Source organism: Zingiber officinale, chromosome 11A (assembly GCF_018446385.1).
Source record: "Zingiber officinale cultivar Zhangliang chromosome 11A, Zo_v1.1, whole genome shotgun sequence".
NCBI classification, from domain to species: domain Eukaryota; kingdom Viridiplantae; phylum Streptophyta; class Magnoliopsida; order Zingiberales; family Zingiberaceae; genus Zingiber; species Zingiber officinale.
In genome coordinates, this window is record NC_056006.1 from 97,558,459 (window position 1) to 97,629,140 (window position 70,682).

The window sequence follows — 70,682 nt, forward strand, 5'->3', positions numbered from 1 at the left end:
CTGAATTCGGAAACTTGAGGAGTATTGAGGAGATGTAAGATACATTACTATTTTGCTAGGGTCTTGTAGATATCTATATTTGTTTCTACATGTAACTCTATTGATTTTGTTTATTCTCGGTGTAAATTTCAGTGATTTGTCAAAAAACTACTTGTCCGATACGATTCCTGAGGAACTTGGACTGCTTCAGAATCTGGTCACACTGTATACCTCTTTCTGAATGTATTTGCTGTTTATTTTTGAAACCACTAAATCAGCCACTTTGAAAGATTAGAGAAATTTTATTCTGCCGCATGAATGCTAAATTTTGTTGCAGGAATTTGGAAAACAACAATTTGTCTGGTGGTATCACAACTCTCACTAACTGCCCAGGTCTCATCGCCCTGTAAGTGACACTAGAAAGATCACAGTTTCTGTGTCTTGAAAATGAAATATTTGATTCTAATTGATTTGGTTTCGGCAAACAGGAATCTGTCCAATAATAATTTAGTTGGTGATGTTCCCACAGATTACAACTTCTCCCGATTTTCTCCCGAAAGGTGAGAAATTGTAAACTATTCATGATTTAATTCCTTAGTAAGAATCCACCTTCTGTTGCTCATTGCATAGCATGTTAATCTCTCATGTTCCTGTTTCTAAGATTGATCATTAGGACTTTTTAACTAATCCTTTTCCTACTTTTTGCACAGTTTTATAGGAAATCCTGGTCTTTGTGGCTATTGGCTAAGCTCTCCTTGCCACTTCCATCCACCACATAGAGGTATAACTCTTTGTACAATAATCTAGGAATTTCCTAGAAGCACCTGCTATTTGTTGTTTGTATTTTGTACGAATCTATGAATTTCCCTCACAAAACTGTATTAATTGCTTATACTGTCTTTCTTAAAGTACAATATATAGATTGCAACAGAACATACTATCAACTAAGCTGATAGAGTTTTTTTCCCCTCAATGCAGCTCCATTCTCAAAAGCTGCCATTTGGGGCTGTGCCTTGGGAGCTTTGTTAATCCTTTTGGTGGTCTTAGTCCTCGCCTGTCGGCCACACAGACAAACTCCATTTTCAGATGGCTCACTACAAAAACCAGGTAACCTTGTGGATGATTGTGCTGTAAAACAGTTTAATCAATGTGTTCATATTTAATCTGCTTGTAATATTGCAGTCAATACTATTTCTCCAAAGCTGGTGGTCCTTCACATGAATATGGCTCTTCATGTGTATGAGGATATTATGAGAATGACAGAAAACCTCAGTGAGAAATATATTATTGGTTATGGTGCATCAAGCACAGTATACAAGTGTGTTCTGAAGAGCTGCAAGCCAGTAGCTATCAAGAGATTGTATTCTCAGCATCCCCACAACTTGAAGGAATTCGAAACCGAACTCGAGACGGTGGGGAGTATCAAGCATAGAAATCTGGTCAGCCTCCAAGGATACTCCTTGTCCCCCTTCGGCAACCTCCTCTTTTATGATTACATGGAGAATGGCAGCCTATGGGATATCCTACATGGTATTGCATTCTTTCTATAATTTCATGTTTGATTATTGGAGAAGCCATGGCAAATGACCTCTTTTTTTTTTCCTTCTAACTTATAGGTCCTACAAAGAAGAAAAAGCTGGATTGGGATGCACGGCTTTGTATCGCCCTTGGTTCGGCGCAAGGCCTGGCTTACCTCCACCACGACTGTAGCCCTCGAATCATACATCGAGATGTCAAGTCGTCGAACATACTCCTGGACAAAGATTATGAACCTCATCTCACAGATTTTGGCATTGCAAAGAGTCTTTGCATCTCCAAGACTCACACGTCCACCTATGTGATGGGCACAATCGGATACATTGATCCGGAGTATGCTCGGACGTCTAGATTGAACGAGAAATCTGATGTTTATAGCTTCGGCATTGTTCTACTCGAGCTTCTGACCGGGAGGAAGGCTGTCGACAATGAGTCTAATCTTCATCAGTTGGTAATCATCTTAAGTAATATATATTGGCAAGGTTATGCAACGGCTCATTCATTTGTGCTTCTTTAACAGATTTTGTGCAAGGCCTCTAGCAATGCTGTCATGGAGACGGTAGATCCGGACGTCTCCTCCACATGCAAAGATCTCGGGGACGTGAAGAAGGTTTTTCAACTGGCACTCCTCTGCACCAAAAGGCAACCCTCAGACCGGCCGACGATGCACGAGGTGAGCCGCGTGCTCGGATGTCTTGTGCAGCCAGATCCAACCCCAAAGCAGGCAGCTCAACTGCCGCTGCCGCAAGTGCCCAGCTACGTCGATGAGTATGCTAACCTCAAGACACAGAACGCCCTCAGCTGTGTTACCTCACAGAGCACGTCCGACGCGCAGCTCTTCCTCAAGTTCGGCGAGGTGATATCGCAAAATTCCATTTAAAACCAATCAGAATTGCACTATGTAATATGTTTTGGCACAAGATGATTAGCCACAATATAGTGGAGTAGAGGGATCTCTTGTGTTGCTCTAAAATTAACGTAGGGAATGCTGCTATGTTTTGTTATATAAGGAATAGATTACTGACAGTGTCACACTTAGGGGCGGGGGGTGGGGTGGAGATGAGATCTTCTGTCTTAAAAATGTCGTGTCATTGTGTCTCAGCATCGATCGGACGGTTATGATATTTGCATATACACTGTATTCTTGAGATGTGATTTAGTTCATTCGATCGGCGTTGGGACATGGGGATACGGTATTTTTGGGACAGAGGATCTCATCTTGGTGGGGTGGGCCTTTGTGTTGAGTTGAGATCTTCTGTCCTTAAAATGATGTTTTCATGTCTTCTTGTTGATTGGAAGGGATAAATCATATTTCAAGAATGCAATGTATATCATGAGGTTATCATGATCGACGAGAGGATATAGGGACACATCATTTTAGAGACAAATAATCTCAACTCCTTTATGGTCTGGGGGCGCCGTTACAGGGCAGGAACAAGGTAATCATTCACTGAGCGAAGGAGGACAGGGATGAGCTGTGGCGGTAAGGCGTGTGGGTCCGACGCGGCCTGACGAGCGTCCTTGCCGACGGTGGATTCTCGTGAGCTCTGAGTTATGGCGTCGCGATGGCTGTCGCTGAGGGGGGTTTGATTATCTCTTATCGGGAAGTGGAGGGCGCTTTGGGGGTGTACGGGTGGCGGCATGGGGACCAGCTCCTTTATTGCGTGAGATAGCCGGGAAAACGTTGGCAGGCCGGCGACGGTTTCAATGAAAGCAGTGAGGGCTGATTGGCTTGTTCTGGACTGTTCCTCCATTGATGATTGATGCCGTTCTCTAGAATGCTGCGAATGGAAAAGCGATAGAAAACGGTGATTTGGAATGTCTGGCCGACAGGCTGCAAATAGACATGGAGTTTCGGTGAATTTTGAATTGGAGAGGGAAAAAACCTGCGTGATCTATTCACTTCTCTTTTTTTATTTTGATTCTGAGTTACACATGTCCTCCTTAGCTTGCATCCAGTCAAAAGTTAAATACTAAGTTATCCGATGTACTGTCCTAGCCGATCAAATCGGAGGTTTGATCAGATGTAATATGTCTATCCTACCATAGTAAAACTAAGTGAAGAGCAGCCGATAGCTTCATTAAGTATGATTGAGTTGGTGACGTCCTGATGAGTTGTCCCAGTCGACATATAACGGGACCCACATTTATATCTTAACGTACTTTTTTAAAAATTTGTACCATCGACAACAAAGAATATTCAGCAAACAAATAGTATTTTAAAAGCTTGCAGCTATCATATCAGATATTTACGTGCTCGTTTAATGGAAGGTATCATAGACACTTTTTGACTTGTCTTTTCCTAAGATATTTTGAAAAACGTGCATATATTTTGGGATGCATGTACAGACATTACAGTGATACTATAAAAGGGGTTCTCATCCACAGATGAAGATATGCGTTATTTACTATTTACATGCTCTAGGCTACTGTTCATTTTTTACTATTCTTCTCCACTGAATCAAGGACTGACATGAGCGTTGGAGGACTAACGTTAGGACCCCTTACTGACCTGACACTAACGCTTCTAGTTTTGCGGGACACCACAGAGTTTTTTTCTAGTCAACAACAGAGCCGCAGACCCATCTAACCGTCTTCTTAATTTTCGGACAGGATCAACGGTATTAAAAAAATGTATCATTCACATTCTTCCACTAGAAAATCACACTTTTCGAGCACAATTTTCAGAGTATGCAAGCCGAGAATAGATCTCTTGATCCATATTTTTGTGGACTAAGGGATGGACCACATGGAATTACGGTCGAATTGTGGCGGTGATCCAGCTGCAATTGATTGCAATCCCTCACTACGTTCACCGTCTCCTAAGGTATAATTTGGATCGGGGCAGTTGGCCGAAAACCGCCCGAAGGCCGCCGATGGTGGGTAAATGACCAGGTTGCTAGTCGTCGAGCAGGAGATGGCCTTCGGGCGGCCTCCGGCCACTCTCTTAGACGCAAACTATAATCTGAGGATGATAAATCTAGGGAGGGATCACAATTAATTATGATTAGATTACCACACGATCCAGCCGCAAGTCTATATGATATATCCCCTGATTCATAAAAAAAATATGGACTAAGAGATCTGCACTCAGTGCAAGCCTGCGTATGGAGAAAAAGAAAAACTCATCAGAGCAACAAAAATATTGTCAGATAGCATATGGTGTCAAGTAGCCCCTAAGAGAGTACTCCTGCAACTCTATATCATCACTTTAATCACTGGCAAAGCACTTGGAATAATTAACACACTAGAAAAGAAATTGACTGAATACTATTCAAATTGTAAACGCATGATGAGCATAGCAATCTAAGTAATCTAATGTGACACCATTCAAATAGAAGATAAATGGTGTGCATAAAATATCAGTTCAATTATCTTACTGAATGCAAGTGATCAGTTTTTTGTTTTTGTCAAAACTATTATAAAGAGTCTATGTAGAGTGAAGATTCATTTAGCTTACAATTAACTTGCATTTCCTGAATAGGAGAGGATGTTGAGAAATATAGAGATAATCTATTGCAATCAACATAAGTTGGTCCATGAAGAGCCTAGGGTCTTCAAACATCAGGAGTTGCGAGAACTGCCAAGCATTAGATGAGACTATCTTCACTATATAACTTTGCTGGAGCTAGCAGGTCCAAACAACAATTTAGATGGGATTACCCTCTTTTGAATCTCTCGTTCCTGTTTTAGCATTCTCTTTCTCTTCAAGCTATTGTCTTTGTCTAGCTAAGTTGGCCTGTTATATGCATGCAACTCTGCGTTGTGAATCACTTAGTCATCCCATTGTGAAAAAACTATCAATATTTCCATAATGGTAAAGGCAAAATCTTCTTAATTAAAAATTCTTAGACGATGAAATTACACATTGAAATGATGACAGAGGTGCTTCTTACATTTGGAAATTACTATAAAATCATTGGGGGTCAATATTTGGATTAGTGAATTTATTGTGTAATTAGTCTATGGTGCCCATCTTTCATAGCTCTTGTATAAACACCATGAAACAACAATATCCAACAATTGAATCAGGGGTGTTTTAGTTATGACGTTGTACCCTTTGACTGAGGTGTCAGGTTCGAGCACCCCCTGTGCAGGCTCTTATCAATTAAGTGGTATTGTTCATCAAAAAATTCCTTCGGGGGTTTCTGATAAAGGGTCGTTTCGGCGGTGGTGTCGGTCACTATAAAAGGTTTACCCATACAATTTTTTAACCGAACCAGAGGTGCTCTGGTTATGACGTTATACCCTTTGACTGAGGTGCCAGGTTCGAGCACCTCCTGCGTAGGCTCTTATCAATTAAGTGGTACAGTTCACCCAAAAATCCCTTCGGGGATTTTTTTATAAGGGGTCGTTTCGGCGGTAGTATCGGTCACTATAAAAAATTTACCCATACAGTTTTCAATCCCGCGGGTCATCCGAGTTGGTATGTGACGGGTGTTGCCACAATGAGATCGCAGGGTCGATCCTCGGGGTAGCTGGGGAATAAATCTTCTATCCCCGTATTATACCCTGTTCATCACATGCTCGCTCAGATGTTACGATTTACCTCCCTCGTGATGACTTTGGATTGAGTACGACGGAAACACTAGGAGTGAGCATTTTACTTTTTTTTTTTTTTTTTTTTTTACCCACAATGAAGCAACAATATTCATATGTAGCCGATCCCAAATAGTTGAAATTCATGAGTCCCACTTCATAGTTTCACAATGAGTTGACCATCACATGTGGTGTAACAAAAAGTTGCTCAAATGCTCCAGATGAAACAAAAATTGCCCGGAGGTACATTTCTTTAAGAATTAACTATACAATAGGTGGACAAATTCGACATAGCCTTTGATGAGATTATTTTTCATTTGCTCGAGCTCCTCCCTAGAAACCTCCGATGACGCTGTGACTGCCTTCTCTTAATCCAAGATTCGAAGGCTTGAGTCAATGTGGGCATTTGGTCTAGTGGTATGATTCTCGCTTAGGGTGCGAGAGGTCCCGAGTTCAATTCTCGGAATGCCCCTATTTTATTTTTTTTGTCTTTTACTTATAATTTTTATCTAGAAAATTGGTAAAACTATTGATCTCTTATGCTGTTTCTACATGGAAGAATAATATTAATCATAATCTCAAAATTCTCTTTAGTTTTCAATGTGGCTGGAAAACAAAAATTTTCAGAATTTAAGGAAAAAAACAGAAGATGGGATTATTGTGCAGCCCTCACACTTCCACTTGATCCCATGAGGAAGGTATTTTTTGTTCATGCACCAATCTTCAAGCATATCTGCATGAGAATCTATAAGCATTTTTCATGCTTCTTTTACTATAACAATCAAGTCTGTTTAGGATTTTATTTTTATATGTTTCTTTTTTAAAAAATCTAATTATTATCAAATGGGTATTAGGAGTCATCCCACCGAGGGATAGAGAACCATCAATGAGCAACACTCCTCATTGTAGTCTAGAAAAACCCCACAGGTTGAACAACACATTTGATATCCCATTTTCATATATGGGACATGAATTGAAACTAGACTTGCCCTCTCATTTTACTTTTGTCCCTAGATACTTCCCTTTGTTTTTGATTTGTCGCTTGACTACGGTAAAGTCGAGGTAAATACTTCTCTCATGTGTTAATCATTATTCCAAAGGCTAGTAGCCGCTTGTGATTTACCTCCTCCGTGTTGACCTTGGGACGGGTTGACGAGGGCGATGGGCCACAATGATTTGCCGCTTGACTATCCACGTCCATCCTCAGGATTGAATTAAATCCTCAGTTGCCGTTTGACTTGCAACTGACAAATTAGTTGAGAGTTCATTCACAATGCGTGATTAATTTCTTTCTCATGGCAGGTCTAAGGCAATAACTTTTTCTCTTCATGAGGTTGCTGATCAGAGAGCTGCACTGCAGACTCGTGTGTATTGATGACTTGCTCGAGCTCAAGCTGCTCATGTACTAGAACAACATGAGAAGTTTGAGAATTTTTTTCGACTGCTCTAACTTTCCAACTTCTCTTTTGACATGCCGTACAAGATCAACTCATCTACTGATACCAAAAGCAAGATGATGATCCGAACTGTCACGAAATCTTCCATAACTTTACAAGTTTCTCAAGCTGGGAACAGAAGCAAAATTAATTAGCCACAATAGTTTGTAAAGTTGAAATATTTGGACAGCATGGTAACAATAATTCTCACAAGTCGTTTTTGCATCAGTTTCCACCTTTTTCATTATGCTAGTATCCCAATTGATACAGGAAACTAGTTTTCCAGTGTCGTCATGTGGTAACTTGAGACCGGTCTGGATAATGATCCACATTTCGACTTGCGTCTTGAGGTGGTATTCCATCCAGTTCTTCCAATATCTAAAGTCCTCGCCGGAAAAGAGTGGCGGGCAGACTATGCTAAACCCTTCTTGGAGAGCCATTGAAGAATCTAGCACACAATAAAACAAAAAACAAATCCCAGGACTTGATCCTGGATTAGCAGTGTGGGATGTATAATAAAAGAAAACAAACTCGAGTGGTGTTGCACCAACTTCGAATAAAAATTGATTCGAACGAGAAAACAGATTGGAATATAGCAATTATACTAATTCTGATCGACTCCGAAAAATTGAAAAGACCACGAAAAAATTTGCTTGACTGATGGTTGCACCAAATCAAAGCGACCCCGCTCTGATACCAATTGTTGGATAGAAAGTGCTAGAAGGGGGGGGGGGGGGGGGTGAATAGCACTCGTGGCTATTTTGTTTCAGATTTGAAAAGCGTTCGAATAAATGCAGCGAAAATAGTAAAGAAAGCAACACAGGAACACAAGTTGGTTACTTGGTTCGGAGCCTGTAGTGACTCCTACTCCAAAGCCCGCGATTGTTAATCGCTTTCGGTGGACAACAACTATAAGCTCGAAAAAGTATTATAAACTAAATACAATTATGAACTGAAATAAACTTTATACCGACAACAACAAAATCGAAACTGAAGCTTCGGGTCGTCGGGATGTCGCTACAGCACTTTGGAAGTTCTCGTTAACAGCTAGTTGCGTAAGGATTGCTTGGATGGTGATTCTTGGACTGCTGCCTCGAGAGCTCCTTTTATACACTGCTGGAGGTGCCTCCAAGCCAGTCCGAGGCGCCTCAAAGCAGCCGAGTCAGCTGCCTGGATCAGCGTTGAAATCTTCTCCTCTGATCCACTTGAAGGCGCCTCCAAGCTGGTCCAAGGCGCCTCAAAGCAGCGGTCCAAGGGGCCTCCAGCTTAGTCCAAGGCGCCTTCAGCTATGCCGCGGAGACTTCGGCTCCTTTGCACCAGAGGCACCTCCAAGCTCCATGGAGGCGCCTCGGATACTGTTCATCCGAGGTATGACTTGCTCCTTTGTTCCTGTAAAATATGTTAGTCCCAAACACATACCCTGCAGAATAAAGTTAGGACATAATAGTCATAGTAAATAAAATATTGACCGTCTCCGGACTGTCCAAGTCTGACTTTGGATTTCCGACCGGAAACCCTAGGTCGACCCGACGCCTACTGTTTCCTCTTCCGGGGAATGCGTCCTCACCTACTCCCCTCAGGAGAGATTACCTTTTGCAGTTCGGTCCTCCAGACCGACTGGACTTTTACTCGGCGCTCGATGCTTCCGGTATTCATGTTTGGCGTCTGGTCCACGACCCGTCTAGACTTCTACCCGGTTCGCGACACCAGGATTTTAACCTAGGGTTACCACCCCCTAGGATTTTTTGCCCAAAGCTCTGACCCGCCAAGACTTTCCGCATAGGGTTACCGCCCCCTATGACCTAGGGTTACCACCCCCTAGGGTTTTCCACCTGTCTAACCATAGCTAAGACTTTTGTCTAAGTAAACTTAGGATTTTCCTGCAATGCTCATTCAAGATATCAGATGACAAAATACCCTAACTTTGAACCCTTTGACATAATAAAAACACAGGTTCGATCATTGATGCTTCCTGCACCAACAATGGTGATGTAGATGACGGACCTGCATTATCCGAGGATACAGAACTAGAGAGCATATGATCTTCGACCGACGAGGCTTCCAAAATTGGAGCAGTAACATGAGGTGATTCTGATGGTATAGGGGAGTTATTAGAGAGTTCCGGAGCAGGACCTAGGATGCCATCACTTCTGACAATATTAGGTTGCATCAAGAAGGTGTCACTTGTATCTGGAGGAGAGATCAAAGAAACTACCGAAAAAGGAAATAGAGACTCATCAAAAGTAACATGTCGTGAAATATAAATTCGTCCTGTTGATATATGCAAGCAACGATAACCATGGTGCAAATTGCTATAACCAAGAAAACCGCATTGTAGTGAACAAGAGTCAAATTTGTGTTTAGAATAGAGGCGTAACCATGGATAACATGTACAATCAAAAATTTGAAGGAAAGTATAATTAGGGATTTGGTTATAAAGTTTTTCAAAAGGACACTTATGATTGAGCAATGGAGTAGGAAATATATATTGCAGTGTTAACAGCTTCATCCCAAAATTTACGTGAAATCGATACATGATGAAGAAGAGTTAAGGCAGTTTCAACTATATGTCTATGTTTTCCCTCAGCGGAGCCATTTTGTTATGGAGTGTGAGGACAAGAAACTCGATGAACAATTCCACAAGAGACAAGATGATGATGAAGAGTTTAATATTCGCCTCCGAAATGAGAATGAAAAGAGAGTATTTTACGATTAAAATATCGTTTAACTTGAATTTGAAAATTACAGAATATATCAAATAAATCAGATTTCCTCCTCATAGGATAGAGCCAAATATATTTACTAAAATGATCGATGAAGGTAAAATAATATTGGAAACTTTGATTAGACAAAATAGGTGTAGGGCCCTAAACATCAGAATGAATTATTTCAAGTGGAAAACTAGAAACATGATCAAATGAAGAGAAAAGTAGTTTATGACTTTTAGATTCCATACAGACCCTACATGAATGAGATGGAGAGGAGGTAATGGAAGTAGGTAAACCATACCTATTGACGATTGACTGAACAATACGAAGGGAAGGATGACCAAGTCGAGCATGCTAAGCTGGTTTATTTGTACGTTCACCAACAAAATCTTTGATTGAAGAATTCTTAAGATAGTAGAGGTCATTTTTGATTCTCCCATAAAACACAATAGCATTTGTTGCTCTATCCTTTATAAGATAATGATTATGATGAAACTCAAAAATGACATTGTTATCAAGATAAAACTAACGTGTAGAAAGTAAATTTTTAGTGATAGATGAAACAAGAAAGACATTGCGCATGTGAAAAGTTTGATTAGATAAATGAACATATGTGTTTTCAAGATTAGCAATTTGTAAACCTGAATCATCGCCTACTTGAACCGTATCTGAGCCATAATATGACATTACGTCTGTAAGGATATTATAATCTGATGTGACATAATGAGTTATTCCAGTGTCAATATACCAATCAGTAGATGAATATTATGGAGTTTTACCACAAGTAGGCACAGATGAGAGGACTTTAGGATATACTTGTAAAATAGATGGTTGTTTTGAGGCTGTAGGACCACCAATGAAATTTAAGTCAAATATACTAGGACATTGAATATCAAAATATTCATTTCTAAGACAAATTTTACATTTTCCCTAGACCAATCAAGTCTTTTAGGACATAAATTTCCAGTATGATCAACGATGTGATAAATTTGACATCGGTTTGAACTTTACTTTTGACCTCTTTGATATCGTTGAGTATTTGACATCTAAAGTAAAAATAACTTGTCTGACGATAGTTGTTGGACAACGTCATAAGAAAGAGCTTCTACCTTGTAGTTGACGGACGTGGAGAAAAATCACAGAGATAGAATCGTTAAGGAAACTTTTTTTTTGTGGAAGAGAAACACATAGATTAAGGATGAGGAAAGAGAAACAAAAGGGTTAGCGGTGGAAGAAAATAGAGAAGAACAAGAAAATTAAAATACGTAGGAAAGAAGAAGAGGCTTGAGGGGAAAAAATTAAAAAAGGTTCATCGTTTATTGGATCTTCGCCTCAAAAAGTTGAGGGAAGATAAAAAGAGATGGCTCTGATACCATACAAGAACTAATATGAGAGCAATAAAATCTATTGTTCATTGATATTTATCCCAAGAACAATATAATAATGTTCAAAATGTACTTGGTCAATTGACCAATTAATAAATAACAGAATTATTCTAAAAATAATTCTAAAAATTATTCTAATAATTATAATAAAATTATTAAAATAATTCAAATACTAATTTGATTTGATTTGATCTGGTCAATTCTGATAATTCTCTTTTATCTCTTTTACCCTGTTCGGGCTTGAGAGAAAAATGGTAAGGTTAATGGGTTATTAGATTTTGATTTTGGTTAATGAGATCCAGATCCATTAAGAGGATGAAATTGGGCTTATGGAATTGAGCTTTAAGAGTGGGCTTGAGGATTGGATTGAGTTTTTGAAATTAGACTTGGAATTACATTGAATTGGAGCTCCACTTCTTGATTGGATTATTTGATCCTGATCAACGACTTAGATGCTTCCCTAAAAACAAGATGCACCTTTTAGATAAAATCTTAGAAAATATATGAAAAATTATATCAAGACTCTAAATAGATATCGACTTGTAAAATATGATATAAATGCAGAATTAAGCATACGAGAAGGTAAAAATACTAAGTATAAGAGTCAAAATAGTACATCAAAATACTAGTTATCACTCCTCTCCACAAACCTCCAATGATGCTATGACTGCCTTCACTTGGTCCAAGATTTGAAGGCCTGAGAAGCAAAGAGTGTTAGAGCTGGCCGACTCTATAGGTGTGGCTACTCCGACGCTCAAGTTAGTTTCGAATTCAAGAATAAAACTCGAGGATATACGAAAGAAAGAAGAAGAAATGGAAATGCTTTGAATTAGAGTTTAGTGGAGAAAAACTGCCTCTACTCACAAAAAGAAAATCCTTCCTCTCTCACTTACCTTCACCATCTTTATATAGCCCTCTAGAAAGGAATTTTCATGTAGCCTACTAGCTATTTCGCTTGAGGGGTGGTTAGGGGACTAGATCCGACAACCATTAGATGCTTCTCCACTATAACATGTCATGTGTCCATTAGCGGATAATTAGGGAACCAAATTTGATTGTTGTTCAATGGAATCTCTATTTAGGTGGCCAGGAACTGACGTCGAGTACCAGACTGCATTGATACTCAGGGATGCCAACCTCTAAGCAAGAAACCATGGTGCTTGGTTAATCGATATTTGATCAAACACTGAATCTGGATGCTCAGGGGAGCCGATATCTGAGCACTAACTCTGAATACTCAGGGAAGTCGATGTTCGAGCACTAAGTATGGATGCTCAGTGAAAACCGATATCTAAGTACTAATTCCGGATGTTCAAGGAAAGCCGATATCTAAGTACTAATTCTAGATGCTCAGGGAAAGCCAATATCCGAGCACTAATTCTGGTTGCTTGGGGAAAGCCGATATTCCAGTACTAAGTTTAGATGCTTGGGGAAAGCTGATATTTGAGTATTAAGGCCCGATGCTTGGGGAAAGTTGATATTTGAGCAATAAGGTCTGTTGCTTGGGGAAAGGATTTTGGCGACTCGTGGTGCTCATGAATAATTCCGGATATCATGTACATGTCCTTCCTTCAAATTGGACTGAGGTGCGGAGTCGATTAAAAGTGTTGAGTTGAAAAGATCAATTCGAGGATAACTTTTGATATCATCACATGTCCCTCCTTCAAGTCGAATTGAGAAGTGTAATCAAATGAAGTCCGATTAAAAGTGTCGAGTCAAAGAAAATTAAATACGGTAATAATTCCGGATACCATCACAAGTTCCCCCTTCGAGTTAGATTGAGAAATGTAATTGAATGAAGTCCGATTAAAAGTGACAACTCGAAGAGGATCAACTAGGGTCATAATTCCAGATACATCACATGCCCTCCTTTTGAGTAGGATTGAGGAGTGTAATTGAATGAAATATGATTAAAAGTGTCAAGTCGAAGAAAATCAACAAGGGTAATAATTCTGGATACCATCACATGTTCCCCTTCGAGTCGAATTGAACAGTGTAATCGAATGAAGTCCGATTAAAAGTGCCAAGTCGAAGATGATCAACTAAGGCCATAATTCTGAATACCATGCATCAACCTTCTTTAGGCATAATCAGTTAACAAATTAAATTTGAGAAGATGCACATGCACTGATAACTGTACCACTACAAAAAAAAAATATGACAATTTGAGACAAAGTTTGTGATGAATTTTTAAAAAAATTATCGCAAAAACAATCTTATTTTCATCGCAAATAAGTCATCACCAAATCCTATGACGAAAATATATAAATTCATCGCCAATTCTACGACAAATTATATTTTCATCGCTAAATTTGTTATAATTTTGCAACGAAAAAACTAGTGCACAATTCACAAACATTAATCTACAATAAATTTGGTCCCATATTTGACGACGAATCTCATTTTCATCGCAAATTTGCAATAAAAATGGATTCATCGCCAAATCTGCAATGAACCTAATTTCGTTGTAAATATGCGACGAATCTAGCTTTGATTGTAAATTTACGATGAATCCCATTGTCATCGCAGATTTGAATGAAAATGTATTCGTCGCTAAATCTGTGATAAATCCATTTTCGTTTCAAATTTGCGATAAAAACAAGATTCATCGCAAATTTGTAATACATAGTGATTATGATAATTTGGCGACGAAAAACAAATTCATCACAAAAGGCAAATTTTTTTGGTAGTCTGCCCATTTCTGCATTTATCATATATACAAATATGATATCCCAAACCTATTTATAACAAACACAACATTCCAACGTATTCAACATTTCAAACCAAATCCACAATCTATACAAGTCAAAACAACATATCCAAAATGAAACCACACCAAAAACAAGTCAAAACAAACATATCAATATCTATACAAGTCATTTATATATCCATACAAGTCATTTATACAAGTAATCATATCCAAAAACATTAAACAAATCATATCTCCAAATGCAAATATCTCATACCAAACATTCTCAAAACAATGGAAAGATAAATCATCGTCTTTTTTGGCAGACACTTCCTCCTCCTTCCATTCTTCTTCTTTTCTTGCATCAAAAAACAAACAAATAACTAATACAAAACTTAATACACATAAAGACTTATGTTCTCCGATGTGAATTTTTAATTTCCACCACCTTCCTTTACCTCACCAAATATATTCACAAATTAACCGTATTAATAAAAAAATATAAAATTGAAGAGTTCACAAACTAAATCAATTAAAACATGTTCAAAATTATTAATTTTGAGACAAATAACATTTATACATAATAGAGTCATAAAGAACCACCACCATCATCACCATCATCATCATCGTCATCATGATCATCACAAGGAATCTAACTTAGAGCGGAGCCTAACCGAAAATGTCACATTATGAGGTCATGTTGTCAGCACATTTCTCTCATTGCCTCATCCCTTTACAACATTCTCTTTCAAATTGCTAACATTTTCAGTCAAGTTTATTTGTGCACTTACTACTAGTAGGGTGGAAAAAGATATACCAACAACTCTATAGGTTCTGCTCAAAGAACTCATTCTCAATGTCCTTCCTCCTTTCGAACTCCCACTCGCCTTTAGTCATAAACTCATATTACCAACAGAGGACTTAGATTCGTTGTATCATTACTTGCTTGCAAACTCCTCTATGCTAGCCTTAGTTCACCGTATTTTTCTTGTATTGTTATGAGAAAAATTAAAATAAAATTGCAATAACAATATTTTAAAAGTGCATATAAATAACTAATAGAATCTAACTTATAAATTAAGATCAAAGCTTAATCCAACCTTGATTACTTTACCTCTATCCCCACTCCAAATTTTGTCTTTTTTTTTTTGAAATGTGTGAGTGAAAATATTCATGAATAATGACTCCTTTCCTAGTTCCTTGGTATAAAAAATAGGTTAGAAATAAAATAATAGTATGAAATAGATTAAAAAAAACTAAACTCGCCCAAATAATCTAACATTTATTCATCACAAAAGAAATTCAAGGCCTTGACTATCTAAAGAAATTCAAGGCCTTGGCTCAGCGGTCGGGCAACCACAGCAGCTAGCAAGCTAAAGCGGCCGGCCAACCACAGTGGCCGACCAGCGATCTAATAATTTCTTAGGATTTGGAACTACCATCTTCTATAAATAATAACCTCACCCAAATAATCCAACACTTATTCATCACAAAAGAAATTCAAGGCCTTGACAATCTAAATAAATTCAAGGCTCTAGCTCAGTGGTTAGCCCAGCCGCCAACTAGCCACAGCGGTAGCCCGACCGCCAACTGGCCACAATGGTCGACTGGTTACAGCGGTCGGCCAGCTTCACTACTCGCTAGGGATGACAATTTCTTTCGAACTCGATAGAGGATCCGATATCAGATCCAAATGGAGAAGGATAAGGAGAGACTATCATCAATATCTGATATTTGACCCGAATATATGATTAAATTATATATATATATATTCCAAAATTCACTAACTATTTTTGTTGATATTAGGCATATATATGTTTAATTTATTTTTTAATTATATTTTTTTAATATGATGTTAATTTTAATATGCTTTTATTAAATAATAATAGTTGAATGGAAAGGAGAAAAATTATTTATATAAATGATATCCTATCTTTTAATGGGTATGAGTATGTGGATTATATCATATATCTGATGGGAATGGGGACAAAGGATATGAAATCCAACTCAAACCTAACAAATTATCATTCCTATCGCCAACCCAGATTCGGCAAGTGAGGGGTCTGGTAAATGAGAGGGGGGAGTGGGGAGGGGAAGTTGAGAGGAGGAATCTTACCCCCGCATCTCTCCAAGCTCACGAAAGTCACCGTCACCATTGCCATCGTTGTCGTCATTGCCGGATCAAGGGGAGTTGAGGGGATCAAAGGAAGCGGGCAGATTTAGGATGGGGAGATTGGGAAAATTTATGAAGTTAGGATTTTTGACGATGAATTTCAATTCGTCGCCAAATTTGAGATCTCACCCTTTTATACTTGGCTTACAATTAGCAACGAATCAAGGATTCGTTGCCAATTGACATAAATTATTTGGATCACAGAATGATCCGAAATCAATTGTACAATCGAGAAATCAATTGGGGACAAATCTGTGACTTTTCGTGAAGTTCTTAATCGATCGATTCAGTGATTTGACAGCTAATCTTTAATTCGTCACCAATTGACACAAAATTTTCAAATCACATAATGACTCGAAATCGATTGGGTCAATCAATTGGGCAATCGGTTGGGGGCAAATTTGTGACCTTTCGCAAAACTCCTTAATCAATTAGCTCAATCGATTGATTTAGCGATTTGGCGATGAATCTTGAATTCGTCACCAATTGATACAAATTATTTGGATCATAGAATGATCTAGAATCAATTGGACAATCAATTTGGCTTTGAACAATTGAGTGTGGGAAAATTTGTAACTTTCCATGAAACTTCTTAATCGATTAGCTCAATCGATCAATTTAGTGATTGACGACGAATCTTGAATTCATCGCCAATGTGGTGACAAATTCAAGATTTATCACCAATTGACACAAATTATTCGATTGACCCAGAATCAATTGACTTAGTCATTGGGGGCAAATTTGTGACTTTTCACGAAGCTTCTTAATCGATTACCGCAATCGATTTAGTGATGAATCAAGTATTCATCTCCAAATTGACGATGAGTTTTGGATTCATGTCCACATTAGGGACGAGTCTAGAATTCATCGTCAAATTTAAAGAATTTCACTAGCAAAAATCTCTAAAACTAGCAATGAATATAGAATTTATCCTAATTTGGCAACGATTTCTTTATTCATTGCAAATCTGACGATGAATCCAACATTCGTTGCCAATTGACGACAAATTTGAGGATAAATATTTTTTTGCGATGAAATTCTTTTGTTGCTAATTTAGGGACAATTTTTTGTTGTTGCAAATTTCTTTACTAATTTGCACAGTTATTTATTTCATTGCAAAATTCGTCATCAATTTATGACGAGAATAATCAGTCACAACTATTTGTTGCTAAATTAATATTTTTTCAGTGACCTAATGTTGAAGAAATCCAATTTATTTCATTAATGGACTTACCCTAGTAATTCAAAGACAAGTTAAGTCAATTTTCCCCAAGTAGCACCCCTTATAATAAGGGCACTACTATTACGAAAACTGACTAGCTCAACTCTTCCTGGAACTATATATCGTCTACCGACTAAAAGTTGCAAATTAAAACAAAGAGACAAGAAAGATCTAACATATATACAGCAAGTCTAATAAATTTTACTCAACAAATAATCCTTAGAATAGCATGCAGCAAAAGGATAATCTAAAGACGACCTCCACCTAATTAATGACAAATCAAATGGCCACCAAGGTAAGAACAAAGTTTCACAAATTCAGGACCACATTAGCTTAAATTATGATCCCAATTAAACTTTGTGATTTAAACTCTCTGTCAATTATCATGAATTTGCATGTATCATATAAAAGACAAGCATTAAAATTCATTGTTTGCCTCAACCAGCTGCACGATCCCGTGCAAGCTCTCCGGCCATCATCATGTTCCAGTCGCCGTCGACACGATCATCTCCGCTATTGCCATCGATGCAATATTGCAAGAAACTATCATCTTGAAAATCCGACATGAATCCTTCCATGTCAAAGTCTTCCAAGAAACCGGACGGATCGATATCCTGATCATCAGGCAGCATCAATGGGCACGACGGCCTGATCTCATCATTACAAGCAATTAGCTTAGAGCTAGAGCAGTTGTCGTCCTTCGCCAAATTATACACCTTGGTGCACCTTACGGCCTTGGTTCGAATCACTCGATGACTCGGTTGCTCGTTCACCGGATCCAATTTGTCAGCCTCCTTATTTTCCTTCGAGTTCAAGCGCCTTCTGTCGCATACCCGAGGCATCGTTTTCTTGCTTAAATTCGTGTTCCAGTAGTTCTTGATTTCATTGTCTGTTCGCCCAGGCAACCTACCGGCAATCAGCGACCATCTACGTATATACACCGTATACAAAACCAAATTAATTCTATACGTATAAGAAGATGTAGGCGATCAATTCAAAAAATGATTAATCAGGTTGGGTAACGTCGAGCCTGGGAGTTACCGATTTCCAAGGAGTGCGTGGAGCTTGACAATTAGGTTCTCTTCGTCTTCAGTGATGTTACCTCTCTTAATGTCCGGCCTCAAGTAATTCAGCCACCGGAGTCTGCAACTCTTGCCACACCGCTTCAACCCTGAAAAGACTGATGTTTAATCTGAATTAACAATAATTAGACAGGAGTTGAACATATATATCACCTGCGTTTTTAGGGAGGTCTCTCCATTTGCCTTCGCCATGAGCTTTGATGTAGTCGCTGAGAATCTTGTCTTCCCGAGGAGACCATGCTCCTCTGTTGAGCCCCTCTTTCGAACAACAAGGCATCCTTACCATCTTTGTTCCTGGCTAGCTAGTTAACTCACTGATTAATTTCTCGTCCTGTTCATCAAACAGATCATAGTACATAAATATGAAGAAGATACATATGTACATGTATATATATAGATCTCACATGGCAAATATATATAAGCAACAAGTGCATGCCATGGCTGCATGCGAGCTGTTATGAACATGCCACGGTAGAAAAATGTAACAATTAATACTGGGTGATTGGATAAAAGTGGAATGGGGAAAAAGTTGAGGATATGATGGATTCGTTGATTGGATATAGACCTCGTTTTATTCTGTAAAATAAATAATTCAGTGTTGAGTTAAGGAAGGGGTCACAGCGTTGACCCTTCGACTACTCAAGTCAATCACCAGAATAGAAGGAATGTCGAGCAATAATAACGTAGGTGCAAACAGTGAATAACGCGTACCTCCTCCAGTGATGAACCCTCTTTATATAGAGCCTTGGTGAATGATATATACACTCCTCGAGACGTGGACATGTTACCCAATATGTCCTATGAAGGGGTTTGTCAGGAAAGTACCTTTGACACTATATCTTAACAGGGCATGTATATCCCTGACATCGTAAGATCTAATGGTGAACTGTCATTGGAAACGGTCACCCACCAGGGCTATATATAAAGCGGGGCTCATCATCGACGGAGATATGCGTTATTCACTGTTTGCGCTAGAGTTACTGTTGCTCCACTTTCTTCCACTATTCCGATGATTGACTTGAGAGTCGGAGGATCAATACCGGAGACCCCTTCCTTGACTCGGCACTGATGTAATTTATTTTGTAGAACAGATCGAGGTCTATATTCGATCAACAAAGTCGTCATATTCCTCTCTTTCTACCTTCCCATAGGAGGAAAATAAGCAAGAGCACACAAGTGTTAATTGACAGAGAAGTGTTAGGTTTAGATCCTTTTCTGTTAGCCATTGGCTTGGGATGCAGTTGAACGGAAGATAGGGGCGTGCGGTTTCTGTAAATTAGAAGTTTGTATCTAAATTTCAAAGAGTTCAATTGCATGATAACTGGGCCTGAAATGGGCAAGGTTTGTATTGTTGTACACTTCCTGCATGCAATTGAAGATTAATGAATGCTTAGTTAATTAAGAAAGTTAGTGGTTCTCATCATCCCATCAGTGTACGAAACGTTCAATTAATGCAGCCATAGCTGACGATGGAGGAACGTTCAACGTAACTCAAACTACCATCGTTAGTGTCACTTTCTAGCAATATAATTATGCATATTGTATCCAACTTTCCACAACTCTCCCCGTCCATCGTAGCAAACGTTCCAACTGAATCTCTTACATATTGTGAGGCTCATTTACATACATGTCATAAGTAAGAAATTAAACTCAGCGCCGTACCTCTAATCGACAGGGCCTGAAGTGAATATTAAAGAATGACCTCTTTACTCTGTTAAATAATGATAAAATTTAATTTACAAATAATATATATATACTAAATACATAAATAAATCAAAAATAATATATTATTATAAACACTACTTGTCTAGCTATTTTAGAGATAAAAAATTTATAAAATCTGAATAATCCAATTGTCAGACTATTTCTTTCTCAATCTATAACAATGATAGCTCATTTAGTATATCTTGTAACATTGAGACCAATGCGGTGGGTGTAGGTAGTAGCAAGACGACAAGCAGTAACCACTATACAATTAGATTGTCGTTCGCACAAGCGACCAGGGTAGCGTGTCACAGTCACCGCGCTGTGCAATTAGGTCACACGAGCAAAGACCAACCACCAGCCCATATTGCATGATATAGCCACCGCAGGCTGGATGAACCGGTTAAGGCGTGGCATCCTTGCACAATGAGTCGTAGGGTCGAAGGTCCACGGACGCGCACTGGATGAATAATCTGGGCCGGCTGTGTTAAATTCCGGAGACACCACGCTTTACCCGGGCCAGCATTCACCGCTGATTTACCTCCTCCTAGGATCCCTGTGGGGCCAGGCCTAGGGGGCCGCTGGGCGGCGGGATCCGCCTTTTGCACAATGATATAGCCACTGTGAGAATCGACGTGATTAGGTCGCACAAACAATCATTGTTGCACGATTAGAATACAGTTGGTGCCGCGTGTTGCAAGACGAAGAAGACGGTCAAAGAAGAAAATTAGGATCACCTCTTGTTCAATGAATCCATGCATTGGTAGAAAAGAACGCTGGAGAAGAAATCACGTGCAAAGAAAAACAACATCAGAGAAGAAATTGCATTCAAAGAAGAGTCGTGCATCGGTATGTGCCTTGAAGCCGTGAGAATAGGTTTAGCGGTCATTTAGGGTCCATGTCTCTCATTTTGTTTTAGGTATAATTAAAAAAATGAACCCTTCATTGGGCTGGGCCCTGAGGTGGTTGCCTCTCTGGCCTTATGGAAGTTATGGCTCTGATTAAACCTTTGCTTTGACGGCCTCCGGCCACTCGTCCGGACACAAATAATAAATTGGATGGGAATATAAATCCAAGAAGGAATAGTAGATAATTGGGTCGGATTCCGATTACGGAGCATATCAGGAGAGGATTAAGAAAAAACGGACTAGAGGATCTATTTTCATTGGAGTCCGGATCCTTTGGTATGCTTTTTCCTTGTTCTCTTCTAGTATGCTAAGAGAATCCAGTTGCAATTGACTGCGATCTCTTTCTGGGTTCACATTCCCATCCAAGTTGTAATTTGGATTGGGGCAGACGGTCGGAGGCCGCTCCTGGCTCGACACCAAGTAGTTCGATCACCTGTCCACAGTCGACGACCTCCGATCGCTTGTCGCTACCCAAACAATAACCTAGATGGGAATATGAACCCAAGGAGAGATCGTACTTAATTGCGGTTGGATTTTAATCGGAATCCGATCGTAATTACGGAGCAGACTAGGAGAAAAAAATGGACTAGATGATATGCTCTCTCATAATCTATACTCAAGGATTCTAGTAGTAATACCTCGGATCGCATAGAGGAGTATTTAATTTAGGATAAATTCTAAAGGAATAATGGGCTAAGTTTACTACATGTGATATTTTCTTTTAGAAAAAAAAAATCATAATTTACTAAATAATTATATTCCTTATTTTTGTCTTACTTTGTGTGTTTGATGTTGGTGAAGGATACTTTGAAATAGTTAGATTAATGACATAATTTTGATGCATTTAATAAAGAGTTTAAAATGGATTTGATCTATATTTCTAATGTGTGTAAATGTTTAATAGAATGGACAAGGGAGATTGGAGATCTTAGTACGACTTGACATGGTTGTTTTCGTTTCATTGAATGACTCAACATTGGTCAAGTTGGTTGGATATATTGTACTACTTGATGGTTCAAAGATTCATAATAAAATAAATTTGGAGGTGAAATTAAGGATGGCACATGGTGCGAATTTGTTCTTAAGCTTTCATTTATATCCTTAAGAAGGGTATGAATTATATTTGAACGAAATTCCATATTAGTTAGAAGTTGTAGAGGCTTGTTTCATTTCCTTTTGCAAAGGGTTAGAACAAGCATTACGAAAATCTTCATATAGGTACAGAATCAAGGATGGAAATTCAATCCGTCATAATTTAATTGGGTTTTAGAGACTGAATTAGGATTCAGTCAGTATATATAAATTCACTGATTGAATTACGATTCATTTGGTATTCAGCCGAGGAACCAAATTTAGTCGGTAGTTCACCAACTAAATCCAAATTCCGTCGGAAAATTACTGTCTAAATCCAAATTTCGTCAAAAAATTATCGACCAAATTCGACTGGTATTTGGCCGGCGGTAAATTTTATCTAACTTGACTGAATCTAAATTCAGCCGGCATTTTAGGACAAATTTACAGACAAAATTCAAATTCTATTGGTATATATTGACGGAATTTTAATTCAGTCAGTATTGATTTAATTTGGATTCAATCGATGAGTCGGGTTGGGAAATCATATTCAAGCTGTCAGTCAAATACTGACTGAATTTGGATTAAATCGGTAATTTACTGACAAAATTTGGATTATGTTGGTAAATCTTTCATTTCCCCGCCCAACCTCTTCCTTCTTGCATTATTTTGATTGCACATTGGCGAGGCTTCTCTCCGGTGCGGTAAGCTCTCTGGCTCCTCTCCCGTAATGTTGGTCAGTCGTGACCACTTTGCTCGCGGCCCCTTGGTTGCAGTCTCTTTGCTCGCAACCCCTTGGTTGCGAGCTTAATCGGTCGCAACCGCCTTGTTTGTGGGGCGGCCGCTTTGCTCACGGCCCCTTGGCCGCAAGATTGGTCGGTCGCGACCACCTTGCTCGCGGCCCCTTGGCTGTGAACTTGGTCGGGCACGAGCACCTGCTCACGACCCCTTGGCAGCGAGCTTAGCTGGTCGCGACCACTCTTGAGAATGTCGCGGTCAACTTGCTAGCAGACCAGCTTGAGGATACCACGCCTAGCTTGCTCGCATCCTGATGTACGTAGATTACATATATTTTTAGGTATTGTTCGATGCACATCTATTTGTATTTTATATATAAAATCTATGTTTATTGCACATAATTCATTACTATGTCATATCTCCATACTATTTATTCGAAAATTTGCTCTTTGTGTATTTTGATTGACAGGATGTAAATTGGAGTAAAAACGGAGTAGAAAGACACATTTGAACAAACATGAAAGAAGACCAATAACTTGGTCATACCCCCTGACACGGCCATGTGCCACCACCCAGGCTACCCACAGGTAGGCCCTGCCCCACGGGCAGGTCGTGCCCCTCGGGCAAGCCGTGCCCCAGCACTAACAAAGAAGCAGGGGTAGACCGTGCCTTCAACCAATAGCCAACAAGGGAGCGGTCATGTGAATCCACATGACCTTGTCCCCCTTCCAGAGCCAAATCTTTTCCAGAGTCCAATCATAGAGGGGTCGTGCCTATTTTGGGCCGTGGCACACATGCCCCGGCCATGTCGCAAGGCATGGCCGTGGCGTAGAACACGAGGGGAGACACAACCCCTTGCTTATAAAAGAGGAATTTTTTTCTGCCTTTTGACTCATATTTGGTTTCGAGCTCAACCCCCATTCCTTAGGGAAGGATTCTCCCCTTTGGGGAAGCCCTAGATCATCCAACTTCGTTGATCTGTCCACCTCCGAAGCATGGATTGCAAGTAATAAGACTGATAATGCATTGATAAGTTTTCTCCTTTTTTATCTTGTTTATTGAGTTGTGGATTGTTATTTTCTTGTCTCTTTATTATAAATCCTTTGTAATAGAGTAGATCCTTCAATTCTTAGGATGTAGAGAGTGTTTGTGATGCTATTTACTTGCTTGTTTTCTTATTCAATGAAGTGTTTATGACTTGTTCTTGTATATTATGTCTTGTACATATTTGATGAAATGTGTGTGGTATATACATGTGGATTGTGGTGGATTTACCACCTTGTAGAGGAGAAGTACTGGATTGTATTACCATGGGGTCCTATGACAAGGGATAACCCTTTAAACGAACTTTCTAAGACGATCCTCTTGCAAGGATACCGATTCACTACAAAAGAGTATCTAATAAAAATTTAGAGGGTTTCTCCCAAATTAATATTAGAAAGCGACTTGTGTAATCTAGAACTGTATGACCAAAGAGCCCTGTGACATTGGGTAACCCTTTAACCGGACTTTTTAGATTACTTCTTCTACTTAGTTGCATTAATCTATTGTTAGGAAGTAAATTGGATAACTCTAGGATTGTATGATCATGAGGCTTTAGGGTAACATTTTGACCGGACTTTCTAGAGTTATTTTTTAACTTAATGGTATTAGAACTTTAGTAAACTCTCCAGCGCATTCTTCATGGGGTTGAGCCAAACTTTAGTTAGAAATCTTACAAAGTGTAGGCATGGAGGTAAGGAGATGAACAATGCATAAGGATATTAACTAATATCATAATGAAACCGAACTCTTAGAATCATCTCCCCAATCTCTCTCTCTCTCTTAACTCTCTCTCTTTCCTAACTCTCTCTCTCTCATTCTCTCTTGCCTTCAAGATTTTCCAACCAACCTCCGATTGTCTAGATAATTCACCATGTGAAGTCAACTAATGTTTAATCAACAATTTATGTTGGTTCGATATTTTTATTACTTGATGACAAACGTGCACTTGCGGTAGCGTAATATTACCCTTGGTCGCAAGCTTAGCCAGCTATAGCCGGGTTGCTCTCGGCTTTCTTGGCCCTGGCAGACCATGGGGATAGTTGTGTGGCTATCGTGAGCTTGCGTTATTTCTGGCAGCTCGGTCTAGATTGAAAAAATATCTAAATCCTGAATTAAAATTTCTTGATATTGCACACCATGATAGCTTCTATGTATAGATTGAAATATGTCGTGGTTGTTGGATAAGCATGATAGGTCAAAACTTATTACTAATGTTGCACAATATATTATGTCAAAAGTTAATTCTAAGTTACTAAATTAGGTCATAAATTTATCATACTTGTGTTGGTAATGTAGGAAATTTTATGCTCATTAGGATCAAATGTACATGAATAAAGCTTGGATATATAACAGATTAAAAAATTGATCATTTATCTAAAATGAATATTTTATAAGAAAGGGTTGTTATAGACTTATAGTCAAGACAAAATATCATTTTTCTAAATGATGTTACGATGACGTTTGTTAATTAATTGACTTATAGTTTCTATAGTACAAAGAAATTGGTGAGGAATTTAGGTTTGTTATAGAGAATATTAATTATTGCATTAATAATTGTATGATATTTTGAAATAAAGACAGTGAACTAATTGAATGTAAAATTTGTACTTACTCTCGTTATAAGCTACATGAAAAGTATGTATTACTCGTTAACTGCTAGACTTCAATACTTTTATGTATCTGCTGTAATAGCATGTCACATGAGATGCCATCATAAGTATGTGCATGAAGAAAGTATAACATGTGATCCTTGTGACTCCTCTGCATAGAAACATCTTGATATAATATTTTCCCTCATTTGCAATGTAACTATGTAATGTGAGACGAGGACTTTTTACAGATAATTAAATTTCAGTCATTTGGTCAGTCGGGACAGTAATATTAATCTTGATTAGTTATATTAACACTGTTACTGCTCAAAACCATAATGCATTTCAGAATAACAAAGTGGATAGACATTCAGTTGATTCACAATTTCAATACATATCCCAATTACTTGTAGATATTAATGTCACTTACAAGAAAATAGATAATGGAAATATGTCCAATAGTAAGGAGGTTATTGAACTAATATAGTTTAGCGACTAGGACATAGACATTGTCAATGTTCATGATTTAGATTGTAATGATAATTAAATATTAGTCTTATTGTTCATTAAGTAAGTTATGCTTCCATCTTATTTTGTGTAAATATTATCATGCTAGTAATATTATTGTGATGCATTGTAATATTATTTTACAGATATTATCATGACAGAGCAACCAGTCACACCCCGTTGTCATACAGTGTTGAGGGTTGTTAGGGAGTTGTAAGAATTTTTATTAATAGTAATTCAAATTCATATATGACTTTATTTATAATATATTTCTCATACCTTAACATTTTTATATGCAGTTTTACTTCTGATGGGCATCAAGTAGTGACATACATAATCGAAAAATTTAAAGAGTGAGTCTCCGCTTTTGGTACTACATGGAGACATATAAACCAGGAGATGAAGAATTTCCATTATCAGGAATTTTTGGTGAGTAAATTGAATATGTTTGGTATTATATTATAAATTTATCCTTAAATTTACTAATTTTCAACTTATAATTCTAGAAAAAATATACCTGGGAGGCAAGGTAGGAGCGTCAATTTCTAGAAACTTTGAATATTTATTGTGCAATAGTATACAAAGATCTCATATACACTTTGAGAAAGAAGGGCACAAGGCTAGCTTTTGTATCAAACGAGATTTGGGTTACATGGACTGTCACTTGGGCTAGAGATAGGCGGAGGTCAAATTCTGTACTTGCTCGATTAAATAAAAATGCAAAGCCCACTAGCTATACTTCCGGATCCAAGCCTATTGTCAAGCACGCCATCGATTTGGTAAGTTTAAATTAAAGTTATATAAGTGGATTTTAATTTATTAGGAAGGTACTCTATAAAGACACCATAGTTATTGGGAGATATTTAATAAGACTCATAAGAAAAGTCATGGCACATTTGTCGATCTTCGATTCCGGATCATAGATGTAAAAATATTAACTTTATTACGTATAACCGTTAACAATGATTAGCTTTAATAATTGTGTAGCATATATTAATCATCTATTTTTCTTTACACTAGAGGAAATGACAAATAGAGTGGCTTAGACATCAACACCACTAGTAGATGGATGAGAGTCACATGCTCTATCCACCAAGGAGATAAATGACATTTATTATGATATTGTGGATAGAAGAACAAAGAACTCCACCCTCTACGACCTTAACTCACAGGCCAAAATGTCATTTGATCGTTTAAGGATGTCTAGGAGTCATCCTAGTTCTTCTTTTACTGAAATAGAGTCAATTAGAGTAGAAAATCAAGACCTGAGGATTCGACTGACGACAGTGGAGGAGAGGATGGTCGGAAGGGATGTGAGAAATAATGATGTATTGGCTGAGATGCAAGTAGTCATTGCTCAATTTATGCAATCATAGTATAGTTTTGAGTTACAAGAGACTTAAGACCGATGAGACTATGTTGAGTAGCATCTTTATGAGGTATTTTCAACTACAACTTAATTTTTTTATCACTCATAAAACATGTAAAATATTTATTCGATTTTGATGTTATAATATGCTCATATCTAATTGTATTACATTTCCTCAAGATAATTCATTGGTCTATATATGTATATCACCACCATCAATTATCTAAAATATTATTCAGATATTTTTTTACCTGTAAAATTAATTATACATTTATGTTTTAAATGTATTTTCTCATTATTAATTATAGAATCAATTTGTTTAGCATGATTCTGATACTAATATATCATATTTTGCTTTCTACATGATTTGATATTACTATCTTACAGGATTTTATTTGGATATCTTTGTCGTAAATTATGGACATGGTTTCTATGTATCATTATTGGATAGTTTATTGAGTTAGTTTGCATGGATTTGGATAGTATATTTGATTGTTTGGGTATGGATTGTAATGAGTTGTGAATGTATAGTTTAATGAATTAGTTGTTTGCGTATAGATTGTGAATGGTCGTGTAATGAAAAGTAACACCGTTTGTGAATGTATGATGTTTGGTATCAAAAATGTAAACATGATAATTGTAATTTAAAATTAGATCTATTAAAAATTTTACAGTTTACCAACGGAATGACAAATTCCATCAGTAATTACTAATAAAATTTGCTATTCCGTCAATCATTATCGTATATAAACAATACTATTTTTATGATAATTACCGACAGAATATGTAATTTCGTTGGTATTTACCAACGGAATTACAAGTTCAGTTGGTAATTTACGTTACAGGAGCAAGTTTCCGTTCACTATTTATTGATGAATTCATAATATTCATCGATAAATTACTAATGGAAACTAAAATTCCGTAGTTACATATATTAACGGAATTTAAAATTCCGTCAATAAATTTAGCTATGAATAGTTATACTGTCGATGGTATTTAATTTCTGTTGATAAAAAATCATCATCTATGACTCAATCGATTCTGACGACCATATATCCGTCGTAATTCTATTGCTAAATTCAAATAGCAACAGAAATATCCCTCGATAATTTAGGGTGTTTTTTTGTCAGTGTAGAGTAATTTAAAAATGATGCACTAGATATATTATAGATTATATAGTCTTATATTTTTACTTTTATTTTACTATGGTGGCAAAAAGATGAATACGCTCGCTCCCAGTGCCCCCGTCAATTCGTCTCAGGACCAACACGGAGAAGGTAAATCACGGACGACTACTTTTATTCTAATATGATTGTACTTGACATGATTAATTACACATATTAATGGATTTTATATTCACTCCCAATTTTAACGAGAGCTTATTCTCTTACTTCGATTTCAGCCCATGGTCATCACTAGAAAGAGGATTGAGGACATGTGTTTCTTGTAGGTAATACATTGGCAAAATATGAGTTGTGTACAAACTCAATCGACTTGAAGGGTGGGTAGAAATATCAAAGGTTCTCATTCGCATTGAAACTTACTCAAGTAAAGAAAACTAAGGAGATCCATTGTAGATAAATTTGTATACAAAAGTTAGTGATATAAATCCATATTAATAAGTAAAGAAAAAAAAAACTAATGGATGCCAATGATAAAGAGTCGTAGGAAACCCACTTCAACCACCCCTCTAACATGTCATAAAGTATGTTGACACAAGGAAGCAATGTTCTTTACTTCTATTGAATATATTTTGACAAGAGTGAAATGTTCAACTAACCTCTTAATGTTCTTTACTTCAATTATCGACATATAAGTGAACATTCGATCGAAAAGTAAGCCTCAATTTCTTCTTCTTTATCATCGACAAGTAACAACCTGAAAAAGGTGCCCAAATGAACTGCAAAAGGTTGAGTTCTTCCATGAGCACCCCCAGCTCCTCAACTTAATGATTAAGCGAACTCACTGATGATGGCACCCCCTTTGCGTAGGGTCCATGCATCTATAGTTACGTAGCTTAGCTTGCAAGCTTCACTGTCCACCTGTTCACGCGTGTGAGTTGTCACCGCTTAATTCCACACGTGCCACGAGCTCCTCCGCATCGACGCCACACGTGCCACGCCCTTCTCCGAGTCTTCCCCTGAGTCAACCCACCTCGGCCGAACCCCAACGCTAAATATGGGCGCTGGATCGCTGCCCGAATGCGTCCAACGTCATTTCGCGTCTCCGTCCGCCATGGCGGTTTCCACTGCGTTGGTCTCCCTCCTCCTCCTCCTGCTTGTAGCCGCTTTCTCTTCGCCGCTGGCGATCACGGCGGGCAGGGTCGTGGTCAGAGACGGCACCTCGTGCACAATGTGCGCCTCCTGCGACGACCCCTGCCAACCCATCGCCTCCCCGCCGCCGCCCTCGCCGCCGCCGTCGCCGCCGCCTCCTTCGCCGACCACATACGAGTGCCCTCCGCCGCCGTCAGACACCCCGGGGACCTTCTACTACTACTCCCCTCCCCCGCCTTCCGCCGGCGGCAGCGGCAATGGCGGCGGCTACTACTACTCCCCGCCGACCGACGTCTACTACAACGCGCCGCCGCCGCCCAACCCGTTCTTACCGTACTTCCCGTTTTACTATAACAGTCCTCCCTCTCCCTCCGCCTACTCTTCGGCCGCCGCCGCCTCCGCTCGGGAGCTCTACTTTTCTTCCATTCTCCCGGCCTCATCACTTTCACTGCTACTCCTCTTCTCCTTCTTCTTCTTCTTGTAGGAGAAACCTGATGCAGAGAAGCAGCAGCAGAAGAAGAAGCAGGGCCTTATAATTAAATCTCAATTTCAGTTACATTTAGTCAATTGTTATTGGAATAATTATGGATACAATGTAAGAATTAAACGTATATGCGTGCTCTGCAGCTAGCATTGACAAATAATTTATCGTGATTTGTAGATCTTCTAGTTTCAGACAACATGGAAAACTCATGGAGACTGATAACAGAGCAATTATTGCTGCGCGCCTCTTTGTACAACTAGTTTGAGTAATTGTGTCTGTTTAATTAGCTGGGTAGAGTAGCGGAATTCCAGGTTCCGTGGGTACTTGAAATCGATTAGTTTACTGAAATATATGACAGATCTAGCTCTCTGCATCGAACACTGGGAATGCACGCTGACTTTGATCAAGAGCTGGATTCAGCCTGAAGAATAGGGTTAGGCGTTCGTGCTCGCCATGATCAGTATGCAAGCTAAGTGCAATAAAATATAATGATTCGGTCTAAAAATTGAAAAGATGACTATTTGGGGACGTGGCAACTGAGTTGATTGGATGTAAATTCTGTTTCACTTTGTAATATAAGAAAAATGTCAGCATCAAATTAGGAAAGGGGTTCTCTAGCGTTGGTCTTCCGACGTTCAAGTCAGACATCGGAAAGAGAAAAAAGACAGAACAACATTAGACACAAGTATGAATAGTGAATAACGCGTATCTCCGTCGATATATAAACTCCTTTATATAATGTCCTGGTGAGTGACGTGTGTGTTTCTCGAGGCGTGGACATATTCTTCAATTGATCGTAGGTACGTTTTTCAATTCGTCCTATGAAAGAATCTGTCAAGAAAGTGTCTCTGATATCATACCTTAATAGGGTATGCATATTCCTGACAAGATAGTAGAAATTTTCGTTGTACGATCTCCCTGTTGATCATGTCTCGTATTAGCGGCACTATCTCCCAAAAAGATATCCTGAGATACGTCAGTGATCCCCTTACTCGGCCAAACGGAAAAACCGCTCGGCTAGGGACATTTCCACTTGGTCGGACTGAGTTGCTCTTCCCTACGATCGCTGGACTCGGTAGCCTGTTTTCGCCCGATCAGACTAAATCTACGATCGTCCTGATGGTCTTCTGCTCTGTGACGAGCGTCTGATGATCTTGATTGCACAGACGTTCTGCTTAGACAAGTCTTTTGTTGGTCGGACAGTTCATGTTCGATCGATCACTACAATAGAGCTCCACTCAACACTCTTTTAGTGATTCCGTTGATCCTCTGACATTATTTGTTTTAACTTTGACCGCCACGTCATTTGTTATCTCGTCTTTTGATTTATACTTAGCAGGTCTTCTCTTTATCACCACATCAAATGGGTAACGTAGTTAATGATCCTGAGTGAGTGGTTTGCTTTGTTGCCTAAAAGGCTAAAGAAGATTTTAAAAGGAAATAGGCCCCCGCCATGCAGATTGGGCGGTGCAAAAGTAATGAGCAGCATGTATCTCATTTCATATCAAAGCAAGCTTTTTGCAAACTTCCATAGAGTCCAGTCCAGAAGACACGCACTCGGACGTGTCCTCAAGCTGTCCATGAAATAAGAGTACTAGAATGCTTTCCCTCAGGCCTCATCAGTGTGCAGTACAAAAGCACTTGGTGTGCAGTTAATTAAATTTGTTACCATACATGGTTAATGGACACATATTTTCAAAAAAAAATTCTTCCCATTTCCCAATTCTTAATGGTCGGCTATAAATTAACAGTGTTATACTTTCTAAATTGTTATTCTCATTTTAGTTCGTGGATTTGAAGAATTTAGGGGGCGTTTGGTTCTCTCTTAGGAATAGGAATCGGAATGGGAATCATTGTATTGTGAAATGAGAATGGGTATGAGCATGGATATGACTACTAAAAGTAATGTTTGGTTAGTTGTATATTTTCTATCGGAATAAATTAAAATTTCCTTTTTTACCCTTAAAGGAAAATAAGAGAAAAAATTAGATGTGAGAGAAAGATGAATGTGAGAGAAATATATGATGAAAGAGAATGATGAGAGAGAAAGTATGATGAGAGAGAAAGTGTGATGAGAAAGAATAAAGAGAGAGAAAGTGTGATGAGAGAAAATGAGAAAAGAGAGTGTGATAGGAGAGAGGATGAGAGAAGATGAGAGAGAAAATATGATGTGAGAGAAAGTATGATTGGAGAGGATGAAGAAAGAGAAAATGTAATGAGAACAAATGAGGAGAGAGAGTGTGATGAGAGAAATTGAGGAGAGAGAAAGTATGGTGAGAGAGCAAAGTATGATGAGAGAGAAAGCGTGATGAGAAAAAAAGAGAACAGTGAGTGTGATGGGAGAGATTGAGGAGAGAGAAAGTATAATGAGGAAGAAAGTATAATGAGAGAGAAAGTGTATTAGGAAAAAAAGGAGGGTGTGACAAGAGAGATTGAGGAGAGAGAAAATGTGATGAGAAAAAAAGAGAAAAGAGAGTGTGATAGGAGAGATTGAGAAGAGAGAAAGTATGATGAGAAGAAAAAGGAAAAGAGTGCGATGGAAGATATTGAGGAGAGAGAAAGTATGATGAGAGATATAGTGTAATGAGAAAAAAAAAAGGAGAGAGAGTGTGTGATAGGAGAGATTAAGGAGAGAGAAAGTGTGTGATAAAATGATGAGAGAGGAAATATGATGAGAGAGAACAAGGAGAGAGAAGTGATACGAAAGAAAAAATAAATAAATATATTTTGATATTTGATATTAAGGAAGAAAATTTTAGTTTGAGATTAAGGGTATTTTTGGAATAAGAGAATATTTTGATTGATGAAAATAGGGTAATAGCTCATTGAAGGGGAGGTACATGGGAATGAGTTATTACCCAATTTCAAGGATTCATTCCCTTATTTGTATTCCTATTCCTATAATCCAAATATTAACAATGACAATCAATGATTCCCATTCTCATTCCCCACTCCTATTCCCCTAAACCAAACGCCCCCTTAGATCTTTAAACGTTGAGGATTTTAGATTCTTTTATATTGGTTTTGCTATATATACAAATGTTGGAAATGTGAACAGAGCAAAGAGATGGAGAATAAAAAATTCTATTGTGTATGAATTTTTAGTCTCGTATTGAGAGTTTCTTGATTTTATTGTTTATTTAAATTATGGCACATGTAATGATGTTGTGAATATATAGAAGAAACTATCTCTCACGCGTAGATACATAGACGTAGGATCGTCTCAATAATTCATAAGACCCTAGACAAAAAAAAATTAAATTTAAGACCTTAATATTATTATAAAATTTAAAAAAATATTATTAGAGATATTTAAAATAGATCACATAACAGTGACTTTATATTTATCAAACCTCACTTATTTATTAGTAAAATTTTTAAAATAAAAGTTATTTTAATTAACTTTTAAACATAATTTATATATATATATATAATTAAATAAATTAAATTAATTTTTGTTAATAAAATATTAAAAATACTAACTAATTTAGTAGTAATAAATTATTATAATACTATTAATATACATTATAATTGCTATTTTTAAAAAATATCGATCAATTTTAATTTCAATGGAAAAAAATCTTGATATAATGATGAAATTATTATTTGTGAACTAGAAATAATAAGTTCAAGTAGCAAATATAATGACTGCGTACGGGGAGCTTTATCAAAAGCATTTTTTTAAAAAATATATATTTAATTTTGATTAGTAAATTAAACTTTTGTCAATAAAAAATTTAAAATTACAAATCAAATTTTAATAATTTATAAAAATAAATTATCAATCAAATTTAACATTAATAATAAAAAATTAAAATTATCAATAAAATTTAACTTTAACAGTAAAAAAATATTTAAAAAGTTAACTTTAATCTATAAAATATAAAAAATTATTAATCAAATGAAAAAAATTAAAAATTAACTAAATTTAATTTTGCTAATAAAAAATTAAATTTACTAATGAAAATAAATATGGACTAAAATTTATTTTAGTTATAATTTTAAATATTTAATACCCAAATACATATATTTCTAAATTAATATTCATATTTAGTTATATATTTATATATAAAATTTAGTGGGCCCTAATATAATAGGGACCTAGGCATAGGCCTTAATCGCCTATGCCTTGAGCCGACTTTGCACAGATGTGCAAATCCATGGTCTGGATTATATTGAACCAAGTTAACTCTGTGTGTATGAATGTCGGACGAGTCGAGACAAAATTTGCCCAAACAAATGATTCAACATTTTGTCAACCTAAATTTCTTTTCGCTACTTGCTCAAGAGTATAACGGAAGTATTAATCTGAAATTAATGATGATTCCGTAATTTCTCGACAATAATAGATTAATAGGTGACATTAAATTCATTAACAACGACATTAAATTCAACATTGAATGCACATAACTCATTCATTGTAGCAAAAAGTGAACGCTCTTATAAAAGGAGGTCATGAGTGTTAGGATCTCTTCGTACTCGGCTAGAGAGGGGGGGGTGTGAATAGCCGCCCCAAATCGCTCGTTTCTTCCTACAATTCGTTAGCGCAGCGGAAAAATAAACTAGAAATGAAAGGAAGAATATCAAACCTTAACACAGCGATGTACGAGGTTCGGAGATGATGCTCCTACTCCTCGGCGTGTCCGTAAGGTGGACGAACCCAATCAATCCGTCGGTGGATGAGTCCCCGGAAAACCGGCTAATAAAAACTCCTTCTGGGTGGAGAAACCTCGCCACACTTGTTTGCAACAGCAAACAGGAGTACAAGTACAAAGAATAAGCAAGAAATACAATAAGATTACACAAGCACTCTACCAATCTTGCTTTCTCGTCGACTGGAGTCCGGATGAAGCAGCAGCTTCAAAAACCCTAACAGCAGCAGCTGTTCCAGTCGGGGAAGCTCACGCGAAGCTTTCGGGAGGAACTCGACAGAGCTCTTATCGCAGCCCACAAATCTTCAGCAGAAGAGAAGAAAGAAAGAAGGTTGTAGTGCAGCAGCAGCCCTCGACCCCTTTATATCTGCGAAGAAGACAGCGAAGAAACTAGCCATTGCGTCGCAACGGCTAGAACCCTGATCGGTCTGCAGACCGATCAGGGAAGAGGTGGATCGTCACTGATCGGTCTGTGGACCGATCAGGCTCTGTCCTGATCGGTCCCCAGACCGATCCCAGCTCTCCCAGCTCTCTGTGAGAGACCTGATCGCACTCGTCTCCTGATCGGTCGTGGAGACCGATCAGGCATACACCTGATCGGTCCCTGGACCGATCAGGAGCTTCTTTCTTCGCTTCTGATCGTTGCCTGATCGGTCTGTGGACCGATCAGGAACTCCACAGTATGCTACTGAGTGGAATCTGATCGGTCACCAGACCGATCAGGAAACACTGAGTATCACTGGATCGGTCTGCAGACCGATCCAACTCCTAGGTTTAGAGTGCCCTCTCTAACCAAGTTCGGAGAACGAGCTACCGAGCCCTCTCCGACTCCATATGCCAAGCTTCACTCACTTGGACTTCTCAACACCAGATGTCCGATCACCCTTGATCTATCTGGATTTTCCCTTGCCCGGCTTCACTCACCAGGACTTTCCACCTGGCTTCACTCACCGGGATTTCCACACTGCCTAACATCCCAGTTAGGACTTTCTCACTGCCTGGCTTCACTCACCAGGACTTTCGAACTGCCTAACATCCCAGTTAGGACTTTCCCACTGCCTGGCTTTACTCACCAGGACTTTCCACACTGCCTAACATCCCAGTTAGGACTTTCCCACGTGCCAAGCTCCCTGCTTGGACTTCTCCGTGCCAAGTCTCCATACTTGGACTTTTCCAGTGCCAAGTCTCCATACTTGGACTTTTCCCGTGCCAAGTCTCCACACTTGGTCTTTTCGCGTGCCAAGCTCCCTGCTTGGACTTCTCCGTGCCAAGTCTCCATACTTGGACTTTTTCCCGAATCAGGTCAACCAGGTCAACCTTGACCTACGGTTGCACCAATAATCTCCCAAACATCTATTCTTGTCTCATATCAAGAATAGAACTCTCTCACGAGTGTCAAACATCAACATGCAACTCAACTAGGTCAACCTTGACCTAAGGTTGCACCGACAATCTTCCCAAGTCAAACATCAAAATACAACTCGAGTCAAGTCACCTCGAGTCGGGTCAACCAGGTCAACCTTGACCTAAGGTTGCACCAACAATCTCCCCCTTTTTGATGTTTGACAAAACCCATAATCAAGTTAGGTTAACCCGATAACCTAACTTAGGTTTTCCAACCATCTTCCAATGTCCAATGTTCTTTCCTTGAACATTCTCGGTTCTCCCGATAACCTAAACTTAACTTGGGTTCTCCAATAATTCTCCCCCTTTTTGACACACATCAAAAAGAATTCCAATGTTCTTCCTCGAACATTCCTTGACATTCTTCCCCTAGCTTAGGTTAACCCGATAACCTAACTTGGGTTCTCCAATAATTCTCCAATGAACACTCTCCCCTTTTTGACACACATCAAAAAGAAAAAGGAGGGTATCAAGGTCAAGAGTTTCTTCCTAATGAAAGTCCCATACCTTTCATTGAAACTCTTAATTTCCCCCTTGATACTAAACTCAACAATCAACTTAGTGATAATCCCATATCACTAATCCTCAAAAGTCTTAAGGAGTAAAAACTCCCCCTAAAAGTCAACTCCCCCTTGACAATTAGTTAAGACTCCCCCTAAAGGTCAACTCCCCCTTGACCATTGCACCAACAATGTCTTGGAGAGTTTCAAACCTTTAGAAATCCGAAAATCAACTCCCAAAAACTGAAATTTCAGACACCTGCTGAAAATCAGAAAAACCAGCACGCCTGATCGGTCACCGGACCGATCAGGATCCCTCTGGATCGGTCCCCAGACCGATCCAGCCTTCCCTGGATCGGTCCGGTGACCGATCCAGCCTCTGAAATCAGAGATTTCTGATTTTTCTCCCCGGAAAAATTCAGAAACTCCTAGAAAATTCCAGAAAATTTCAAAAATTGTGAAATTTTGAGGATACATTCCTCATAACATATACTATCAAGGAAAAATAGTTTTCTATGAAAATAGATTCATTTTTCAATCTTGATACAAAGTTCAAAAGACTTTGAAATAGTTCAAAGTTAAGTAAACTTTGTATCACTATGTTCAATGATGAATGTTATCACTAGGAAAGCTTCATCAAGGTTTTTCAAATCAATTTTAAAATGCTTTTAAAACCATTTGAATTTAGGACCATAATCTTAGGGCTATATGTACATGACTTGTACACAAGCTTTCCCTATGATCCTTAATTTCTTGAATTAGGGTCATCTAGGTACAAGGACAATGCACCTTGATCCTAACTCATGATCCTAATATCTCACACACATCTAAGGTGTATCAAACCACATTCAAGTCAATTTGATGTGAGATATGGGTTAAGGTCAACTTAGGCTAAGTTCTCATGCATTTTCTAAACACCAATTTGATCTCAATATCAAATTATATGTTTGTCCTCAAATCAATTTCATTGATTATAATGCAAGAGATGATGACATGGCATATAATGATATCATAAGTAAAAACATGTGCCAATGTCATGATGTCATGGCATAAAGTTTGAGAACTTAAATAAAGCATGACATATAAACAAGCCTAAGCACTATCATGACATTTCAAATGATAATAAGATAAATATGATGTCATGGCATGGCATATGTCAACCAATCATGGCAAGTTAGCACAAATAAAATACCTAAATTCCCTATCTAAGTATCCTTAGCCTTAGCTAACTTAAAATCTAACCCTAGATTGCCCATATATCCCTAAGAGAAAACCAAAATCCCAATTATGGTATTTCTCTAGGTTTTCTTAAATTGTGCTAAATAAGATTAAAATCGATATTTCTCAAATATGGCACAATTTACTCTTCAAGGAGTAAATAATAATTCTTTTTCATTTTCAAAGGTTATCAAAACCTTGAAAATGCTCCTTGAGTGTCAATTTCCTCAAAGTTGGGTTAACTACCCTTCTAATTGGAGTTGACACTCTCTAACCCATCTATGGGATAGAGAAGATGCTCCTAGGAACCCAATATCTATGTGAGCTCATTGGGTTCACTAAATATTCACTAGGGATGACTTCCCTAGCAACCCTCCTAATGACCCTCCTAGGCTTTGAAGCCTTGGTCATTTGGGACTCATCAAGATCAACTCTAGGGGTGACTCCCCTTGTGACCTTGGTGGTCTTCCTAGCCCTAGTTTTTGTTCCATAATCGAATGGAACATTATGATAAGTGGGCTTGACCACTTGGGACTTAGGTTTGTGACCCAAACCTTTCTTGTCCTTGGACATTGGTTTTTGACCCTTAAACCCTAGAGTCAAATCCTTAAGAGCCTTTTCTAGAGAGTCAAGTCTTGACCTCAAGACTTGATTTTCTTTCTCTAATACCTCAAGTTTTGATTTGTCATTCTTTCTTGAGGTGTTCCTAGGCATGTGTCTAGTTGATTTAGGATTTCTACCTAGGTTTTCCTTAACCTTAGAAGTGTTAATCCTAGGGTTAGCATTCCTAGTAGTATCCCTATCTAGGTTGACATGTTTAGCACCTAAGCACATGTATTGATTTCTAGTGTTAACATGCTTATCATTATTGACTAATGCAATAAAATTACTAGCATGTATCCTACTAGAATTGCACGAATGAGCCTTAAAAAATACCTTAGGGTTTGCCTTAGCTCCCCCTATCGATGTGCTCGTCTTCTTGTCCTCGTGAGGTTGCCTCCCCCTCGGACATTGGCTCCGATAATGTCCCCTTCGCTTGCATTGGAAGCACACCACGTGCTCCTTGTTCTTGCGTATCGGGACTCCGGCTTCCTTGATCTTGGGCGCCGGTGGAGTCTTTCTAACCCTCTTTGGACATTTACTCTTGTAATGTCCAAATTCCCTACACTCAAAGCATAATATATGCAATTTACTAGAACTTGAGTTGCTTGAGTTACTTAGGGTTGAGGTGGGATGTACGCTCTCTTCTTCATCCCTCCCGGAGGTAGAAGCTTCTTCTTCGTGCTCCGATCTTGAAGAAGAACTCACCTCCTCTTCTTCTTTAGATGTTGAGTGGCCCTCAACTTCTAAATCTTCTCCTCCATGATGTGAGCTACTTGGCTCACTTAGCTCCTCTTCATGGCTTGAATTTGAGCTTTCCTCATGGAACTTGGCCAAGTTATCCCATAATTCCTTGGCATTGTTGTAACCTATCTTACACAAGATGTTAATAGGCAATGAAAATTCAATTATTCTTGTTACCTCTTCGTTGATTTCGGATTTGTGAATTTGTTCTCTTGTCCACTCCTTTTTCTCAAGTGGTTTTCCTTCCTTATCTACCGGAGGAGTAAAACCTTCTTGTACACAAAACCAATTCATTATGTTAGTCATAAGAAAGTACTTCATCCTTACCTTCCAATACGCGAAGTCGCCGCATTCGTAGAAGAGTGGAATGGTGATGTCTTCTCCATAGAGATCCATTCTCTAGCTTTGCTTCCACGGGTGTTGATCCGATGAAGAGCGACCTACCTCTGATACCACTTGTTAGGATCTCTTCGTACTCGGCTAGAGAGGGGGGGTGTGAATAGCCGCCCCAAATCGCTCGTTTCTTCCTACAATTCGTTAGCGCAGCGGAAAAATAAACTAGAAATGAAAGGAAGAATATCAAACCTTAACACAGCGATGTACGAGGTTCGGAGATGATGCTCCTACTCCTCGGCGTGTCCGTAAGGTGGACGAACCCAATCAATCCGTCGGTGGATGAGTCCCCGGAAAATCGGCTAATAAAAACTCCTTCTGGGTGGAGAAACCTCGCCACACTTGTTTGCAACAGCAAACAGGAGTACAAGTACAAAGAATAAGCAAGAAATATAATAAGATTACACAAGCACTCTACCAATCTTGCTTTCTCGTCGACTGGAGTCCGGATGAAGCAGCAGCTTCAAAAACCCTAACAGCAGCAGCTGTTCCAGTCGGGGAAGCTCACGCGAAGCTTTCGGGAGGAACTCGACAGAGCTCTTATCGCAGCCCACAAATCTTCAGCAGAAGAGAAGAAAGAAAGAAGGTTGTAGTGCAGCAGCAGCCCTCGACCCCTTTATACCTGCGAAGAAGACAGCGAAGAAACTAGCCGTTGCGTCGCAACGGCTAGAACCCTGATCGGTCTGCAGCTGTATGGGTCTCGCTATCGTTCGACCTGTGCTGATCGGTCCCCAGACCGATCCCAGCTCTCTGTGAGAGACCTGATCGCACTCGTCTCCTGATCGGTCGTGGAGACCGATCAGGCATACACCTGATCGGTCCCTGGACCGATCAGGAGCTTCTTTCTTCGCTTCTAATCGTTGCCTGATCGGTCTGTGGACCGATCAGGAACTCCACAGTATGCTACTGAGTGGAATCTGATCGGTCACCAGACCGATCAGGAAACACTGAGTATCACTGGATCGGTCTGCAGACCGATCCAACTCCTAGGTTTAGAGTGCCCTCTCTAACCAAGTTCGGAGAACGAGCTACCGAGCCCTCTCCGACTCCATATGCCAAGCTTCACTCACTTGGACTTCTCAACACCAGATGTCCGATCACCCTTGATCTATCTGGATTTTCCCTTGCCCGGCTTCACTCACCAGGACTTTCCACCTGGCTTCACTCACCGGGATTTCCACACTGCCTAACATCCCAGTTAGGACTTTCTCACTGCCTGGCTTCACTCACCAGGACTTTCGAACTGCCTAACATCCCAGTTAGGACTTTCCCACTGCCTGGCTTCACTCACCAGGACTTTCCACACTGCCTAACATCCCAGTTAGGACTTTCCCACGTGCCAAGCTCCCTGCTTGGACTTCTCCGTGCCAAGTCTCCATACTTGGACTTTTCCAATGCCAAGTCTCCATACTTGGACTTTTCCCGTGCCAAGTCTCCACACTTGGACTTTTCGCGTGCCAAGCTCCCTGCTTGGACTTCTCCGTGCCAAGTCTTCATACTTGGACTTTTTCCCGAATCAGGTCAACCAGGTCAACCTTGACCTACGGTTGCACCAATAATCTCCCAAACATCTATTCTTGTCTCATATCAAGAATAGAACTCTCTCACGAGTGTCAAACATCAACATGCAACTCAACTAGGTCAACCTTGACCTAAGGTTGCACCGACAATCTTCCCAAGTCAAACATCAAAATACAACTCGAGTCAAGTCACCTCGAGTCGGGTCAACCAGGTCAACCTTGACCTAAGGTTGCACCAACAATGAGCAAGAGCAGAGAGAGAAGTGAAGGAAATAGCAAAAGAATTCCTCCACCCATGATTCTTTCCTCACAGTCGTGCATCAGCTCAGCTGAACTACTTGTGATAATGCTTGGGTACATTCTCAATTCATCGTGATCTACCAATGTTTGATGGGAATCACGATCTACTACTATAACCTAGAAAACAGATGACCCAAAATAATCTTAAAGCACATCTGAAGATAGAGCGCATCCATTTTAAGGAAGCCAAGTGAACACAAGCCTTGACATCTCCTTCTAAGTCCCAACTCGGCGACTCCAACTCCCGACTCTGTACTTGGGTATCGCTTGACATTCAATTGACAACTTCCTTCCCTACTCGGCATCCACTCAGGTTGATATCGTGACTTTTCCCGACTTGGCACTTGAACACGACGGTCACTCAGACTCGATAATATAAGGTCGACAATCTAAGATTATCCATCCAAGCTACTCTAACAGATGGATTTGAATTTACTTGTAAATTCATTATTTTTCTCTAAAATTTCCGAGGCATATGATTTAACAGTCCATTCGAATTCAAAAAACAAAGTTATAACCTGAATATTGAAATTTGTAAGAAATAAAATTACTATAGAAACTCCAACAATAAAATTATAAATATATAATTTTAAAATAAAAACATAACTATATATATTAGAACTATATTAAATATATGAATTGAGATTTCCGTTGTAAGTTACCATTAATATTAGAAAATAGATTAATCGATAATTTTTATCACTAAGTATCAAATGGTTTACATTATTAAATGAAGGTCTCGACAATGAAGAATAATACTATAGATCCTAATCAACTAACATTATTGAGAGTCTTAAGAAGAAGCAGGGAATAGGACATTGGAGATATAATAAAAATTTACATGAATTCCAAAATATAAATAAAAAAATTCCAAAAATCTAACTGAAATATAAAACATTGAATACACAAAATCAATGTAAACACCCCAAGAAAATCATATTTTCAAATTAAGCATTTAATCAAAATCATTATCATCATTAAGACGAATATTAGGCTCAGTGATGTTCATATTAGGCTTTTCTTCATGGGCAACAAATAACACGAGACAAGCAAATTAAACACATGGCAAGAAGTTGAATTGGGAAATCTTTCTTTTGTATGTTCATATTAGATTTTTTTTTCTTCCCCGAGGTTATGATCGATGTACTGGAAGAGTGTTCAATTATTACTCAGATATTCAGGATTCGATTTTCAAGTACGATACATTTGTAAAGGTTTTCTCTAAATGGAATATATAATTAAGGGAGGTTGTACTTTTGAATCATTCATTACAAGTGCTTCCTAATTTATTAAAAATTTTCATACAATCAAATCAATCGTCCTAAATTCAAAGTTTGCTTAATCAAATAGCAAAATGTGGCGTTGACTAAGACGTTATATCCCACATCACGGCGGCGACTGGATTTTGTGTCGAATCCAGTTTGTTCAAGAGGATTAAGAGAGTCAATATCTAGAGCAGGGTATATTAGGGGACTTTTTCAAATTAATTGTTTAATTAATTAATTAACCGAACCGCCGTCCAGGCATAAAGTCGCGAGTTCAACCTAGTAGTTCCCACTGGGTGTCAAATTAGACAAAAAGGATGACAATTTTATTGTAATAATTTCTAACGAATGTATGTGTTCGAGAAAATTTTTTTTACACTATCTAATTATTTGACGGTCGAATATAAATTAATATTATAATTTTTTTTTTTTTACATAATCTAAAGACGAAGCATGAAAGATAGCATAATCATGCTACACAACCACACGTGTGATTGCAAAGCGCAAATGGCAGCCATTCAAAACCTACGAAATTATTTTGTCCTATGCTGAACAATATATATGTATATATAAAAGACGATGAATTGATAGGATAAGACCTGTAACAAAAATATACTACATATAAAACTTAAGACAATCAACATATATAGAACAGACTTAGAATTTGAAGGAAAAAAATATTAATCATTTTTTCACTGAAATATCTTTTATCATAATTGTTTCAGTCAAATATCGTAGGTAGTCAAATCATCAATCAACAAACTTATCGACACACTTTTTTTTTTTCAAAGATTGTCGATGATTGAAATGAAAGAGCCTAAAATGTATTCTAAAAGAGAGTTAGACTAGTAGTGGGACGGATCCCAAAGTCATTCCGATGTTCAAATTAGAATTTAGTTGGGATAATATGCAAGAAGAAGATGGAGATGAAGGGTAAAACATGGTCTATGATTTCTAGAAAGATTGGGAATCCTTTGTTATTATCTTCATGAGTGTTTATATGATTCCCTAGAAGGCCTCCCCACGTCCGCCAAAACATCATCATTATGGAGTCAATGAGGGGACTAGATCTAGCAACCGTTAGCCGCCGCTCCTCTCATCCAGCACCACGTGTTCGTAGGGGAGCATCTAGGAGATCGGGTCTAGCAACTTCGTAACCGCTCCCTATTCTTAGGATGTTACGCGTCCTGAAATATTCGTAGTTACGGTCAGCGAGCTCGCCTAGGGTGTAAACGTTGAGAGTAGAAAAAATGAAGTTGATGTGAAATAACCTTAAGAATAGACAAAGTCAGGATCTGAAATCAAGACTAAGACGATGTGAGAATTCAATGCAGAGAGAGGACGTCGACGAATGAAGCTGAGACAAACATGATGTTAGTGATGGCAACAAGGACGGAAAGGGATTATGTCGCTGAGACTAAGAGGACGTTTGTTGCCAAAACTTAGGGAGTATGTCACCGAGACTAAAAGAAAGTCTGTCGCTAAGACTGCAAGGGAGTTTCTTGTCGAGATTGAGAGATTGCAAGGGAGTTTGTTGTCAAGATTAAGAGACTGTTAGTAGTTGAAGCCAAGACTAAAGGTGAGAATTTGATTAATTTGATATTAATTTTGTATAAATTTTTTTTATTGTTATTTTAAACAAATTTAATTAATTAAGTGTTAACTGAAATAACCAATTCGGTTAATTTGATTTTAATAAAATTTTGATTTGATTTAGTTAACGAATACGAAATTAATTTTCGACTAATTCGATTAATTTATGTACCGAATTGATCAAATACTCACCCCTACCTAAGAGGCCCAAGACTGAGGGCTGATGATGGGGCTTAGGGCTGAACCAAGGAAGGTGTCAAGATTTGACTGAGACAAGGGCTATGGTAATTGAAGCCGAGACTAAGGGCTGGTGCTAGGGCTTGAGGCTGAGTAGGGATTTGAGTTAAGACAGGAGCTATGGTAACTGACTTGTTCTTGTTTAGCTTTGCGTCTGTGGAATAAGTATATTGGATTTATCAGACTCAACTTGAGTTCCTTTTACGATGAATTTGACCCTCCATAAGTAGCATTTAATATTTTGACTTTGGTTGACAGCATGACTTTTCCATCCCATCAAGAATATTACATTTTATGCTAGAACCACAAGTTACACGTTTCCAAGACTATAAACTGGTTTGATTGAGCACGACTAAGACATCGGTAAGCATGAATCGAGCAGATTTTGAATTGGAGTTTCAGGATATATTGGACGGTTGAAGTTAGATAGCCCACCCTTAAATAAGATCATGAGGGATCAAAACATGTCTAGAACTCTGCATATCCAGGAAGGGGGAGGGAGGGGAACAATACAACTTGGAACATTTCAATTTCAACTTTGGTGGTCAGACTCTCAACTGTTTATCAATCCAAATCCAAGTTCCAATCGTAGACCAACAACACGAGACTCTCTTCATCTTCCTCTATCTATCTACTCGCTTGCCGATTGATGAGGACATATCCGTCCTTTTCTCCCTCCGATTTCCCATCCTTATTTATATCTTCCAGCACCAAGAACAGGCTACCGATTTAATTTACTGGAAAAAAAAAAGGGGAGAAGGAACGAGAGGGATGGAGTTTGCAGGGCGAGAAGAGATTAGATTTCTGATAGATGATCACCATCATCTTCATCAACAGGATTCCGTTTGCTCTCCTGCTGCCGCCGCTGCCGTTACCGTGTGCCTCTGCAGGATTTGCCACGAGGAAGAGGAAGAACGGTCGACTGCCATGGAATCCCCCTGCGCTTGCTCCGGCACGCTCAAGGTCAGGCCTTTCCTTCCCTTCTCGTCTTCTCGCGCGATCGCGACGGCGGTTTGTGCGTAAAGGTCTGATCTTGCGTTCGATTCCAGTTTGCTCACAGGGAATGCATACAGAGATGGTGCGACGAGAAGGGAAGCGTTGTCTGCGAGATTTGCCTCCAGGTCAGTGTTCCTGCCGGCTGAGCACAATTTCTAGCTCGATCGATATGATGTCCTCCTCAAGAATCACATGTTCTGAAATTGGATTCTCGTTATTTTCTTCGAGATTAATGGATTAATAAACAGATTCATGAAGAATAAGATGCTTTCTGCAGAATTTTGAACCTGGATACACCGTCAATCAGAAGAAGGCCTTGGTGGATGTGGAAGTGACGATCAGGTAGCTTAAACTCTCTTCACCTGGCTGTAAATTTTTTCCCCCTTTTTCTTTTTCAGTATCACATTTCTTGGGCCTCCCCCCTCATGTCCTGTTCCATTGAAGCTGATTGCTGAGCACATTTTTTTTTCCTTTCTTGTTTGAATTTGAAGCCTTTGGCTTTATTGTGGGTGGCCTACTGGCCCATACCTCTCTACTCTCCTCCTCCTTGAGTTTGCATCCTTCTCCCATGTTCCAACCCTACTCCTGCTTTCAATTATGGATATAGTGGGGCCCAAAAAATAATGAGCAGATTCTCAGTTGAGATGCACATGCACACCACACAGCACATCAGTAATTACTTTCATATGATTGTTAGTTAAGCAGCTGCGTTCATTCTTGGCAGAGGAAGCTTGGAAGTTCCCAGGATCAATTATGACCCTCGGAACCCGGAGTTTGTTTCCGTCAATGACGATGGAGATTCCGACTACGCTGAGTGCTCGCCGGCGTCCAGCTTTCGGGCGTCGTACTTCCGATCGGTCGCCCTCATTGTATGTCAGACGAGTCACATTCTAAGCCGGTTGGGCTTTGTTGTAACTGATGATTTGCTTTGATTTGCTTTCAGTTCATTGTCATCTTGTTGGTTAGAAACCTCGTTGGTGTGATGACCGCTGGGGAGGATCATTATGCATTCACCATTCTCACTGTAAGTATCGGACAAATTCTGAAAACCTGAATTATTAATAAATAAATAAATGTAAACAAGAATAAAATGTAAATGTAACTGAGTCAAAATAGCTAAGATCATGCCTGTTTCACAGCTGTTCCTACTGAGAGCCAGTGGAATCCTTCTGCCACTCTACTTGGTAATGCGGTTCATTGCAGTATTACAGGAAGCGGAACAAGAAGATAACCTACAGCAGCAGCAGCTTCAGGTAAGTTATTTTATTCCTCCTTCTACTTCCCTATTTTCTCTTATTTGCTATCTTCGAGTTTTTATTGTAATCGTTCTACAGATCGAAGAAATTTTCTCCACGCAGAGAGAAAATTTGGAAGAGCACTACGACGAGCACAGAATTCAAATAAGTTTATGACTACACATTTGTATCATTCTTAATTTCCCAATCCTTCTTCAGTCTCTGGCATCTTGTTCCTATTAACACAGTGCCGAGGCAGTGTATTTGTAAATTTCACTTGTATTGAGGTACTGATGGCCATAGCTAATGAAACAGCCCTTCCGTTTCTTCTTTATGAGCAGCTTCAAAGTAAAAGAAAAAAGGCAAGAAATAAAAGAGGCATCGAATGTTCAAACCTGTACCGGTTGTTTAGTTAGTATGCAATGCCAAAACCTGTAATGTTTATACTGTAAAACATTGTGAAGATTACTTTTGAATGACTCATTATGCTGAGGGATCTTACAAGGTCATGGGATTCGGTATGAGCGTGTATCCATAGCCAAAAACTGAACACAAAACAAATGTCATCAGATCAAATTAAATCAAGGGACTTTAATTTATTGAGTTGGAACATTTACAACATGTAATGATAATATGTTTGTAACACTATAAAGTTTCAGTTTCAAGATATTATTTCATTTGCATTTTATGAAAAGCTAAAATACACAAGGTCCAGCATACAAATACTAGATACAAGAAACATAAGTTAATATAGTTCGATAGCCCTGTCACATTTAATGATACCGTCTTAACTAGTTTGTTATTTTAAAAAAAAAGAAGAAAAAAATAGAAAAAAAAACAACACAAACAATCAGTAAAGAAGTTTTCTCTGCAACACCATAATAGTTCACCTAAGTGAAAGCATGAAATGGTGATAAAATTTCGATCTAGGCATATTTTCATCATGTAAAATTAGGGAAGATGTAAATGAATAGATTCATCAAAATTAGAGCCAAACAACATTATCAATTAGCATAATCATTATATGAGAAAAAAAAATCCATGAGTCTCAGTCAAGCCATATAATAGTTTGAAATGCATCCTTGAGAAACAGCTGAGCCTATTAATATGTAATGCAAAGAGTATGTCTATAACTCCAATCCAGTTTCATCAATGCATACAATCTATGAAGGAGACAGAAGAAATACAGATACCGATGGTCACACACGGAAAATGTCGGGTATCAGCAGTTACAAATTTTCAAAATCATGTGCAAACACATAATAGAAGTAGCACCTGAAATCACATACCAGAAGAAGAAACTCAGCTATGTTACATCAACATCTTCCAAGTAGCCTTAGTTAATGTTTCTCTTAGTTTAAGTATGCTTGTCTTGATCAGTCAGTCTTAGAAAAGACGTCTTCCAGTCTGATTGGGTCTTCGCCTTATGACTCTCTTCTTCATTCTCTCTGCCCAACCATGGAAGACATTGGAGACCTTAAACTTCCCAGAGAAATTCATCTTCTGTGCCAAATCATATAGTATATTAGGATTTCCTATCCTAGCAAAATCAGCTACGAACTTATTGTAGTCTATCTGAGGAGCTTGCATTCCTTTGCTTATCATCTCTTCCAAGTATTTGCATGCCAATCCTGGCCTTCCGTGGCGTATATGGCCTCCAATAAAGACAGTATAAGAATTTATATCTGGGCAAATACCCTTATGTCCCATCTCTTCCCACGCAGCACAACCCATCTGATAATTATTTCCATGGAAGCAAGATTTCATAAGCATATTATATGTGTGAATTGTGGGCTCAAAGCCCTTTTTAATCATTTCCTTGTAGATCCTAACAGCATCACCCTGCATGTTTCTGTTAGTCATGAGTTTAATCAAGGCATTGTATGTCCGAGCATCCGGTGGGCATCCTTTCTCAGTCATCTCACTCAGCAGCGAAGAAACTTTATCCATTTGCCGATCATTTCCAAACCCCACAATCAAGCAAGTGTAGGTTGCAACATCCCGGGCACATCCTGCATCCAGCATTTCCTGGAAACGATTGACTGCAAGATCCATCTTCCCAGCCTTGCAGAGGTCTTGTATCACGATTGTGTATGTCCTAGCATTTGGAGCTGGGCCCTTAGCTTTCATGAGCTCGAGAAGCTTGATTGCATCTGATCTCCTGTGTCCCAAAATCAAGCCATCGATCATTGTATTATATACAACAACATCTGGCTCGAATCCCATATCCAGCATCTCATTCCAGACTCTACTAGCCTCCGTGAGATTCTTCAACTTGAACCACCCTGAGAGGAGAAAGGTATAGGTCCGGAGGTCAGGTGGGTACTGATCTTTCATCTTGTCAAAGAGTGCTTGAGCTTCCTTCCCGAGCTTTCCTTTCGCTAAAGCTTCGATCAAGCAGTTGAATGTCTCTTGTCCAGCGTTAAAGTTGAATTTTTTCATCAGCTGAAAAATGGCCAATGATTTCTTTATCTGACGAGCGGCTGAAAAACCAATAATCGCAATCTTGAAAGCGTCCATATTTAAGAATTCCTTCCTGCCCATTTCTTCCAGAAACTCCATCATCGTCTCAAACTGTCTCGTCTTACTGAGAACGCTAAGCATCTTCGTGTAGGTCTCAGAGTCATGGGAGAAGCCCGGGCGCCCATGGGCCCAACGGAAGAACCGGTAAGCTGGCTTGTGGGCGTGTCGGAAACGTTGGAGGACGTTAACCACGAGAGAGGAGCTGAGGTCGACCATGGAATTATCAAGCACAGCCTCCATGCTCCGATCAGAGAGCAAGAGGTCGTCAATCACTTTACAAACGCGCTCCGCCTCCTGCGCGTCGGATGGACGCGAGGGGACCTCGCTGCTAGAATCCGCATCCGAATCGGAGGCAGAAGACGAGGCGCAGTAGAATCGAGATACGGCGTTCGGGTGGAAGGGTGGCACTTGTCCGTGAGGATGAGGCGGGCGAGCGTGGATCGGAAGAGACCACGGCAGAAGAGGCGAAACTTGACGGCGAGCACGATGAAAGCCACGAGGAGGAGTAAGATCCGGACAACGAGACAGGGGCAAAGGAGGAATACAGACCGGTCGTTGTCCTCCACTCCGACCTTCGCTTCCCTGAATCGGGTCCGAAGTGCGTGGATCAGGGGGGAGGGCGCCATGGAAGATGATTGCGGCGACGAACGAGGAGGAGAAGCGGGAAATGTAAGGGTGAAACTGGGCTTCGTTCAAGAGCAGAGCCAGTCGTCGGCCATCAACGGCGGATTTGCTAGGGCTCGGGGAAGAAGGCAGTGCGGCAGAAGTCCCAGACTTCCACAAGAGACACGATGAATCATGAAGGCGAATCGCGAAAAATGTTTTCATCTGGAACGTCCAATGGATTCCTCCTCTGTTGTTCGGCAATTTCGCTATTTGTATTTGAAAAAACAAAAACAAAAAGGCACTCCTAAGTTTTAAAATTTAAAGGAGCTCCCTATTATTTCTATCTTCTTATTTATCCATAGATGTTACATAAATGTTACACACCGTCAATGTGCAGGATATTAAACCCGATGAAAAATAATTGAGTTGATAAAAGAATCACTAAATTAGAAAAGTAACATGTCACTAGTGCACTGTTGATTTCTATCTTCTTATTTTACTTTATCTTATTTTAGGAGAAGTATTTTGATGAAAAAAGAATCACTAAATTAGAAATCATGACTATTAGTTTATATTAGCAACAACAAGGTCATATAACATTCATCTATTTAAACTTGGTATTCGATTGGTTGGGATTGAATCTACTATTAAGAGAAATTCTCACATCTTTTTTATTCCTCCTTTTAAAGGCAGATCTATCCTCATCATATTCTTCAAATAAACTACTTACAGCCTAGAACAACCATAATGTAGTTGCAGAGGATCAAAGTGTACAAGGAATATAGAGCATATATGATATCACAACTCATTCTCCCGGATAAGAAAATTTTATGGACAAACCAAAAATTCTCGAAAATTTTGGTCAATCATAGTTGGACAAAGAACCTGCTTGAATTAAATAATACTTGGAATAGAACGGCGACAGTGAGTCTTCAAAGATGCTGCAAGAGAACTGCTCAAGTAAACAAAGGAGACATGCTAGCCTTGTCTCGAACTTGTAAGTTATAACACTATAAGGACGTCCTAGTTTCCTGCATTGAAGTAGATGCGGATGATGCCTCGGCTATTAGCAAAACAGGCTGTCTAGCTTGCAAGCATGCACCTATATCAAATGGGTGCAACAATGCCCCGTCAAACAATAAATTAACACCAGGCAGGGCAACTTCTCGACTGTTGTCCTCATCAGATTCATGTTTTGTTCCACCAGAAGACGTTGACTCTTCAAATGGATGTCCACCAGTTTCATAAATAGAACCAAGTGCATAAGACCTGCAGGCAGACAAACTTCAAGAGAGTTAGACAGAATCAAGGCAACAAATAGTCAGTCTACATAGCTAACTTTTTACAGAAACAATTAGATATCAGAAATAAATGATGACAAACTGTGATAGTTGATGCAAAACTCATTGTGTGATCCTTCATAAGACCACAGTCAGGCATCATGTTCATCAGCATAAAAAGGAAGAGAAGATCAGATAGCACATTTCAAATGGAGAAACAGTTGACAAATGTATAATATATATTGAAGCACAAGCTCAAAAAGTTTAGAACATAGCGGTGCTAGAATAAAATTAAGAAATTTTATTATCTTTAGAGACTTCAAATTTATGATAAAAAAAAGATAATAAAAATTAAAAGGAGAGTTGAAAAAGATTTAAGAAAATTGAGATTTTTGATAGATTTTTAATTGCCACATTCTGGAAAATAAAAATTAAATTGCAGGTTCAAATGGAAAACAATAAAGCTCATAAATCCCTTTCAATAGTTATAAAATAGAATGCAAACCATATTGTTGAATTACCTGAGCATGTTCCCATCAAAGCTAAGAATCTCTGTTCGACACCGTTGCCGATTTACAAGTTTGAGCCTCTGATGTTCACTAGAGGCTGAAGAAATTGGCGTTGAAGGGTCCAAATGTGGGCTCCATTTTCCACTTGCATAGCTGATCAAATGACGAGGTGATTCCCGAACCCGATCGATATGGTAAAACAGCTTTGCTGTTGGGCCTGTTGCTTGGTATTCAGAGCAAAGCTCACGCAATCTTTTTCTTAGACTTTGCATTGCATCATGGTGTTCGCTAAGCCAGTCTGTTTGCAGTAAATGTGATGAGAATATCCTTTCACAAATTCTGCTACACAATTTGGGATTAAACAAAGGAATTCCAAATTCCAAGCTTAAAGGAACCCATTCATACTTTTCATCATCTGAAGAAAACATCTCTGACTGTATCACCTTCCTCAATCTTAGAAGGCGAATATAACCAACTGTTAATAATTCTATTTTGGTAGAGAGCTCCTCTAACAATGTATTTAAGTTTGCAATTCCTTCTGGATCTAGTCCCATGTCTGATCCAACAGGTTGAACAGATCCATCAAAATTCTTAAGCGGTAATGCAATATCCACAGTCACCATTCTTCCTGAATTATCAAGATCATATCTACTAAGAGGTTGAACCAGCACAGCCGAATGCTTAAGGATTGAGTTTAAGCAATGTAATAATACATTTCCATTAACCAAATTCCCTTCAAACTTGCCTCCAAGGCCTCCGACTGTAGAACCATCCCAAGACCATATTAGTGCCTTCTCACAACCAGCTAATGGGGCAGGAAGCAATCGCAAACACTGTCCTTTCATCAAGACAACTGAGATAGGTCCATTTTCCACTATAGTATATAAAACTAGTTTCATCCATGGTGTCATTGAAGAATATGAGGGTGGACCGAAGTGGAACGGACCTGAAGAACCTGGTAAAACTGATGAAGCAGGAAGTGGAACCATTGACACAATAATATCATAGTCCCTGAGAAACAGACGATCTAATGTTGCCGGTGCAAGAGAAGCCAAGCTTTCACAACGAAGAATATCAACACGGTACTTCCTTTTTCTTTTTTGAATGATCTTTTCGTTTTCTGGACCATCTAAAGATGGAATCTTTTGATCCCAAGGTGAATAATTTTCCTGTCTAGATGTGTTATCTTTAGCTGAAGTTTCTGAATATGGTAGAAGATGAACATTTGCACCATCACATTCCTCAGAAGAATCAGTCCGGTGAATATTAGTGTGACTGTGTGTTGAAGAATCAACATTATGATATATCTTTGCTTCATTTGTGTCTGAAATCTCAATTTCAGATATAAGTGAACTTGTAGCATCCACAAAGTAATTCTGTATACCAGTTTGATTAATTGCTCTCTCATTCTTGTCACCATTATCTACTCCACCAGACTGATGGAGTCGTGTATCAACTGAATTGATTGTTCTCTCATTCTTGTCATCTTCAGCTATTCCACCAGAATGAAGACACTCAAGGACACAACGAAGGCTGTAAGCGTGATTGGCAAATTCCTGTAATTCACCCTCAAATTTTTTCCCTTCTAATGTAGAAAGATCCTTGCAGAGTTCAGCAATACTAGAATCACCAAGTTTTCCAGCTTCATAGAGCGTTACAGCATGAGACTTCAAACCTGCAAGCAATAGATAAGGAATTAGTACAACTAACTAATAAATATTAAAAAAATCCTACCTGTGTAATCAAAGCAGTAGGAGATAAAATTCTCTTGTTCCTAAGTGGTTATTGAGTGAATCATGATGTTTAATTATATGAAATTATTGTTTTTAAAAAAAGTACAACTCAATATCATCACTACAAACCTACCACAGCATATGAGAAATGATTATAACAATGACATACTAGCTTCAAGAGAGCAAGGGCACAAAGTTTTGACTTCTAGGAATTGAGTATAACTTTACTTGCTCATATTGAGCAAATCTAAAAGGTGTCCTAGTTCATTGACTTGTAGCGGTTTTATACTCATGATTTCTCATCATAGTTCATCCTCAAACTGTTGAAATTCTACTCTTGTGCCTTAATTTTAAAAAATTGATCTTGTAGAGGTTTTATCCTCACGATTTCTCATCATACTTCATCCTCGAAATGTTGAAACTTTACTCTTGTGACTCAATTTTACTCTGTTCAATTCAGCAATAGAACTGATATACAAAAAGACGTGTGAGAATACCAATGAGACAAAAAATGGAGCAAACCTGGTGAAACAGAACCCATCATCAAATAGGAAGTTATATTGGCATCAACAACAAAAGCAACATGAGCAATGCCAGAAATTGTTCTATCTTTCTCGGCTACCAAACCATGATTCTGCTGACCAGATTTTTCTGAGCTAATGCTAACATTAGAACCTTCCTCGTCATCACTTAGTATATTGTTAGCCAATCCATGAATGCTCGAATCATGAAGGACAGATTCTGGATCCAAAAGCTTTACAGCCCAGCCCAATCGGCAAGCAAATGATGCAGCTGCCTGCAGCTGAGAAAGGTCAGCCTGCAGAGTAGCTGCCAATTCAGCAACAGTAGCATTCTCACTTGAGACAACAAAAACTGCATACAACAACCTGCAGCAAAATTTCATATGCAACTAAAGATACCTGATGAGGAAGAATGTTAAAAATAAAATTCATAACATTGGTTTGACAATCTCTTCTGCTCAAAGTATCTTACTCTTCAATTGGATCCTCATAGGATTGTTCCCTGTTTGAAACAAACCCTTCAAGCCTGGAAACTGAATAAATAGACGTTAGTCATGTGAAGAAGATACGAAAGGACTTGAGAAAGAACTATGAGGGAAAAAATAAACAGTTTTCTATAAAATAATATTAAGATCTATTTACTAACTACAGAAGTGAATGCACAGTAGCGAGGCACAACAGTACACTACCACCAATTACTTTAATACCCTGCTGTGGTATTGTAGCAGTCAGGTGAAGGTAAAGTTGACATGTAAGGATAGGGGGAGGCAGAAATTGTTGAGGGTAAAACGCCTGTTTCACTACCAAGTCAAAGTGGAAAGAGAAATAATATTGTTTATTAAAGACAAATTATGACAGCCACGCCTTATATTGTTCAATGAAAAGTCGATGAGGGACTATTATTCAAACAAACTGCATACGCTTCTTAAATTCATCAAGTGGTATAGTTTTAATATATACACAGCATCAGTCATACATAACATGAAGTCGATAGTGAAACATTGAAAATAGAAAGCAAAATGTAAATGATACAGTGGATAAATGACTAATTGACGGGAACATTTATGTAACAAAGTGTCAATTGGGCATGGACAAGACATTCTATGCACCACAGTCCAAACTAATATCAACTAGGTTAGAAAAGGGTAAGGATACATCGAGCTCCATCATTTTGTAATGAGTATTTAGCCAAATTAATTTGAGCAGTGCCTAATGTGAACATACCTTTGAACCGATCATCGGGATAAACTGGAATATCAAAATATATCAATCCCCTTCTGTAAAGACCTCTTACAATGTCAGGATCAAAAAGAACAAAGGAATTTGCTTCCTCCTTGCAGACCTTGTCTATGGTTGCTGTTTCTTCTTCAGTGAGTTTCTATAGAGGAAACCAAGTTACTAGAAACCATTCAAACAATTGGCTAGTACAGCATTACCAAGAAAGAATCTCCACTGAATCAATAATGAATAGTCAATATCTTTAAGCTAGATGCATGAAGCAAAATTTGGGCGACTCGTATGATCAGAATGACAAGTGAAAGTATATGCAGGCACACCACCTATCATATTTCCACTATTTATCAACAAAGGTGGCCAAGGAAACAGACCTTGAATTCTTCCAGTGTGAAATTAACAAGGCAAACTCCCCACCATGGCTCAACTGGAAAATCCACAGGCTGTGTGGGGAGCAATTCCTTAGCAATTGACTTGTTCAGCTTCCACATAATCTTCTAGAAACATCCAAGAAAACATACCAGTCAGGGCTCAATGCAATAACAAAGTCCAGCAGCAGCTAAACACTATCTGAAGAAAAAATGGAACGAGAGAAAAAGAAACAGACAAATATCATGAGATTACAAAAAACAAATAGTTCATTTGAAATTCCATGGTATTGTTGGATTGAAAAGTAGGAAAGTATCATATGAAGTCAAGCCAATGTATAAGGAGACTAAATGTTAACATTTGCCCAACCAACTTGGATACTTAAAAGTATAGAAGACAGAAGTTGATGGATTATAAATTACACTTCAAGCATGTAGTAAACGGTGAGCTAGTGTCTTCATAGATTCAACGCTTGGTGAACATGCAGTGTGGACTGTGGATACAGTTGTGAGTAAGGACAACCTCTGGGAATTCAGAGTCGGATCTGAATGGTAGAGTTGTAGAGGATAGCATGGATGTTTCATAGGAGTAAACTGAGAGGGGTGGGTGCTGAATGAGAGAGAAAATAAATTATAGATGTAGGATTTTGCAGCGGCATGGTAGAAGAAACGATGGTCGCATCAGTATCAAATCCACGTTGCAGCTTGCCATCAAGGGGATTGAGAAGAAAACCCTAACACTGAAAAAGGAATTTGCTCTAATACCAAGTTAAAAGGGATAAAATACTATATTGTAATTGTATAAGGAGGATCATTATACAATACCCAATGTGGGATAAAAACCTATCAACATATAATTGTAATTCTAACAATTCTTAAGACTAATTCTAACACACTCAACACTAGAGCTTCCTGCTTCTGCATATTATGGCAATTAAAGATATCTTTAGATCTCCCACACTAATAAGTAGTATGTTGAAATAGGTATTCCACAAAAGATTACAATTGATTCATACAAACATGACTTCATAAAGGTGGTTTGAGTATTGGATCAGTCTGATGGGCATCTAGTGCTTAATCGATAGTAATAAAAAATGTAATCCCGGCATTAAATGCTAACAACATGAAGTTGGAAATATTAACCTAAGTAACCATCATCAAGAAAGGAATTGTTCTAGGATTCTTTCCAAAATATTTGGATTTGGCAATAGACTCACCAAATTGTGACTCACCTATGTACTTAAGTGAACAATAACAAGAACATTTCCTTGTTAAAATTCTATTGTCATCAAGAAAATGGTTTGTGCCAAGCAAATAAAAAAAAAGTCATTAGTAAGAACATGAACCTGTTTCTCCTTTAGTCCTTTTGTTCTTCATATGGCCACCTTCGATACTATTACAAAATGGATGGATTTTATGCACAAATAAAATGGGGATCATGTTTATACCTTCGACGTCCCCATGTATATGATGGAAGACAAATGAAGAAAAGCAAGTTGTTGAGTTTTTAGTGTTCAAGAAAGTTTTATAAGAAATTAACACTTTTCTAAAGTTCTATGAAAAATGCCAAAAATATAGAGTTCGCTAGAGAAATGCCAAAAGATAGACTTTCACCATTAGATTCTTAAAATGAAGATGACAGGTAAAAAGGTGAATGGTGGATAATAAGGCGTAGGTGAAGCAGATAGACTTAGGAAGAAAATAATTAGGCAAGAATGGAATAAATCACCCTCACTTGGACATCATTAGAATAAAAAATAACAGCGTCAATTTGTTAATCTTTTTCTACAGAGATATTGATCTAATCTCATACCACAAATGTAGGTGAAGTGAGAATGCAGTTGTCAATGATAGGATAATGTTAAGGTTCTATAAAACCAAAGAAACCTCCCATATAGACTATATCTATGCAAAATAAATATGGTTACGCACAATAATCTACTAATAATTAATGTATGTACACTAATGATAACTTAGCAAAATACCACCGGTTAATTTTTCATCATCCACACAACCTTAGCACATTGAGTTAACCACATATACACATTAATGGATGAAAAAGGCAATCACACAGGATTACAAAAAGTAAAATAAATGAGGCCTACTATACATGGAAAAACAAACCAAGTTAACAAATTAAAGAAATGGCAAACCCTTCCATGCACACATGATAAGAAATAAATGGACCTTCGATCTGCACTTGTTCATAATATCGATGTATTCGTTTCGTCCAATTCCTGTAAGCCTCAGAGCATCTGCAGCACTGAAATTTGGGATGCTATCGTAAGGTTGCTCTGTGAATTATTTGGAACGTTAGATATGCATAAAGTTCTTTTGTGACCATAAAGGCATGTGTAAATTCTTTTCTTGTGTAACACGCAAATGTAAGAAAGGAAAGATCAAAAAGGGAGAAGACAATAACGCTGCAACTAATAAAGAAAACAAGGTGTAATAAACACAAAACACTTGTGTATCCATCCATGCCAATAAAATAGAAGAAACTACCAAGTTCTTCAACAAAACAAATATTGAGGTACCCACTTTAATGCAAAGTTCTGCACAGAAATCCACATGGAAATGGACTTGTTTGGATGTTTTTGCTACATGATCAATAGTAAGATGTCAATGTAAAACTGAGCATAATAGTAACTACCAGCTACATGATAATGCAGAGCCCAGCACTTGAGGTCTTTAATTTAAACTTTGTTAGCTAGCATAATTACACATATAAATTGATTGTTTTTCAGCTAGAAACATCAATGAAGTTTATATCCCATTTGTGCAAAGAATCCAGAATGCTTCAGGAATATTAGTACATGAAAATTAAGACACAAGTCCTCTGGTCTTACTTTTCATCCATAACTACGTTTTAGCAAGACTCTATTTCACATTCTTATGTTCATAAGGCAAGGAAATCCGTAGATAAAAAAGGCTACTCGAAGGTGAGAGTTGAAAATATAGAGAGGAACTAAATGTAGGAGTTAAGAGAAATGGAGAATTACCATTCTTCAAAACTTCAAAGATCATGTCACAGTAATATCTGAATGGTGACACTCTCATTACACGGCAAACATATTCCGCAAGATGGTAGGGAAATAACTGAAAGGGCAATATGTCAATTCATAATACTAAAGAATCAGAAACACAATTGAAACCAAGAGTAAAATGTGCATCCAGCTACTATAAATAATCAGGTTTTGGAAATTTTAGAAATTTGTAAAATACCATGGCAAAATTAAGGAAAAACATGAAGTGAAAAAAAAAGGTGCAAGTAGAGATGCAAAGTGCTACATGCTAACATCCCCTACACATTATGCAAAGTGCTACATGCTAACATCCCCTGCACATTAGAATGTCTATGAACCATGGAGAAAGATGGGTATACATAAAAAATAATCAGTTTCCAGCACATACAGCTAGATTCTTACGCAGATAGCGCATCATCTCTTCATAATATTCTCCTTCTTTGCAGACTTTGCGTGCAAAGCAATGATTCCACTGTAGACGTTTTTTGATGCAGTGGTTGATGATCCTGTGTCCATAATAAAATTTAAGTATCGACTACATATCTACTCCATGTAATCTATAGATGAAAGAAACACAGTCAATAAGAAACATCAATAGTTGTATCCGACAAGCTCTAAACCACAAATTTGTTGGATGATAAACAAGAAAAGTGCAACAGAAACATTTTTTGGTTTAGGAAAAATTAAAGTTTGGTTGGAAAAGATATTAAGAAGAGCTGCAGAGAATTTTTAGTTATAAGATAAAATCACGCTTTCAAGACTGGTAACATGAAATCACATGCTTTTGCAAGTATTAAATCACACCCCACAAAAATTTTATGTTATTTATGAAGAATGCAAACAAAGCATACAACTGACAGTTACAAATTTTACAAAAAAGGATCATGCAAAATGCTCCATATTCAAAAGCATGAACCAGAAACGTAATATTATTCAGGGGCGCGAAGACAAAAACCAACATGCAAAACCAATGTTTGGGTTTCAAGGGGACCAGCATTTGACTGAACTCCATACCAGAAACTATAAATACACTACTATGCTCGATCTGACAAGGCAGTCCAAATACACGAAGAATCAGAAGCGGAACCTTCTGTGCCACTCTTCTTTCGAAGCAAGCACCGCCTGAAGTCTCTTCGGCAAGTTTTCCCATGGGCTTTCGTCCCTTATCGCCTTCAAGAGGAGCTGCTCCTCAATTGTCGTTGGAATATGCTGCATCTCCTAAGCCAACCACTGCACAGGTAAAATGGAAAAGAACCTCATCTGCATCGATTATTCAGCAATAAATTACAGAAGCGAACTGCAGCGATCTTTCTCGAATCACCAAGAAAAATCCTAGCGCGAATCATGAGATGTGAGATCGAGTTAGGGTTTTGGAAGCAACACCTACACAGAAAAGCAGCGGAGGCAGATCAGCACCGGCACCGAGATCTGCGATCCAGGTTGTCCTGGTCGATCGGATTTTTATGCCAGCACAAAGGGGTGCGATTGTGAAGTGAGCGGAGACGAAGACTCGATCGGAGACAAAGTCGAACTCGAATGCACCTAATTAATTACTAATCTCCGATTATTATTACTTCAGTGCCAACCAGCTACTTATAATATTCAGATCGGCCAGTTGAATAATAAAAATAAAATGGAAATATTATTAATAATTAATAAAAAATTAAACACTTTTGAACCATTTCAATAAACCCAAGCTATTGCTCAGGGCTATGGTAGCAGGACATCTAGATTATCATCCAGTATTCATGATTAAAGCCCAGCTATGATAAATTTATAAAAAAATTTCCTTCAAATGGGACACGCAATTAAAGGATATTAGAATCCTGAGCTACTCGCTGTGAGCACTTCCCGATTTATCCTGGTGACTGATAAAAAATTTTCATGAAATTGAATCGATCATCCCAGGCTCAACGTTACCTGATTAATTTTTTTTTTAATAAACCCAAGCTATTCATATCTTTCTCTCCTCTGACAAGGAGAGGGGTGTAAACAGAGTCCAGACACCAGAGTTATTTGAGTCTCTATTAAAAAAAATAATAATTTATCAGGTTCGTTCGATTAAATTAAGCTTAATAGTAATTAGTTCTGTGAATGAAATGTTGAAGTGGTTTGACTAATCACTTATCCAAAAAAAAACCTTAAATTGTTAAGAAATAAAGTAACTAATACCTTCACATCTGTAACTAAAACAATAAACCAATGTGAAATGAAACATAGGGTTAAAGAATGTTTTTAAAATACAGAATATAAATTTAAAACACCACCACAATATCTTCAGAGAAGCAATATACTTGAATTTCTTTAAATGCAACATGAAACGATATGCTTATCAGTATCACATACAGAGCTGCATTACATTCAAAGGAACTACTGCATTCTCTGCAAGATCACCGAGCTCCACCAATTTTATTTTATTTTTATTTTTATTTTTATTTTTTTTAAAAAAAAAAAAAAACTGCATCGAGAGCCCACATTAGAGACATGACTCTTCCAATTCATCAGCATAATTAAACAGAGATCAGCTTCATTTACAACCCTTTCCAGAAACACTAAAAAATGCTGCACTGACATCAGCATTTACCAACACCCTGTCGTATCTTCACTGTTCAGAGAAGACAGTATACAACTGACTAGCAGCATCTTCTCTCCATAACTTGATAGTTAAAGTTGAATCATAATTGTTGTGCTCCTACCTTGCATAGAGTTCAAAATTCATAAAATCAACCCCAGATAGTTGAGTCTAACTCAGGCTATTGATGTTGATATACTTGACATGCCCCAATCACCTTTTGCAAATTTTGGATTTTAGGCAGAAGATTTCTAATATGAACATACTATCACTAAGTTCTGAAACAATCCAGTTTTCACATACCTCTTCATCAGAAACTGAATTAGGGATCGATATATGGTCGAGCAGCATTACAATCATGAGATCTGCTGATAATAAACTTAATAATCCATTGCTAATAAAAACTAATATCTCACATATAAAAACAAAGAATTGAAAGCAAACCAAGTAACTAGATGCAATTTAAACCAATGTGACGTGATAATCGAGGAAAGAAGAATAAATATTTTCATGTGTTTGAATCTAAAATTTGAAGATGACAAACGCAATATACAAAAATAACACAAAATTCAATAGTTAACCCAGCCAACAATTCTGCACTCACATCTAAACATTGAACATCCACCTCACCGACCTTCATGGAGATCCTCAGAAAATACAGCGGTTCTGGAAATGTTGTCATTGTCAAAAAGGCTTAGTCCTGAAAAAGGACCAGACGAGAACATTGATGAAGTGGCATCTGATTCATAGGTTGTTGAGGGTTTATTCCTTGGATTAGTTGAGGGTGTTGGCTGGGCATCCTGGCAATCTGCCACGCGATACACCATTTTAAGGGACTGCACTACTTCTCCCATTGTAGGCCTCTGGTTTGCCTCTTGTGCAACACAAGCTGCAGCAATTGTGCAAACTCGCACAAAATCATCCTTTGGATACTTACCAGCAAGCAGAGGGTCTGCAAATTCTTCTAATCTATTACCATCATGAAGAATTGGCCGTGCCTGCAGGTACCACCATACATGAAATGAGTGTTCATTCTTTATATTAACAAATTAGTCCATTTTATATACTTCATTGAGTTTTGCTTACTTATTTGTGGAGGGAATTGTATGAACTGCACAAGCTAAAACAGCCCAGAATTAAATTCCTTACATGAGCTGGATATATGATATAAAAAACATAGCCAAAGTTGCTGGACAGAACTTGTGTTCAAAGAATATTTTTATTAAGAATATTGAGCTCTTTCTAAGAATATTTAGCTATTGCTGATATATTATTCTTCACTCTATTATTTTGCAACTTGCAGTCATATGTCAATATGTTCATTCATCACTACATTCAGTCAAGTTTCAACCATGCTGCCTAACCTTTTAATGAATGACCATGATATATTTGTACAAGCCAACCCCGAAAAGTCAGTACAAATTTGGGTTGATGACATAATGATGATAGTAAGATATAGTTCAATACAAAAAAAAAAAAAAACAAACTGATGCCAACAAAAACAAAAATAAAAAAATTGATTTTCTGCGTAGATGCTGTAAAAGAACTAACCCAAGTTACTAGGTTTTCCTGGCCAGAAGGTTGTGACATATCAACAGGCCTCCTTCCTGTCAATAGTTCAAGTAAAACTACTCCGTAGCTGTACACATCACTCTTTACTAACAAATGTCCAGTCATGGCATACTCAGGGGCTACGTACCTGATATGATATGTATCTCAAAAGTGCACTTATATGGAAGAAAATAAGGTCAATGTGAATGAAGAGAAAGTTAATCACCCAAATGTTCCCATAACACGTGTAGAAAGATAATTTGCACACCCTTCAGGTGCCTGCTTTGCCAGACCAAAGTCAGAAACCTTGGCATGGAAGTTGTTTTCCAGCAATATATTGGATGCCTTAAAATCCCTGTGGATCACACAGGGCTGTGAATCCTCATGAAGGTAAGCTAAACCTCTAGCAGCATCAAGGGCAATTTTCATCCTTGTGTCCCAATCTAGAGGACAGTTTGTTCCTGCAGAACCTGGAGAAAAGATAGATATCAACATCACATCATGAAGCTTTCCCTCATAAGAATTCCATGACATAAAATTCTTAATGGTATAACTACAGCCTGAACTAATAATACCATGAAGCCAAGACTCCAGATTTCCATTTGGAACTAGCTCATAGCAAAGAAGATTCTGTGATGAGTCGCGGCTGGTATAATAACCAATCAGTTTGACAAGATTTCTATGATGTAACCTGCTCAACATCTCAACCTCAACCAGGAATTCTTTGTCTCCTTGGTGTCCTCCACCAGAGAGCTTCTTGATAGCAACAGCAGTACCATCACTCAGCACACCCTTGAACACACGGCCAAATCCACCTTCTCCAACCATGCTAGCAGGCTCAAAATTATGTGTAGCCTCTTTAAGCTCCTCAAAAGAAAGGAAGCGTGTACTTGAAGGATATGGAAGACAACCTTCCACAGAAGCTACATCTGCTGTTCTAGTAGACTTCACTGCAAAAGAAAATTTTGTTGGTGATATTAAAATAGATAATTGAGGAAGCAAGTTAATTTTTGTTTAACTAATAAGCTTGTAATTGAAACTAGGGCAACAACTGAACATGTGTGACAATTTGGAAAACAAAAAAATCACTACTAAGATTTGTTGTTCAGGAGTGTGGCCTACAATGCAAGTTTAAAAAATCTTTGTACGGTTTGAAGCAAGCCCCTAGAGAGCAATTAAGTAAATTCAATTTATCTATCCTTTAGTTTAGGATGATCAAAAGAATCAAACCACCCAATATTTCATCATACCTCTCCATCTAGAAAGTGCATTCTCATCGTCTCTATCGATGATATCATCATAAAGATGCTGACTCTACAAAGTTCATGAACCTAAAACACATATCTTCATCTCCCTTTCAGGCTAGAATCAGAGAAACCTAGGACCTTTTCTTGGTACCAAGGTGGCCCACTCAACTAGAGACACTATCTCCAAATGAAAATATGTGTTTTACTTGTTGGAGACTAATATGTTGGGAGATAAGCCAGCTGATACCTCTGTAGATATAAATGTCAAACTAATGCAAGGATAGGGGAAGCCATTAGTCATTATGTTTCAGGAAGGTATAAAAGGCTAGATGGAAAACTAAACTACTTCATAACTATAAGACCAAACCTACCATTTACAATAAGTGTGATCAATTAACTATTTGAGGCTTTATGTTATTATAAAATTCTACAGTAACTAAAGAGTACTCTTTTATATTAGGATCGAGATCACCTTATGATTATAGGTGCACTAATGTCAATTAGGTAGATTCTCCCATGGATGCAAAATTCACATCAAACTATTTTGGCCTTCTAGTAGGTAATCTTATTTCCTAGAGGCACAAAAAGCATATTGTCGTAACTAGATCAAGTGCAAAGGTAGAGTTCAAATGTTATGGCCCTAACCACATGCAAGCTTATGTGGGTTAAATAGTTGATGACCAAAAAGTCAGGACTTCATCTTAAAGATCCAAGAAGTTGTTTTGTGACAGCCAAACTATCATTCACATAACCTCAGTGTTCCATGAGAGGACAAACCACATAGATATTGATTGTCACTTCATCAAAGAGAAGGCATAGTCGGATTACCAAGGCCTAATTTGTAAATATGGAAGTTGCACTATATAGGCAAATGGGAGCTACCTAAGGTAGAATGTCGGAATGATATAAGTAAAAGGAGGGAAAGATTCACAAAATATATATGTAAGCTCCATCATTTATTTATATCTTTGTTATCCTTTCCCTCCTTTCCTTTACGTCTTCCTTCTAAGTAATCAGCGTTTTAGTCTGTGTATAATAAGCTGGATTTTCATAATACCTTTGAGTCACTTTAAGGAGAGAACTAATTATAAATATTAGGGACCTACTTATAAAAAGGGCAGTCCAATGGACAAAGCTCCTGCAAATGCAGGTCCCGAGAAAGGGTCTATTGTACGCAGCCTTACCTTGCTTTGCAAGAGGTTGTTTCCAAGACTCGAACCCGTGACCTCTGGGTCACATAGCAACAACTTTATCCTTGCGCCAAGGCTCCCCTTCTTAAAAACAACATAAAATATAAGAACTTCGGTGTAGATTTTAGATTAATGAATAATAACCACAGAAAACAGGGACAGGTTATGGTATCAAATTCTAATGATTTCCCCCATTTTTAATAGTTTCTTTTGCTTCCTCCTAATGTTTGTACAAGTTGCATTATGCTACTGATAGATACAAGTTTAAACATAAAATAAACTTTAAGCACATACCTTCTTCTGTCGGCACCTCCATCCTTTTGCGAGATGAACAAAAACAAAGGATAAGAGAAACAAAAGTAACAGCAACCAGGACACTGATACATATTCCAATAACCAATAAAAAATTTGAGTGTTTCCTGTCATCTCCAGTATCACCCTTCGTCGTAAAAGTAGGTAAGTAGGGTATCCCAGGTGGTGAAGCCACCGGTGAGATGGACTGAGAAGGAACTGAATAATTGAGAAGTTATTTGTTATGTCATCTCATCTGACAATATAAATCATTTTTATGGAAAAAATATCAATCAGTTCCATTGAACAGGAAATTATAAAAGTACATAAAATGTTAGCAAAGTAAATCAGTAGCCATTTCTTATGTTATTTTTCTGGAAAAACACAACAAACAAGGGCGGTCACAAGAATATATAAGATATAAGCAATCTTGGAGTATTTGTCAGTTTGGCTACTTAACAATGTTTCTTTGCAATGTGAGGTGCATGATGGAGATGCAGCTCCTCAAATTTTGAAGCCTAAACAAAGAAGAGCAAGAGCAGAAATAGGAGTTGCATCCCGTAAGCTTTAGGTGACTTGTTGTCTTGGAGTATTTGTCAGTTTGTCTACAACAACAACAACCACCAACCTTATCCCACTAGGTGGGGTTAGTATTTGTCAATTTGTCTATTGAACAAAATTTCTGTGAACTGTGAGATGCATCATGGAGATGCAGCACTCAAATTCTGGAGCCCTAAATAAAAGTAGGTGTAGTCATCAAAGTTGCATCGTGTAAGCTTTTAAGTGATTTGGGAACTTGTGGCATATGGTAAAATTCCATGAAATAAAAAATAAATCAGAAATAAAATTCATAACAATCAACATCAAGCTATTTGTCACCCCAGTTAAAACCATTGACAAGGAAGGTTTTGGTATGATACACAATACATTCCCTTTAGATTCTGCTCATGTTTTGAAACATCACAAATGGAACAATACCTTTGACAAAACTAAAATAAAATCATGCAACAGTTTTCTATGGGGAAGATGCACAAATTTACTTAAACCATAGTTAACTAAACATGCACAAATTTACTTAAATCATCGGCCTCATGGAAATGGTTGACATTCATTGCTACTTGTTATGAAATTATTTCGTATTCACAATTTTATGCATGTTCATGTGTCCAACAACATACTACTTTATCTGTAACATAAAAATGAATGGCGATCACAAAAATTCATGGCTCAGAGTGCTGCAGAACTACTTAGAACAAAAACAACTATTAGATGAACATCAATTTCAAGAAAAAACAACATTCAATAAATATCTAACAATCAGCAAAATATAAGAACTCAATAACATTTAAAAATCAAATTTTTTTCTAGAAAATTACCAGGAGGAGAAGCCAGGGGCCTGAACCAAGTCAAATTAAGAAGTTTATAATCACCTACTAGCTCAGGATTGATATGAACCCTATGCAGTGCAAGTGAAGAATTCATAGCAAGAACCTGGTCGGCAAAAAAACTTATCCCGTCAAATGGCACTATGTCCATTGTGATATTTAATCCAGATGCACCAACAACATAGAAATTGTTAATCTCAAACTGATCCATGTCCAACTTGAGCTGATAAGCTAGTTCACGAAGAAATTCATAACTCCAGTTTGAAATCATAGAAACATTTTGTAGGAACAACTCAACTTTCACTGGGTAAACACAATAGCAATCTTCAGTACCTCGCTTCTGCACCTTATTAGACTCACAACATTCTGCTCCAAAAAATACATGCTTGAAAGTAAGTAAAAAATGGGGAGGCGCATGATGAAAAGGAGAGTTTATTATCCTAATTCTGAGAGTTTAGACAAACAGGTCAACGAGTTAAAATACCAAATTAATCTTACGAGTTTGAGGTGACAATGGTGGCTGTGCAAAGGTAGTCGGAACTGCATTTGCATTTGAATGTGCTGGAGGAGAATACCCAAAAGGTGAAGGTGTGACAGCCAACTCTGTAGAAGGATACATGCTATGATCCATGAAAATATTTACTAAACTTGAAATGCTTGGCGACGGAAGCCTAACAGTGGTCAGGGACCTGTAATCAACTGAATCTCTGAACGTCATTGATGAAGCTGCAGCAAGCGGTGAAGAGTACTTCCTGTGTTCTCTATTGATTGGAAGATTTTCTAGGAAATGATTTTCAACCTTTGATGAAGAGATCAAGGAATAGATTTGATCCCATCGACCTACAGGAGCAGCAGATGGAGATGTTATCATCGTTGCTGACATATGGCTGACATGTCTCGCCTCAACAATCAATCGCAAGCATACTACAACCGACATATAACACAGCAACAATGCTGTTGATGTCATTTTGAATAATCCTGCAAACCAGAAATCAAGGTCAGATTAAGCTAAACAACATCATTATCTTGGTTGTTCTTTACATTACTGATAAAAAAGAGCTCAAAATCTAAGCAATGCTGACTAATCAGGTTAGCCATAAACAATATTTGACAAGCATCCATTTCATTAACAGCTAGAAAATTTCTCTTTCTAAGGGCCTTCACAACAACGTTATGCCACTTAATCCTCAAACCAGCCAACGATCGCATTGCTGAAAGAATCCTCTTCCAGATTTTAACTCAGGAGAACGTCTAGGCGTAACGTCAAAAGGAGGTTTTGTTAGCAAAGGTTGCGGTATTAGTGTAGATTAACTGAAGAAACATAATCTACATCACCGATAGGCACCGTAATTTAAAAATAATAATACTCAAAGCTTCAATTTTTCACTTAGATACCAGCAAAAATGGATCTTTTCGTCAAAGGATCGCTCACGGCCAGGTCGAATAAAGATATAAGTAAACGAGCAAGCTCCGACAGTACCTCTAAAGTGAGCAATCCTCGACACTCATCAGCAGACCTCCATCGCCGATCCCAGCCGAACAGGACCGACGCGGACCCACCGAGCTTAGAGGAGATCGTTCCAGTGGAATCGCAGGCCCCTACGTACCGCAAGAGGCGTGAGAGGCGGAGAGATCACGGGATGCAGAAATTGACTGGCAAAATTCGACGAGGAGAAGCTCGAGGAACAGGAAGGAACCGGAGACTACCTGACCCGCGTGAGAGAGGATTCCGATCCGTAAGCTGTTAGGGTTTTTCGAGCTTCTTCGGCTTCGATCTCCGTTTTCATCTTGAACTCCGTTTCTTTATTTCGACCCCTGCCTCCCTTTTCCCTTTTCCCTTTTCCCTTTTACCCTCTTTATCCAATACCAAGAATCTCGTTAATAGTTCACTTACGAGAACTACAGTGCAAAATTAAAAGCCCCACGTGGCAGAAAGACGAAATCACTCGTCCCAATGCTCCTGTCACATCCTTATACCGGTTATGTTCGATTACGTCGAATTTCGATCACAATACCTCATATGACAACACTCTATATCTTAACAATTACATCGTCCTGAGAGGACAACTCATCACGTCCCACGGATGTACAAGTAGTTGCTAATGGATCGATTTGTATCCTCGATTATATATATATAATTTATAACGAGTGCAAAATATGTGTTTGACTTTTTTTATGGATTATTATGTTAGGATAAAATACTTTTTATGATTTATCTGTTCTTATTTTATCATAAGACTAATGATCCTAAATTATTTAGGGTAAATGATATTACATTTTATTTCTTACAATGGAAATTTAAAAGTCTCAATGGCTGATCAAATTTATGGGGTCTTTATTGTAATAGATCAATTTTGATATGACAATACTTTCTTAGATGTTTGACATTTTCTATAGAAAAGATGGTTCTGATAGGATAAAATATCCTATAATTCATCACTTCCAAAGTGTATGAGATCGTTAGGGATAAGATGACGACACCATCGTTTATTGCTTGCTGCAATACAATGGAAAAATAAAGGGCGATTTGGGACGGGATCACGAAAGCAGAAGGTGGTGGAGTTGCGTTGGATCCGGCAGCGATCCAGTGGGAGGGATTCAAGTGTTGAGAGTGACTTGGATGGCCAGCCAAATCCAGAACCATCCTTCACGATATCCACTGCGTCAGGTAAAGTTAATTTGTTTGGATTCAGCCACGAATAGACACTGACGCGCCGTCTTGGTCACCGGTCAGCTTTGTTTATGATATCATAGTCCATGATAACTCGCATTGTTCTCGACCTTTATGATTTGGCAAAATCTAATTTGTTTATCCGAGTGTCTCTGTAAACTCAGTCATAGGTCAATACAAAAATGTTAAATTTTGATCCCAATATAACACCTCATATTTTAATCATTGCATCGTTCTGAAAAGACTATCATTAATGCCTCATCATTCGGTATAAAGGACGTCACAACAAGGTAAATATATCCCCATAAGTTATTCACTTCTAGAAAATATAAAGTCATATTGGGAAACTGCTAATCATGTCCGAAAGCGGGAAGGTGGAAAATTAGGAATGTGCCGGCTTCGCTGATCGACTGTTGACCTCGCTTCGTTTTGCAAAACAAGTAACGTCAGTGCCGAGGTAGAAAAGGAGTTCCCGACGTTAGGCCTCCGACGCTCAAGTAAGTCACCGGAATTGGAGAATAAGTGGAGCAACAGTAGAACTAGTATTAAACAGCAATAACGCGTACCTCTGTCGATGATAGATCCTCCTTTATATAGAATCCTGGTGGGCGACGTATGTGAGATATGAGCACGCTCTCCAATATGTCCTATGAAAGGACCTATCGGGAAAGTGTTTCTGACAATATACCTTAACAGAGCATGCATATCTCTAACGAGACAGTAGAAGCTTTTGTCGTACGATCTATCTGTCAATCATGTTTCGTATCAGCGGCACTATCTCCCAAAAGGATATCGAGAGATATTACAGTGGTCTCGCTGCTTGGCCGAGTAGGGTAGCCGCTCGACCGGGATTCCCCTCCATCCACGACCAGGTCCACACTGC

The 70,682-nt window shown here is 38.3% G+C and overlaps 7 protein-coding genes, 1 long non-coding RNA gene and 1 other non-coding gene across 20 annotated transcripts in view; 4 read left to right on the forward strand and 5 right to left on the reverse strand.

The window, feature by feature from the left end:
• The window catches only part of LOC122032085 (LRR receptor-like serine/threonine-protein kinase ER1), a 7,824-nt gene extending 5,277 nt beyond the window's left edge, over positions 1 to 2,547 (forward strand). Inside the window, exons 19-27 of the mRNA XM_042591336.1 lie at positions 1 to 34; positions 133 to 204; positions 317 to 385; positions 468 to 539; positions 690 to 760; positions 958 to 1,086; positions 1,162 to 1,509; positions 1,596 to 1,966; positions 2,036 to 2,547. The exon at positions 1 to 34 is cut by the window's left edge and continues 38 nt beyond it. Coding sequence (XP_042447270.1) covers positions 1 to 34; positions 133 to 204; positions 317 to 385; positions 468 to 539; positions 690 to 760; positions 958 to 1,086; positions 1,162 to 1,509; positions 1,596 to 1,966; positions 2,036 to 2,395 — 1,526 coding nt within the window. The 3' untranslated portion in view covers positions 2,396 to 2,547. The remainder of the gene's footprint in view (positions 35 to 132; positions 205 to 316; positions 386 to 467; positions 540 to 689; positions 761 to 957; positions 1,087 to 1,161; positions 1,510 to 1,595; positions 1,967 to 2,035) is intronic.
• A 3,907-nt stretch (positions 2,548 to 6,454) lies between these two features.
• On the forward strand, positions 6,455 to 6,526 carry TRNAP-AGG. Its single transcript has one exon. It is a non-coding gene; the product is annotated as a tRNA-Pro (tRNA).
• Positions 6,527 to 18,078: 11,552 nt separating this feature from the next.
• On the reverse strand, positions 18,079 to 19,132 carry LOC122032713 (transcription factor MYB1-like). Its single transcript, XM_042592027.1, has 3 exons — positions 18,903 to 19,132; positions 18,709 to 18,838; positions 18,079 to 18,594 (listed from the first exon to the last, which is right to left on the reverse strand). Exons 1-3 carry the CDS (start codon positions 19,033 to 19,035, stop codon positions 18,105 to 18,107), a joined length of 753 nt encoding a protein of 250 aa, XP_042447961.1. The 5' UTR covers positions 19,036 to 19,132; the 3' UTR covers positions 18,079 to 18,104.
• A 10,731-nt stretch (positions 19,133 to 29,863) lies between these two features.
• On the forward strand, positions 29,864 to 30,593 carry LOC122032146 (mulatexin-like). Its single transcript, XM_042591407.1, has one exon. The coding sequence runs from the start codon at positions 29,915 to 29,917 to the stop codon at positions 30,434 to 30,436; it is 522 nt and encodes a 173-aa protein (XP_042447341.1). The 5' UTR covers positions 29,864 to 29,914; the 3' UTR covers positions 30,437 to 30,593.
• A 14,774-nt stretch (positions 30,594 to 45,367) lies between these two features.
• LOC122031102 lies at positions 45,368 to 46,589 on the reverse strand. The gene is made up of 2 exons (XR_006125734.1): positions 46,146 to 46,589; positions 45,368 to 46,055 (listed from the first exon to the last, which is right to left on the reverse strand). It is a non-coding gene; the product is annotated as an uncharacterized LOC122031102 (long non-coding RNA).
• On the forward strand, positions 45,634 to 47,436 carry LOC122031101. The gene is made up of 7 exons (XM_042590180.1): positions 45,634 to 45,825; positions 45,912 to 45,983; positions 46,136 to 46,200; positions 46,583 to 46,727; positions 46,802 to 46,882; positions 46,998 to 47,111; positions 47,193 to 47,436. The coding sequence occupies exons 1-7, from the start codon at positions 45,634 to 45,636 to the stop codon at positions 47,268 to 47,270; spliced, it is 747 nt and encodes a 248-aa protein (XP_042446114.1). The 3' UTR covers positions 47,271 to 47,436.
• LOC122031100 (pentatricopeptide repeat-containing protein At3g62470, mitochondrial-like) lies at positions 46,991 to 50,479 on the reverse strand. 6 transcript variants are annotated; one of them, XM_042590178.1, is made up of 4 exons: positions 48,383 to 50,479; positions 47,596 to 47,638; positions 47,489 to 47,525; positions 46,991 to 47,090 (listed from the first exon to the last, which is right to left on the reverse strand). In XM_042590178.1, the coding sequence occupies exon 1, from the start codon at positions 50,442 to 50,444 to the stop codon at positions 48,480 to 48,482; it is 1,965 nt and encodes a 654-aa protein (XP_042446112.1). In that variant the 5' UTR covers positions 50,445 to 50,479; the 3' UTR covers positions 46,991 to 47,090; positions 47,489 to 47,525; positions 47,596 to 47,638; positions 48,383 to 48,479. The 6 variants fall into 6 exon arrangements, with proteins under 6 accessions (XP_042446112.1, XP_042446113.1, XP_042446110.1 ...); XM_042590179.1 differs by lacking the exon at positions 47,489 to 47,525; XM_042590176.1 differs by lacking the exons at positions 46,991 to 47,090; positions 47,489 to 47,525 and adding an exon at positions 47,428 to 47,488.
• A 469-nt stretch (positions 50,480 to 50,948) lies between these two features.
• Positions 50,949 to 60,452, reverse strand: LOC122030851 (protein FAM91A1-like). 7 transcript variants are annotated; one of them, XM_042589896.1, is made up of 11 exons: positions 60,280 to 60,452; positions 59,980 to 60,122; positions 59,281 to 59,398; positions 58,869 to 58,965; positions 58,054 to 58,160; positions 55,873 to 55,992; positions 55,490 to 55,643; positions 54,738 to 54,798; positions 54,267 to 54,631; positions 52,024 to 53,686; positions 50,949 to 51,491 (listed from the first exon to the last, which is right to left on the reverse strand). In XM_042589896.1, exons 2-11 carry the CDS (start codon positions 60,105 to 60,107, stop codon positions 51,233 to 51,235), a joined length of 3,072 nt encoding a protein of 1,023 aa, XP_042445830.1. In that variant the 5' UTR covers positions 60,108 to 60,122; positions 60,280 to 60,452; the 3' UTR covers positions 50,949 to 51,232. The 7 variants fall into 7 exon arrangements, with proteins under 7 accessions (XP_042445830.1, XP_042445828.1, XP_042445829.1 ...); XM_042589894.1 differs by having other exon boundaries at positions 55,873 to 55,995; XM_042589895.1 differs by having other exon boundaries at positions 55,873 to 55,995; positions 60,276 to 60,452.
• A 1,490-nt stretch (positions 60,453 to 61,942) lies between these two features.
• LOC122031059 (proline-rich receptor-like protein kinase PERK15) lies at positions 61,943 to 68,975 on the reverse strand. The gene is made up of 9 exons (XM_042590114.1): positions 68,836 to 68,975; positions 68,609 to 68,727; positions 67,627 to 68,106; positions 67,120 to 67,494; positions 65,747 to 65,962; positions 63,591 to 63,965; positions 63,242 to 63,485; positions 63,016 to 63,163; positions 61,943 to 62,462 (listed from the first exon to the last, which is right to left on the reverse strand). Exons 3-9 carry the CDS (start codon positions 68,093 to 68,095, stop codon positions 62,091 to 62,093), a joined length of 2,199 nt encoding a protein of 732 aa, XP_042446048.1. The 5' UTR covers positions 68,096 to 68,106; positions 68,609 to 68,727; positions 68,836 to 68,975; the 3' UTR covers positions 61,943 to 62,090.
• Positions 68,976 to 70,682: the final 1,707 nt, after the last annotated feature.

Coding starts and splice junctions, on each gene's coding strand:
- LOC122032713 (XM_042592027.1), bottom strand. CDS start 19,035: ATGGTAAGGATGCCTTGTTGTTCGAAAGAGGGGCTCAACAGAGGAGCA. Junction 18,839..18,902: donor AGACCTCCCTAAAAACGCAG/GTGATATATATG, acceptor CAGTCTTTTCAG/GGTTGAAGCGGTGTGGCAAG. Junction 18,595..18,708: donor CACGCACTCCTTGGAAATCG/GTAACTCCCAGG, acceptor GTATATACGTAG/ATGGTCGCTGATTGCCGGTA.
- LOC122032146 (XM_042591407.1), top strand. CDS start 29,915: ATGGCGGTTTCCACTGCGTTGGTCTCCCTCCTCCTCCTCCTGCTTGTA.
- LOC122031101 (XM_042590180.1), top strand. CDS start 45,634: ATGGAGTTTGCAGGGCGAGAAGAGATTAGATTTCTGATAGATGATCAC. Junction 46,201..46,582: donor GATGTGGAAGTGACGATCAG/GTAGCTTAAACT, acceptor CATTCTTGGCAG/AGGAAGCTTGGAAGTTCCCA. Junction 46,883..46,997: donor ATGCATTCACCATTCTCACT/GTAAGTATCGGA, acceptor CCTGTTTCACAG/CTGTTCCTACTGAGAGCCAG.
- LOC122031100 (XM_042590179.1), bottom strand. CDS start 50,444: ATGAAAACATTTTTCGCGATTCGCCTTCATGATTCATCGTGTCTCTTG.
- LOC122030851 (XM_042589894.1), bottom strand. CDS start 60,107: ATGCAGCATATTCCAACGACAATTGAGGAGCAGCTCCTCTTGAAGGCG. Junction 55,996..58,053: donor TGAACAAGTGCAGATCGAAG/GTCCATTTATTT, acceptor GGATGTTTCTAG/AAGATTATGTGGAAGCTGAA. Junction 55,644..55,872: donor TCACACTGGAAGAATTCAAG/GTCTGTTTCCTT, acceptor TTTCCTCTATAG/AAACTCACTGAAGAAGAAAC.
- LOC122031059 (XM_042590114.1), bottom strand. CDS start 68,095: ATGACATCAACAGCATTGTTGCTGTGTTATATGTCGGTTGTAGTATGC. Junction 67,495..67,626: donor ACCATTGTCACCTCAAACTC/GTAAGATTAATT, acceptor TTTTTGGAGCAG/AATGTTGTGAGTCTAATAAG. Junction 63,966..65,746: donor GGAGGTGCCGACAGAAGAAG/GTATGTGCTTAA, acceptor TTTCTTTTGCAG/TGAAGTCTACTAGAACAGCA.